Raw genomic sequence first — 69,753 nt, forward strand, 5'->3', positions numbered from 1 at the left:
TCAATTTGCTTTACACAGGAAAAAAACCTGAAGCTTAAATAAATCTGGTTCACGAGACCGCATTCAGTAGGAGACACATATTTTTGGACCTCACTGACGTGTTGATTCCAACACGCCGCCGTGTGCCGACTTGGCTGTGAACTTCAGGGTCGGTCGTCCTGTCGGAGGAAATGTTTGTGCAAAGAGCGGACGGGCGTCATCGAGTGCGTCCGACAGGCCGCCGCTCTACGAGGTCACATGACTGCTGGGAACTCGTGTGCAGGGCGACGGGTAGTTGTGGTAGTAGATTCTTCATCCTCATTCAAACAAATCTTGTCTTTTTCCAACACTATTACTGAAGAACTCATTTAAATGCATACAGAACTCTATCAAGTGGCCTTATTTTTCACTGTTGAACGTGTCAGCGAGCTCCCGCTTGATATTGCTTACTTTTATGAGAGTTCTTCAGGTGCCCTTTGATCCAGTTGCATTAACAGCACTCCTCTTCTTCTTTCTTTTTTTTGTTAAGGATCTGCTGCCAAAAATGAAATCCCTATCGGCCAGACGACTAATATCACTTTGTTAGTCATCATGCCCGTCTCCGTCCCATGAGACTCGGATTAAAGATGTCCTTTACTTCAGTTAAATAGGAAAGATTAAATGCACACCGTGTGAGTCAATGGTTTCCTTAAGAGACACTTAACCAAAGGCCTTATTTTTATTTATATAATAAACGTTATCTGACGCCTTTCATACAGAACCTGCAGGTCAAAGTGCTTCACATAAAAAAAGAGGAAGCATGAATATCACACTGGTAAAGCTACAGTGCCCGTTGTTGCAGATAAGTATTAATTATATAATAACAATTAGATTACCCCCCAAAATATAGTATTTTTTGCAAGTAGTATACATATTTGTTATTTATTTAAAATACATTTGTACCCACTGTTAACCCAAAGTAATGACGTACAAACGTTACATTCCCCCATAAACAGCTGCTGTGAACTCCAATAGAAACGGCTTTAAATAAATAAATCCTGTTTTCTTTGTTCACGTCTGTTTGTTACATTGTTCCCTTGAGGTGTTTTTCTCTCTCTTTTTTCATGGCGGCCCCTCCTTCCCTCCCTCCTTCCCTCCTTTCCTCCCTCCCTCCCTTCCGCCACAGACCGCTGTGATCCGCGCGCGGACCCGCACTGCTCGTCCGCTTGTGTGTGTTTAACGGCGCGACGATCCGCCTCCGGCGTTTATTTATAAAGCTCCGTGGAAGCGGAAGCCGGGCCCGCTTTGTGCTACCGGGCTGCTAGCTGCGTTAGCACAGCGCTAAGTTAGCATATCGTCAGCTAGCTTCGCTCTGAGCGCCGCTGTTCACATAAAACGTTACAGCGAAAGATTTTTTTTTTTTTTAAATGGAGCAATAGCCGAACGCGGCGGAGGTCTTGGTGGTGGTGCGTGAATACATTTAAGAAGGAGAAGCCGGGTGAGTAAACGTTTTAAACCTTTTTTCTTTGTTTGTTTTTTGTCTGACGGTTGGCAGCTAGCTTCTGACAGCTGGAAGCTAACAAACAACACAGCTGGATGCTAGCGAACAACACAGCTGGAACAAACGACACAGAACTTGTATAATTGCTTTTTAATGTTGCAAATGTGTCCCTGTAACATAAAACGTCATTTAACGTAACTACACGCAGATAGTTTATTCCGCCACTTCATTATATTATTGATTTGCCTTTTTTATGTACTTTTATTTAGTGTTTTGTACCGTTTATACATCTTTGTTTGTAAGTATGCCGATGTATTTAAGTATGTGTACACGAGTTCCTTATTGTGCTACTAAGTTATATTCTTCTAATGTTGCTAGATCTCAGAGGGAAGTATTGTAGTATTTAAGGAAGTAGTTAACGTCCATTTCTCTGAACTTACACAATCAACTTTCACAATATATATATATATATATATATATATATATATATATATATATATATATATACGTGGCTTCTACTTATAGTTTATTTAATGTTAATAATATTTGTTCCCTTTCACAATTTTGAATGTAGGACTTTTACGTCTAACAGCATATTTCTACACTGGTATTACTGCTTTTAGTGAAGAAAAAGATCTATGAACGTGTTTGTTCATCTAGTTACGTGTATGCGTTTACTACATTACTACTTTATTTACTCTTAATTTACATGACTTGGTTGGATATATATATATTTTAGCGTATGCTATTTTATGTCTGGATTCTCTGCTTCTGTGAACTTTTTGTGTGTGTTTACATTTATCAGTAATAAATACATCATGGCGTAATATATTACCGCCTATTAACTGATAAATGCAGTATATTAAAATTATTTTCTCATATTCACATTTAAAATTAAATTTAAAAATCACATGAATGATCGGACCGATTGGAGTTGAAAGAACAACTTGTTGTTTTATTTTTGGGGCTTCCCTTTTGTTTATCTGGGTCAGGGATTCTCTTAATCGTGACACCCCCCCCCCCCCCCCCCCCCTACATGCCGTTGTTTTGAATGGGTCAAAAGCTACGATCATCTAACCACAGACTTGTCTCATGTTGCGTCTTTCTTTCTGCTTTTAACAATCCAAGTGTGAGCAAGATGACATGATATTTGTTAGTCACCAAGGCCAATGATGCTTCTGCGACATCTCCATTATGGCTGTATTGGATTATTGGAGTTATCTGTAAAATATGACTGTAATATAATAAAGAGCTGAACTATTACAGTGATTAATGAGTAACTAAAACGTCACTTCCTTCACCAGCATGGTGATTGTTTCGCTTTCTTTGTGGATTTAATTAGATGTGAACAAACCTAAAATTATTTTAGAGTGTAAATTCTTGTGTTCATTATTCAGAAGGAGATGAAATAAAATCCTATCAAATGAAAACCATCATTCCTGCGATGTTCAACCTGTTTAAAAACAACCTGACGCCAGCAGTAAATAGTGCCATATGTTTATTATGTTAGTTTGAGTGTAATATTGTAGTTAAATACTGAGCTTTTTGGTTTTCCAGCTTGGCTCATTTGGTAGCTCATAACGGAGTGGAGTGACTGCAGTGGGCTCAGCCTGGTCTCCTCACTGGGGGGGTTTTATCTGAGGGCAGACGGCTGTTTATCGGTCTGCTGCACATCACACTCGCTGCTTCTGACGAACACACTTGCTTTTCTAATGGATTAGCATGTGGGCGAGTTGTCCCTCCTCGGGAACTGACGTCTTCCCTGTGCGTGACCCGGTGTCGCTGTTAATAACCGTTGTTATTATCACATGTCAGCAAATCAAGTCTGCTGCTTTCAAACTATATTCAACTTTACTCGCCCTGAACAGCTCAACTGGATATTGTTACATTTAGATGCAATTAAGGGAAACCATGTAAAAAGTTCAACATTTCATCTTTAATGAAAATGTAGTTGAAGATCCCCCAGAATGCCTCACACCGGCCCCTCGGCGTAAAATCCCTCCATCCATTAAAGCTCATTCTGTCTTTCTCTCCTGGTAGAAACTCACCGTCACGCCTGAGGACCGAAGCCTTTACCTTCCGACCCCTTTATCACCTCTACGGCTGGCGTTCGGCCACTGTAACCATGACGACGGGGGGCTGTTGCCACCTGCCGGGCTCCCTGTGTGACTGCGCCAGCAGCCCCGCCGCCTGGAAGAGCGTGGAGGAGGCGGGCGCCGACGGGTGCCAGGCGCTCTACGTCGCCCAGGTCACCGCCGTGGACGGGCAGCTGCTCTCCTCGGTCCTCAAACCCATGAGCCCGCAAAGGTGAGACCGTCGTCATGGGAACGGCGCCGTGACGAATCAATCAGCAGTCCAACAGTGACATTTTGCTAACGTTCTACATGCATTTTCATGCCTGTCAGTCTTGTGTTGGGTGTGATCGTATATTTATTGTAGCCTCTATTTAGTGAGTAATGTGATCACATGATGCAGCTCCCCGATATCACACCTGCGTTCTGCAAACCCGACAGGTGAATAAGAAGAAGTTAAATGCGTCGCTTTCACTTGGCAGAAATGGCTCGAACGTGTCTGTTGGTCCCTGAGTTTCACCGCATTCTAAACGCCACGTGTTTGTCCTCAGCGACGGGCCCATCTGCCGTATTTGCCACGAGGGAGGCGGCGCCGAGAGCCTCCTGTCTCCGTGCGGCTGCACCGGCACGCTGGGCGCGGTGCACAAGAGCTGCCTGGAGAGGTGGCTTTCCTCCTCCAACACCAGCTACTGCGAGCTGTGCCACTCGGACTTCAGCATCGAGCGCCGGCCCCGCCCCCTCACAGAGGTAACAAAGGTCAACGCCCGCGTCCCTCTCTGGTGACGTCTGGTGCTGCTGCCTAACAGGGAATGCCTTTTCTCGATGGATGTAAAAACATCGTCCCCCCTTTGCTCCACAGTGGCTGCAGGACCCGGGCCCCCGCAACGAGAAGAAGACGCTGTTCTGTGACATGGTGTGCTTCCTGTTCATCACGCCGCTGGCAGCCATTTCCGGCTGGCTGTGCCTGCGCGGCGCCCAGGACCATCTCCAGCTGGGCAGCTGGCTGCAGGCGGTGGGCCTCATCGCCCTCACCATCGCCCTCTTCACCATCTACGTCCTGTGGACTCTGGTAAGGCGGGAGTTCAGCCGCCACTTAACAACCGCCCCCTAAAGGTTAGTCCTCTCTGCCCCCCCCCCTCTGACCCCTCCCCTCTCGTCGTCTGTTTGTGCAGGTGTCTTTCCGCTACCACTGTCAGCTCTACTCCGAGTGGAGACGAACGAATCAGAAAGTGCGTCTGCTCGTTCCCGAAGCCAAGGGCTCGAACTCTTCCCAGCATTCATTGCTCTCCGCCAAACTAATGAAGTCCGCCAACGACAGTATAGTATGAGGCTGATGAGGATGATGGAGACTGTTCTGTGCAGGGGGGGGGGGGCGATTGTGGCGTGCTGGAAAAAAGAAAAAGCACTTTTACAGCAAAGACCAGACGTTGCCCCATTAGTACTTATTCTAGAACATATCCGCCCCCCTGTGGGCACATTCAGGTGGCGTCTGTGTGTCGACCACCTCAAGGCCGCGAGGAAGCAACCAGCACACGGAGGAGGGGCCGATACCTTTTACCGTCGCCATGGACACGATGGCGACATTAAACAGCGACGGTGGAATCAGGAAGGACCAAACTAAATGAAGCGCGTTGACTCAGCAAAGGACGGCAGCTCCAGACCTCGTTCCTCCGCACCGAAGAAAGTTCAACTGCTCGATAGGCGCCGTGTCTTGCCGCGACCCCCCCGACCCCCCACCAACGCAGGCACGGCGCACAACGTCGCCCCCCCCCCCCCCTCCGGGAGTTCATTCCAGCTGTTGTCTGACTCTCGCGTTCATCTTTTTGAAGGATTTCTTGGTCCGATCACAGTCCAGAAGCCGGCGGCGCTGTGGTTTTGTTTCAGCAGCTGCCTGCCGGCGCTCTCGCTCCACCTGATGGCGACGCGTCCCGAGATACGAGTGCAATAAACGCCTGTGGACATCGAGGCCTCTCCCAACATGCTCAGCTATGCACGCAAGCACTGTTGGCCGTTTCTGAGTGTGTTTTTATTTTGTGGTGTTACTTTATTATCCAAATTCTGTTGTTGCTTTAAGGAATGAAGAGGTTCACTTGTGTCCTTTGTCAGCGCTCTGACGCCGGGTCCTTTTAACGGCCCCTTCGAGTCCTTGATTTCAGCTCGGCGGTTTGATCGCGTTGTTTGTTTAAAACGACACACGCCTCCATTTGTGTGGAAACGGAAGCTTCCTGCGAGCGTCAGTCGTCTCGCGGCGAGATGGAAAAAGCTTTTTTCCCTCTGTGTGTTTTTTTTTGCTTCTGCCGCTTCGGCGTGAACTTTGACCCCGCCAACCACGTGTGTGTTGGTGGGAACATTATGCAAGCACCACTAAGGCTTAATCTGATTTTAGCTTTGTTTTGGGCTTTTCCTTTTTGGATCCGTCTGAAGGTTGTTTTGTTTTGACGTTACTGAGCATCTGGTCACGTTGACTTTTGGGCTCAGTGTTAATGAGCAGATCGTCACACGGAGGATTTCTGTTGTGTGCAATCGATTTAAACGTTGCTCTTATTGGCCTTTGGGGTTTTTCCTACTGAGCGACATTTTTTATTATTAACGAGGGATTTACATACAAGTCATGATTTGTTCTTGTTCTGTGCTTTTCATTAACTTGTCAAATTACAAAAAAATGCAGCACATCTGGATTTTATGCATCATTGCGTTATTAATGCACAAGTATTTGCTTTTTAACAATCAGGCTCTTACTTTAACTGTTACTTTAACTTCTGCGCGCCGTAACGGGGCGTCTGTACACCTGTTTGACTGGGCGCCTTTACCAGTAACCAGTTACCAGTGGCTGTGTAAGTCCCGTCCTTCCCTTCGGCCTCAGTGTCCCACATTCTGTTAATCGTTTGTTTGTGTTTTTACTTGATCTCAGAACAACAGATTATGCACGCGGGGGGTGTTTATGAGCTTATGAGTCATCCGTGTTTACTGTCTGTCGGCAACGAGGCTTTAGTCCAATTATGAAGACGCATCGGGGGCTGGTTAGAGGCGAAGGGGGGGGGCGGGGCCGCCGCTCAACAACAAACTGTAGACGTCCGACCACAACGACACGTCTTTATAGCGTGGGACATTTGTACAAAGTGGCCTACAAAGTACACGGCGCTGCTTCTCCTGTGCCCCCCCCAAGTCTCCAAAGAGTTTTAACCGTGATGAAATACTTACTTTGTATCCATGGTTACATTATAAGTGCAGAAAGGGATTTTAAATCATTGCTTTCTCTGTAAATGTTACTTTGTTGTGTTCTTAACATTGTGGGCGTGTCGATATGTATTATTTGTAATTTATGTTGCAGTTCTGAAGTATTTGCATTTTGTATTTGCATCCTACAATGTTCATGGTGTGCTGTGGAGAAGAAGAAAAAAAGATGTCACTGAAATACTGGGACCTGCTTGCAAAGCAAATAAAGCGTGGTGATAAATCACGTGGGAAGGAAAACTCTGGTTTGTTCATTTCTGTCTGATCGGTGATAATCCCTCTGGGTCTGTGCCTCCTCGATTCCTTTCCTCGCCTCCTGCAGCTGCCTTTTAGGGATAAACGTGAATAACCACCAGTCTGTTCCCTGCTGTGTGCTACTGCTCATGTGGCGAGAGGGGGCGGAGCCAGATGTAAACAATCAGCTGTTTTACGTCCACTTAAGCCAATAGAACGCCTCAAAAAAGCGTTGATTGAGATTGAGAAAAACTGATGATATGGCTGTTTACATCCTCCTCTTGGTCCCCAGAGGAGACGTGATTACCGTAAATCTGTTTTGGACCACAGCTGTACGTATGAACACGTTAATCCTGAAGAACAACAAATGCTGCGGTTTGTCCCGTCCGGTGGACGTAAGCAGCTTATTTACAAAGTGTAGATAACAAATATTCCACAAGCTGGTCAAGAACCTCTCGTTGCTCCCCAGGAAGTACCGAGAGCATTTAAAAGTAAACCTCATTATGCAAAGCTGACTCATATTTCATGTATGTACTGTTGATCCTCACGGCTGCTTTGATGCCATCTTACGATAAACGATAATACACGATACAGATCGACCTTTTTTGCCAAACTAACATACATGAGATTTTGAAAAGGTATTCTTTGATGTTGTCCAAATAGAATACAGTGACTTTTCATTAAACATTGGAATACTTAGCTCTCAATACTGTACATAAGCGGATTTATTTTTGAACTTTGTCTCGTATTTGACAGTTATTTAGTAATTGGTACTATCAAAGTTTCATATTAAACTTGACTGACATAATACCATGACTGAAATTTAACGTATATATTATCCAACATACTGACCATTTTCAAACTTCTGTATTTACCGGTTTACGGTGTGAAAAAAAAAGAAAAAGTTCTCCCCTACATACTAGACTTATGAATAATTTTTTTACATACATGACAGATTTCTTTGATACCTTTAAAGACCCTCAAACCGCTACAACCAAAAGCAGATTTAGAGATGACTCAACTGCTAAATTAAGATCTTTAACCTTAAAACCAGCGCAATTTTTTGTCAGACACAAACCTGCACTGCCCTCATCACATGTACACAATGTGCCCTCATCACATGTACACAATGTGCTCTACAACACGTGGGTGAAAACCAGCAACACTTTCCAAGTCTGATTCAACACAGATTTAATATCTCAAAAATGGAGAAACAAACATTAGTACAAGATAGAACTCTGACAAAAGGTTTACAGAAGAATCCCAGATGGAAAACAAGCCGACACCGTTGTCTGTCACGCTGCCTCCGGGTTAATTATTTGTTAATAAGACTTCCCAGGTCACATTTCTTTGAAAAAGGGGGAAATAGTTATTTTGAAGAGATTATTTCTATAATCTTTTTTTAAATAAGTAAAGACTCCTCCCAAAAAACTACAAAAACTATGCAGAAAAGTTGTATAGGAGCAGATTTATTAGTGATTAAACAGTCCAACATCACAATGGAGCTGCAATCCTTAAACAGAATACAAATGAAAATACCGAAGAGAAACGGATCACTACACATTTGAAAAGCTTCAGTACTTCAGGTGCTTTTTACCTGAAAGCAACTTGTAAAAACATGAAATAAAATACGTTTGTTCAAACACAACAAACTGTTTGCGATCAGGACTCCTCTTCTGCGTGCTTATTGGCCAAGAGAGCTGTCAATCATCTGATGGGAGACTCATTCTGAAATATTCAAACAAAGACAAAGTGGTAATTAAGTTACTGGACAAGGCAGAGCTTTTCGTGCATCATTTCAATCTGAAATTTAACAGATTATAGATTCACTTTTTGCTTGCAGGGACTATAATGAGTAATTAAACATCTTTAAAAAGATTTGCATTGAGTTTTTCCTCTGATGTTGGTTTCCCTCAGTAATCGACTCAGTTCTGCTTTGAAAAGCAGAACTCAAGATCGAGAATTCTAACTGAAACCAACACCTTTACGAGCGGGGGGGTTGCTTAGGCAGCCACGCTCACACTGCCCTCCATATGGACCAATCCTCACAGTTCACACAGCAACTAAAGCGCCATTAAGCCTGAAGTAAACTCAGCCTGCTGGGAAAAATGATTTGAGATATGTGATAATTCACATCGAACCAAAACATCTGAAAACTGTAATGCATCTCTACATTGGTCCCTTACTGGTCTTGAAGGAAACCTGCAGGACTTTGTCCCCCAGTCGGTATCCGTTGAGGCTGTGGATCGCCATGGCGGCCTCCTCGTAGTTCGTCATGGTGACGAAACCGAAGCCTTTGCACTTGTTGGTGTTGAAATCTCTGATCACTTTCACATTGACGACGGCACCGAACGGCCCGAACATCTGCCAGAGGATCGCCTCGTCGGCGTCCTGGCCCAGATTATAGATGAAGATGCACCAACCGCCGGAGGGGCTCCCCGAGACTCCGCCCCCTCCGCCCATGTGGTCGACGCTCATTGGAGAAAACCTGGGACAGAACAGGAAGTGGGGCGTGATGAAGATGGGATGGTACAGTTATCCGGTTACTAACCAGGTTAAAGGAGGTTTACTACTTGCAACCCGTTACCGATGCACGCAGACATCTCCGGCGCTCTGCTGGTGAGTGACAGACGAGTGGGCGTACCTGAACCTCTGCGCCTGGTGATGCACGGGGCCGCCGAAGCGTCGCGATTGGCCGTGGTACATCTGTGACATCATCTGAGAGTTCCGGGCTTGATTGGGGTTAGCGGCGAACTTGACCGTGATGGGCTCGGCGCTGCCCGGGGGCGTGTGCCCGTTCAGGTGCTTGACGGCTTCTTCGGCCTCGGACCTCTTATCGAAGCGGATGAAGGCCACGCCCCGAGAGAGACCTGGACAGCCAATAAGAAAAGGAGGTGAGCTCTACGGAGCGCCCGAGAGTGGGAGTGGTCACATGGCGGCGCGTTGCGTTACCTGAGGCCTGGTCCACCAGCACTCTGGAGTTGATGATGTGCCCAAAGCGGGTGAACATGTCTTCCAGTTCCTGCTGACTCAGCGTCCTCGGCAGCCCGCTGATGTACAGATTTGCATCTTTGATCATGTCCGAACTCGGCCGCGCGAACGAGACCTGCAGGGAGGAGACGGGAAGCGTTTCAGACCGGCGCCGTTGCAAATAGAATAAATAAATACAATTTAAATATATTTTTTTAAAACACTGAAAATAAAACATTTACAGACAGTTTTTAAATAAAATCCAGGAATATGTTTAAATGTCTAACTTCAATAAAAAAATGAATAAAATAAACATTGTTCCAGATTTGTCCCAAATCCAATAAAAATAAAAAGACAAAATTAAAGCATCCAAAAAAGATAATTAGGCACTTTTGTAAAAAATAAAAAAGGCATTAATTTATGCAAAGAAAATGTTGGCACATTGTCACACTGAACTGAAGAAATTCACAGATTCAGTGTAAACATGTGCGGATATATATGTGTATATATATATTTATAAAAATAAAAAACAGGTAAGAATAATTTACCAAGTCAGAAAAACAGAAACAGCAGTGTTTAAAAAAAATACCTTCATCCGTCAGACAGTATGCGGGAGAGAAAGCAATAACAGCCTCTACTGTCCAGGGAACATAAGACATCTATCAGTGGAGACAGGAAAGTCAAAGAGCACCTGTTGCACATTACCTTGATAGTTTTAGACTGTAGCCTCAGGCCATTGAGGGTACTGATAGCCCTCTCTGCATCATTAGGGTTAACAAAGTTAACAAAGCCGTAACCTAAACTGTGGCCTAGAGAAACACAAAGGAAAACAACAAAATAAAATAATAAAACCGTCTGTGTTACTGATGCCACACATGCTGGATATTGAAAAAATAGGCAAGAAATCAGCAGAGAACTCTCCATCCGGGGTTTGTAAAAAAAGACAAACAACTCGGGAGTGCTGTAGGTACGGAAGGTTTAGTCAGAGTGAGACCTCCAGGCCACAAAACGCTTGTGTGGGAAATGTTTTGGCCACTTGGTGGCGCTCTCCCCCAGGAGGGAATCTAAAGGGCCGGACCTGGAGCGCTCACTCCGAGTAAACGCTCATTGCAGAATGTGAATTGGTCAGTCGCTCGGTCAAGTTTTAACGAAAAAGTTCTCAAACATTTACTATTAAAGATTTACAGACATTTTCAAAGCCTGAAAAATAAAAATAAAACAGGTGAAAACAGCATTGAAACAATTGTACATTGTTAGATTCTGTTAAATGATTAAAAAACAAATGTTTAATCTCGGGTTGGACGATGTGATGTTGATGCAGGATGAATTTATGCTATTTTGTCTTTAATATCAATCATTAGATGTCAGATGTAATTCAGAATTGAAGTGTTTGTAATTCCCGGGTTGGTTTATGTGCGTTATGAATAATCTGTATTTAAATGGGATCCACATCGCACAGCCCTGATTTTATCCATTACCCTCAGACACCTGAAGTCACTTAACCTGGTGTGAAAAATAAATAAAAAAATATTACAACAATGCAGAAAATAAAACATTCAGATATAATTCAGACAAATATCATAGAAACGTACTTTAGAAACAACACCATGATATTGTAATAAAACCAACAAATAAAACAAAAATCAGATGCTCCCCAATAAAAAACATTAAAAATGAAAAAGAAATAAAACCGTTGCTGGGGAGAGTACACAGGAAATACTGCAGATAGTACTACAACTAATACTACTACTACAGCTAGAACAACAGCAACTATTACCATTTCTACCACAAGTACTACTTCAAATTAGTACTTTATACTTCGTAGCACTGTGGTAGAATGACAGAACTCATGCATCACAGTATTTCTACTCATAGTATTCCTCAGGGATTCTGGGGCATTTGTAGGAACTAACATTTGCAGATAAAGTAGCACTACAATACTATGGTGTCTTTTAAGTGGTACTGCAGTCTGATACTTCGGCAGTAACCAGTCGTGTAGTACACACACCGCCTCTCCGGCAGCGCACGGGCGTTCTGCAACACGCGACTGACTTATTCAAACAAGTAAAGGCCTTTCGTTTTTGGGATGTTTGAATAAAACACTTCCCTAAAAAAGGTGCTTTTTATGCAGGTCTGGAAAACAAAAACTAAACATCCCAAAGATGAAATCTTCTACTCGACATGCAAACAAATAGTTGCATGTTACGGCCCATCCCCGTGTGGTACTGCAGCTCGAGGCCTCTGTAGAACCTCTGCAGTACGAGAGCAGTACAGGGGCCATTCGGCAGCAAGTATTCGAGGTTACAAGTTACCTGCTACTTTGTCCCGGATGAGTTTGGCGGACTCGACGTCGCCCACGCTGCTGAAGAGGCTGCGCAGCTCGTCCTGACTCATGCTCTGAGGCAGGTAGTTCACGATCAGGTTGGTCCTGGAGTCGTCGTCCTCCATCATCTGCTCGCAGTACCCGTTGTCGTACAGCTCCTGAGGGACAGACGCTCGCCTTTATTACGCCATCGACACACACTCCGACAATGCAACACTCGGCAACTCAGCCTGGCAGCAACATGACACGGCGTGGGGCAATTCAGAAACAGCGCACGCAAACAAAAAACCCCAGATTGGGCCAATCACCTTTCCAGAGGCTCCTTTGGAGGCGTGCTGACCATCTCTGACATCATTCTGAGACGTCTGAACCTCACACACCTGGAGGAACACACACACACACACACACACACACACACACACACGTGTTACACTACGGCACACACCAACAGGGGAAGGGAGGTAAAGAGAGGCTCCATAGAAGGGCGACTGACGTACCTCCATCTGTGCCTGATGGGTTATTGATCTGATCAGGAAGTTATGGATCCACTTACCTTCAGGTACCTGATGTGTCCTCGTCTTAACGCCATGGGAACGACTCTGGGTGTTCACTGTCGTCTGAGAGAAACCAGCTGTCAGCAGGCGAGGAAGAGGAGATGAACTACAAGACGAAGGACACGGGTACGGTCAAAGGGTGAACACTTGTTCAAATAAAATCACAATCAGATGCAGCGGTATTCCGCCATCCCCCTCATCTGTTCAGCTATACCACACACACACACACCTGAGAGCAAAATCAAGGGAGTGAAACTTAATAAAAAGATGCCTGTATACCACGTGGATGTTTAAGCTGCCAATTTTTCTTGCTAACGTTTTAGGAAATGAGTCTGAAGGGACTTTGCATGTAAATCAGGGGCCAATAAGCAACTATCTGGACATGTTTTTTTTTTTTTTTTTTAAACAGGCCCAGGTAATCCCCCGTTTACGTCATTCTACATTCATCGCCCCCCCCCCTCCGCCCCCGCTTCATCATGTTGTTTCTACGTCACCGAAACGCACCGTGCAGATCGTTTTAAAATCAGCGCGACCAACACGCTCACTGAGATTAAAAGAGGCGCTCGCGGATTTAAATTGAGAGCATTCATGAATAGTTTATGAAGCAAAAATAGTCCACTACTGTAACATAGAATGGCGCCGTGGGTGGTTTCACCTCCCGTCCACCGTCGCTGGACATGATAACGTTTAAGTGAATAGTCTATTCCCACAATTCATCGACTGCTATCGGAGCGAGCAGACGACATTCTTATCAATTGCAATGTTTGTATAAACTGTTTAAGAACACGTTCCCCGCGGTGCGAAAACAGGACCGCACCGGAAAGGAGCCCGACTATACGGACGCTGGGCGTTGAACCAAACGACTCGGGTGGATTGAGGGCGGTTGGTTTCAGATATAAACGATGAGAAAATGTGACGATACAGAGCTAGCGGCTAGCTAGCGGCTAACTGGCGACTAACCCCCCAGCTGGCCACATGTAAGCACCGCGGCCGCACAAAGAGGCGAAGCGGCTAATGGCGCTGATGGGCTGTTTCAGCGGGAGCTAACGGCACAAGGAGACGTCGCAGTTCTTACCTGTTACTTGGTGGGGGAACTGACGGACGGTACGAAGGCTTTGGTATATCGATCCACGGATGTTGTGCTGATGCCAATCGAACAAAACCGGCTGTAAAAACGGAAGATTAGCCGTTGCGTGTTAGCTGATAACCGCTCCCGCTCTGCACAAAGGAACCAATCGTAGTTTGATGAAGTATCGCGATACTACCGCGTCTTCTTCTTCTTCTTCTTCTTCTTCGGTTAGCATGGGTAACTACTGCCATCTGCTGAACAACCTGAAAATATATACTATACTACACTATGGTTGCTGTAACAGTTTGCAAATGTACTGATATTTTTATTTTTTTACAAATCAGCTCACAATAGGATTCACATTAAACAATGTAATGTATTACATACTCCTTTAATGTCAATAGTCCTATCAATATGTTGAATTATTGATGAAACCACCTGTGAAAAAAAGAAATAATGAGGAACAAGGAAAACTAGATTGTTGTTTAAATGAGTTCATAATTAGCAAAGGTGTCAAGTAACGAAGTACAAATACTTCGTTACTGTACTTAAGTAGACATTTTTGGTATCTATACTTATACACTTAGTATTTATTTTTCAGACGACTTTTTACTTCTACTCCTTACATTTTCACGCAAATATCTGTACTTTCTACTCCTTACATTTTAAAAACAGCCTCGTTACCTCCGGCTTGTCGTAGTTCAAAAACACACAAACACAAAAACCCATCTAGATAAACGGCGCTATGCGGACATAGTGAATGTGATTGTGTTTGGATGAGAAGTATAAACGTTTAGTATCCAGACACCCGATCGGTTTTCTCTGCGATGCGCCGGCAGATCGGAGCGACACCGGGTGGGAAAAGTGGTCTTTGGAAAGTTGGTATTTAGCGACACGGACCCTCCTCCTCTTCCTCCTCCTCCTCTTCCTCACGCAGATTCCATGTAACGTTAAATGAGTATCTTCGTGACCGTGGGTTTGTCCTAAATGTTTTATTGAGAGTCTGGCACAACACAGCGACTTGCGTATTAAATAAAGTGACGTGTGTCTTAATGCGGCTTTGGAAATGAACACAAAGGGATTCTGTATTTGCTCATGAAGCCTGAACATACGGGTTATTTGGCCAATGTTTGGATAACCGACCGCTGCCAGTTCAGTGTTTCCCATCATTATAAACAGCGGTGCGCCCCCCACCCCGTGAAAAGTCAGGACCCCCCATGACGTAGTGAACCTGGGGGAGACACTGCAGTCCAACTAATCAATGCAAACAACGTGTGTGTGACTCGTGTCACTGGAAAATGGGTTGTGGTTTTATGTGTTAAGTCAGATACATTTGTTGTTGTTGTTGTTGTTGTTTCCACCGTCCCAACGGCAGGTCACGTGATCGGCAGGCGCCTTCTGATCACATTGTAACGGACGTGTTGTGTGAGCGAGGTTACGCATTAAGAGTTTGTTCTTATTGGAATTTCTTACATTACTTTTACTTTTATACTTTAAGTAGTTTTGAAACCAGTACTTTTATACTTTTACTTAAGTAAAAAGCTTGAGTCGATACTTCAACTTCTACAGGAGTCTTTTTAAACCCTAGTATCTGTACTTCTACTTGAGTAATGAATGTGAATACTTTCGACACCTCTGTATATATATATATATATATATATATATATATATATATATATATATATATATATATATATATATATATATATATATATTGTATTTTCTATTCCGTTGTCTTGGAGTCCACTCTATGACACTCTCTATGACACTCTCCACTCTATGACAACGGAATGGAATGGAACGGAACGGAATGGAATGAAATGGAATGGAATCTTCAAGGCCAAGTTCCAGAAAGAATTAGATTCATCTGTTCATTGCTATTCTGAACACAGGACAGAGCACTGCATATTTTTGTGTGAGAGAATTAATCAGCGACGTTTGTCCTTAACAAGACTTAATTAAGTAGCCTTTCGATGGATATATCACCATTCTTCAAAGACCAGATGGAGTCGTTAACGGCAAACAAACAAACAGCCTTTTTCAAGGCTTCCAGCCTATTTACAGGCATCCCACCAGCCTTTTCCCCTTTCCCCTTTTTCTCGGGACTCCTCCCAACGGATACAAGGTGAACATGGCACTTTCTCGTGCCCGGGATGAAGTGCACTACCTGAAAAGGAAGGTGAGCGAACTCAGTGCTCACACTGAAACTGGGAGGTACAGTTTGACCAACCTGTTTAAAGGCAAAGATCTTGCCTATGAGCAGACAAGAACAGAAATAAGTTTTCAGACCACATCAGGGAGAACAAGGGTTTGTCTCTGAAGCTCCACAGAGACCACCGAACAACTCGTTGTCCAAAATGCTGAACCCACGGTCCAGCAGCAGGCCAACAACCAACGGTTGAAAGCAGAACACAAACTGCTAAAGAGCAAGACAGAGGCTCTGGCTGAGGTTATCGGGGAAAAGAAAGGTTTGTTTCTGAAGCTCTTTGAGTACGGCAAACAACTCTTCGCCAAAAGTGCTGAACTCACGGTCAACAAAGGGACCTGGCAGCAGAAGTTGGAGGAAAAGACATTCAAGGAACAGTCTTTGGAGTAAGTAACAGGGTTACTCTCCACCAACATTTCTCTTCAAGAGGAGCTGCACAAGCAGCAGGCCAACAACCAGAGAAGAACACAAACTGCTAAAGATCAAGACAGAGGCTCTGGATGAGACTATCAGGGAGAACGAAGGTTTATCTCTGAAGCTCACCGAGACCACAAAACAACTTTCTGTCAAAAGTGCTGAACTCAGGGTCAACAACGAGACGTGGCAGCAGTTGGAAGCAGAAAACAAACTGCTGAAGACCCAGAGGGATTCTCTGGCTGCTTTAAAAAAGAGCCAAGAGGAGACCCACCACGAGATGGTCACTAGCACTGAGTTGTGCCTGATCTCTAAGATCCAACAAACGGAGGATACCATTCCCAAAGAACATCAGATCCTTATCACCAGGATCCAAGAATTAGAGGACGACAAAACAGTCCTTGAAAACATCTGCCTCGACTTAAAAAAACGGACCGGCAGACGGAGATGGACAAAATGAGGTGCAAGATGCAGGACAAGGAGACAAAGAAATAGGAGAGAGAAGAAAAAGGAGACCATCCAGGACGTCAACGTGCCTGAGACTGGACACAAGTAAGAACACCTTCCTTCACCTCCCACTCCGTCCCACCTCATCCATCTACCCCCCGCTCCCCTTCCACCCGCGCTTCACAGCACTTAAGAACCCCCGTGCCCCCACCGCCGCGGCCCCACATAATAGCTAAATACCACCCTTGCCCCCGCCCCTTCCACCAGCGCTAAATATGTGGGGGGCTATATAATGAGGGGGGGCGGGGGGGACCATTTTCCCCCATAAAAAAAAAAAGCATATCACCCCCCCCGTTAAAAAAACGGCGGCGCCGCTCCCATCACAGCGCTAAATACCCCCCATGGCATGGACCGGCTCCTCATTCATTGGTGAGTATCATTCCCTGTGCTCTAGGAAGTGTTTTTTTCCAACTTCATGGACTGGACAGTAGCACGGCAGGGCCTCTGAGGAATGAGGAATCTTTTTCATCTCATCCATTTCCTTCTTTGGCTAATGCAAGGCTGCAGATGAAGATGAGGGGGTTTCTGTATCTGTGCACATCCCTGAACCTGGCCATTTGGCCGGTGTTTGGATGAACTACCACGGCTGGGTTGACGAATCAACAGTGACAACTTGTGACGGTAGACCGATAGTTTCATTCGTCTGTCGTTGGAAATTGGGATCTCGGTTAGATTTTTCAAGTTATGCATTAGGAAAGGTAGACACACATGTCCTCCTTTATAGTTTCAATGATGCCATGCCAATATTACAGTGATGTCATGCCAATATATACAACATATTATCATACTTCGTATTTGTAATATCACAGATAATAACAAGATAATATAGGACTAATATCATATAGCATTATGTAGGAGTAAAATATAAACATGGCATCATACTTAGTATTTCTAATATTGTATAACATAATATCATATACAGTGTTTTCCCTACCATTGTATCCCCGGCGCGCCCCAAAACCCACGCCCCCCTCCGGTACAACCGCCCCCCCATAGTTGGGAACATAGGGGAAACACTGATATAGCATAATATAGTAGAACCAATATAGGAGACGTGGCTTTATACTTACTTAGAACATAATTTCGTAGAACGAATATCATAAAATAGCATCGTATTCCTTATTAATAATCTAATTTTCACTTAATATCGTAGAACTAAAATAAAATCGCCTCGTATTCAATATTTCTAATATAATTTAACTTAATACCGTAGAACTAATATCATAAAATAGCATCGTATTCCATATTTCTAATATAATTTAACTTAATATCGTAGAACTAAAATAAAATAGTCTCGTATTCTGTATTTCCGATATAATTTAACTTAATATCGTAGAAGTAATATTATAAAATTGCATCGTATTGCATATTTCTAATACCATGTAACATAGTATAGAACTAATATCGTAAATATAGCATCATATTTCAATATATGACATAATATCTTATTACAATATCATAAATATAATTTAACAGATGCTATTTTTACCAGTAGCCATGCCTTTAATACAAAGTATAGAGGGGGTCATGTGTGTCTACCTTGCATAATGTGTAACTTGAGAAATAAACCGAGAACCCAGTTTCCAATGACGACCGAATGAAACTGTTGGACTACCTTCACAAGTTGCTACTATTGATTTGTCAAACCGGCTGTGTGAGGTTATCCGAACATCGGCCAAATGGCCGGGTTCAGGGTATGTGGGCAGATACAGAAATCTCCTCATCTTCATTTGCGGTCTTGCATTTCGCCAAAGAAAGAAATGGATGAGATGTAAAAGATTCCTCATTCCTCAGCCGCTGTGCTACTTTCCAGTCAATGAAGTTGGAAAAGAACACTTACGCACAGGGAATAAAAAATACCCATTGAATGAGGGGTCTGGTCCACAAATGGCCAAAAGTTATATGGGGGGTGCAGGGGGGGATGCGGGGATGTGGGGATAAGGTGGGGGGGGGGGCATTTTCCCCCATAAAAAAAAAGAACCATATTGCCCCCCCCCATTAAAAAAAAATAAAAACCGCAAATTGCCCCCCCCACATCCCCCCTGCCAGCGGCGCCGCTCCCATCACAGCGCTAAATACCCCCCATGGCATGGACCGGCTCCTCATTCATTGGTGAGTATCATTCCCTGTGCTCTAGGAAGTGTTTTTTTCCAACTTCATGGACTGGACAGTAGCACGGCAGGGCCTCTGAGGAATGAGGAATCTTTTTCATCTCATCCATTTCCTTCTTTGGCTAATGCAAGGCTGCAGATGAAGATGAGGGGGTTTCTGTATCTGCGCACATCCCTGAACCTGGTCATTTGGCCGGTGTTTGGATGAACTCCCACGGCTGGGTTGACGAATCAACAGTGACAACTTGTGACGGTAGACCAATAGTTTCATTCGTCCGTCGTTGGAAATTGGGATCTCGGTTAGATTTTTCAAGTTATGCATTAGGAAAGGTAGACACACATGTCCCCCTCTATAGTTTCAATGATGCCATGCCAATATTACAGTGATGTCATGCCAATATATACAACATATTATCATACTTCGTATTTGTAATATCACAGATAATAACAAGATAATATAGGACTAATATCATATAGCATTATGTAGGAGTAAAATATAAACATGGCATCATACTTAGTATTTCTAATATTATATAACATAATATCATATACAGTGTTTTCCCTACCATTGTATCCCCGGCGCGCCCCAAAACCCATGCCCCCCTCCGGTACAACCGCCCCCCCCATAGTTGGGAACATAGGGGAAACACTGATATAGCATAATATAGTAGAACCAATATAGGAGACGTGGCTTTATACTTACTTAGAACATAATATCGTAGAACGAATATCATAAAATAGCATCGTATTCCTTATTAATAATCTAATTTAACTTAATATCGTAGAACTAAAATAAAATCGCCTCGTATTCAATATTTCTAATATAATTTAACTTAATACCGTAGAACTAATATCATAAAATAGCATCGTATTCCATATTTCTAATATAATTTAACTTAATATCGTAGAACTAAAATAAAATAGTCTCGTATTACGTATTTCCGATATAATTTAACTTAATATCGTAGAAGTAATATTATAAAATTGCATCGTATTGCATATTTCTAATACCATGTAACATAGTATAGAACTAATATCGTAAATATAGCATCATATTTCAATATATGACATAATATCTTATTACAATATCATAAATATAATTTAACAGATGCTATTTTTACCAGTAGCCATGCCTTTAATACAAAGTATAGAGGGGGTCATGTGTGTCTACCTTGCATAATGTGTAACTTGAGAAATTAAACCGAGAACCCAGTTTCCAATGACGACTGAATGAAACTGTTGGACTACCTTCACAAGTTGCTACTATTGATTTGTCAAACCGGCTGTGTGAGGTTATCCGAACATCGGCCAAATGGCCGGGTTCAGGGTATGTGGGCAGATACAGAAATCTCCTCATCTTCATTTGCGGTCTTGCATTTCGCCAAAGAAAGAAATGGATGAGATGTAAAAGATTCCTCATTCCTCAGCCGCTGTGCTACCTTCCAGTCAATGAAGTTGGAAAAGAACACTTACGCACAGGGAATAAAAAATACCCATTGAATGAGGGGTCTGGTCCACAAATGGCCAAAAGTTATATGGGGGGTGCAGGGGGGGATGCGGAGATGCGGGAGGGGGGGGGGGGCATTTTCCCCCATAAAAAAAAAGAACCATATTGCCCCCCCCCATTAAAAAAAAATAAAAACCGCAAATTGCCCCCCCCACATTCCCCCTGCCAGCGGCGCTGCTCCCATCACAGCGCTAAATACCCCCCATGGCATGGACCGGCTCCTCATTCATTGGTGAGTATCATTCCCTGTGCTCTAGGAAGTGTTTTTTTCCAACTTCATGGACTGGACAGTAGCACGGCAGGGCCTCTGAGGAATGAGGAATCTTTTTCATCTCATCCATTTCCTTCTTTGGCTAATGCAAGGCTGCAGATGAAGATGAGGGGGTTTCTGTATCTGCGCACATCCCTGAACCTGGTCATTTGGCCGGTGTTTGGATGAACTACCACGGCTGGGTTGACGAATCAACAGTGACAACTTGTGACGGTAGACCGATAGTTTCATTCGTCCGTCGTTGGAAATTGGGATCTCGGTTAGATATTTCAAGTTATGCATTAGGAAAGGTAGACACACATGTCCTCCTTTATAGTTTCAATGATGCCATGCCAATATTACAGTGATGTCATGCCAATATATACAACATATTATCATACTTCGTATTTGTAATATCACAGATAATAACAAGATAATATAGGACTAATATCATATAGCATTATGTAGGAGTAAAATATAAACATGGCATCATACTTAGTATTTCTAATATTGTATAACATAATATCATATACAGTGTTTTCCCTACCATTGTATCCCCGGCGCGCCCCAACACCCACGCCCCCCTCCGGTACGTCCGCACCCCCATAGTTGGGAACATAGGGGAAACACTGATATGACATAATATAGTAGAACCAATATAGGAGACATGGCTTTATACTTACTTAGAACATAATATCGTAGAACGAATATCATAAAATAGCATCGTATTCCTTATTAATAATCTAATTTAACTTAATATTGTAGAACTAAAATAAAATCGCCTCGTATTCAATATTTCTAATATAATTTAACTTAATACCGTAGAACTAATATCATAAAATAGCATCGTATTCCATATTTCTAATATAATTTAACTAAATATCGTAGAACTAAAATAAAATAGTCTCGTATTCCGTATTTCCGATATAATTTAACTTAATATCGTAGAAGTAATATTATAAAATTGCATCGTATTGCATATTTCTAATACCATGTAACATAGTATAGAACTAATATCGTAAATATAGCATCATATTTCAATATATGACATAATATCTTATTACAATATCATAAATATAATTTAACAGATGCTATTTTTACCAGTAGCCATGCCTTTAATACAAAGTATAGAGGGGGTCATGTGTGTCTACCTTGCATAATGTATAACTTGAGAAATTAAACCGAGAACCCAGTTTCCAATGACGACTGAATGAAACTGTTGGACTACCTTCACAAGTTGCTACTATTGATTTGTCAAACCGGCTGTGTGAGGTTATCCGAACATCGGCCAAATGGCCGGGTTCAGGGTATGTGGGCAGATACAGAAATCTCCTCATCTTCATTTGCGGTCTTGCATTTCGCCAAAGAAAGAAATGGATGAGATGTAAAAGATTCCTCATTCCTCAGCCGCTGTGCTACTTTCCAGTCAATGAAGTTGGAAAAGAACACTTACGCACAGGGAATAAAAAATACCCATTGAATGAGGGGTCTGGTCCTCAAATGGCCAAAAGTTTTATGGGGGGTGCAGGGGGGGATGCGGGGATGTGGGGATGCGGGAGGGGGGGGGGGGGGGGCATTTTCCCCCATAAAAAAAAAGAACCATATTGCCCCCCCCCATTAAAAAAAAATAAAAACCGCAAATTGCCCCCCCCACATCCCCCCTGCCAGCGGCGCCGCTCCCATCACAGCGCTAAATACCCCCCATGGCATGGACCGGCTCCTCATTCATTGGTGAGTATCATTCCCTGTGCTCTAGGAAGTGTTTTTTTCCAACTTCATGGACTGGACAGTAGCACGGCAGGGCCTCTGAGGAATGAGGAATCTTTTTCATCTCATCCATTTCCTTCTTTGGCTAATGCAAGGCTGCAGATGAAGATGAGGGGGTTTCTGTATCTGCGCACATCCCTGAACCTGGTCATTTGGCCGGTGTTTGGATGAACTCCCACGGCTGGGTTGACGAATCAACAGTGACAACTTGTGACGGTAGACCGATAGTTTCATTCGTCCGTCGTTGGAAATTGGGATCTCGGTTAGATTTCTCAAGTTATGCATTAGGAAAGGTAGACACACATGTCCTCCTCTATAGTTTCAATGATGCCATGCCAATATGACAGTGATGTCATGCCAATATATACAACATATTATGTTACTTCGTATTTGTAATATCACAGATAATAACAAGATAATATAGGACTAATATCATATAGCATTATGTAGGAGTAAAATATAAACATGGCATCATACTTAGTATTTCTAATATTATATAACATAATATCATATACAGTGTTTTCCCTACCATTGTATCCCCGGCGCGCCCCAACACCCACGCCCCCCTCCGATACGTCCGCCCCCATAGTTGGGAACATAGGGGAAACACTGATATAGCATAATATAGTAGAACCAATATAGGAGACATTGCTTTATACTTACTTAGAACATAATATCGTAGAACGAATATCATAAAATAGCATCGTATTCCTTATTTATAATCTAATTTAACTTAATATCGTAGAACTAAAATAAAATCGCCTCGTATTCAATATTTCTAATATAATTTAACTTAATACCGTAGAACTAATATCATAAAATAGCATCGTATTCCTTATTTCTAATATAATTTAACTTAATATTGTAGAACTAAAATAAAATAGTCTCGTATTCCATATTTCCGATATAATTTAACTTAATATTGTAGAAGTAATATTATAAAATTGCATCGTATTGCCTATTTCTAATACCATGTAACATAGTATAGAACTAATATCGTAAATACAGCATCATATTTCAATATATGACATAATATCTTATTACAATATCATAAATATAATTTAACAGATGCTATTTTTACCAGTAGCCATGCCTTTAATACAAAGTATAGAGGGGGTCATGTGTGTCTACCTTGCATAATGTATAACTTGAGAAATTAAACCCAGAACCCAGTTTCCAATGACGACCGAATGAAACTGTTGGACTACCTTCACAAGTTGCTACTATTGATTTGTCAAACCGGCTGTGTGAGGTTATCCGAACATCGGCCAAATGGCCGGGTTCAGGGTATGTGGGCAGATACAGAAATCTCCTCATCTTCATTTGCGGTCTTGCATTTCGCCAAAGAAAGAAATGGATGAGATGTAAAAGATTCCTCATTCCTCAGCCGCTGTGCTACTTTCCAGTCAATGAAGTTGGAAAAGAACACTTACACACAGGGAATAAAAAATACCCATTGAATGAGGGGTCTGGTCCACAAATGGCCAAAATTTATATGGGGGGTGAGGGGAAGGGGGGGGGTGCGGGGATGTGGGGATGCGGGGGGGGGGGCATTTTCCCCCATAAAAAAAAAAACATATTGCCCCCCCCCATTAAAAAAAATAATTAACCCCCCATTTCCCCCCCGCCAACTACGCCGCCACCATCACAGCGCTAAATACCCCCACGCAAAGTTATATGGGGGCCGGGGGATGCGGGGGGACGGGAGCGTGTGCGGGGGGGGGATGGAATTTTCCCACATAAAAAAAAAGAGCAAATTCCCCCCCTATAAAAAAAAAACGCAAATCGCCATTCCCCTGGCAGCAGTGGGAAGCAGAACACAAACTGCTGGAGACCCAGAGGGGATTCTCTAGCTGCTTTGAAAAAAGAGCCAAGAGGTTACCCACCACGAGATGGTCACAAGCAGTGGTTTCACTGCGTTGTGCCTGATCGCTAAGATCCAAGATCTTAGCAAGATCTAAAAAAGAAAGATCAAAAAAAAAAAGATCCCAGAGGGATTCTCTGGCTGCTTATTTTTTTTACAACCTAATCAGGTTTGCACATTTCCCTTACCTGATTTCTGCCTTATTTTTATTTCATGTACATTTATTTAAATATTGTTTTGTTATTTTTTATTTTTTTATTGGTCGGCTTTAATTAACTGTACTGTTAATTTATATTGCACACATTTCATTTCATTTTTTTTTTACAACCTGCCAAGAGGTTACCCACCACGAGATGGTCACAAGCAGTGGTTTCACTGCGTTGTGCCTGATCGCTAAGATCCAACAAACGGAGGATACCATCCCCAAAGAACAACAGATCCTTATCAGCAGGATCCAAGAATTAGAGGACAACAAAACAGTCCTTGAAAACATCTGCCAGTACTTAAAAAAAAAAAAAAGACCGGCAGACGGAGATGGACAAAAATGAGGCATAAGCTGCAGGACAAGGAGATAAAGAAATAGGAGAGAGAAGAAAAAGCAGACCATCCAGGACGTCAACATCAACGTGCCTGAGACTGGACACCTGTAAGAACACCTTCCTTCACCTCCCACTCCATCCTACCTCATCCATCTACCCTGAAAAAAAAAAAAAAAGATCTAAAAAAAAAAAAAAGAGATCTGAAAAAAAGAGATCTAAAAAAGAAAGATCTAAAAAAAAAAAAGATCCCAGAGGGATTCTCTGGCTGCTTATTTTTTTTACAACCTAATCAGGTTTGCACATTTCCCTTACCTGATTTCTGCCTTATTTTTATTTCATGTACATTTATTTAAATATTGTTTTGTTATTTTTTATTTTTTAATTGGTCGGCTTTAATTAACTGTACTGTTAATTTATATTGCACACATTTCATTTCATTTTTTTCTTACAAGCTGCCAAGAGGTTACCCACCACGAGATGGTCACAAGCAGTGGTTTCACTGCGTTGTGCCTGATCGCTAAGATCCAACAAACGGAGGATACCATCCCCAAAGAACAACAGATCCTTATCAGCAGGATCCAAGAATTAGAGGACAACAAAACAGTCCTTGAAAACATCTGCCAGTACTTAAAAAAAAAAAAAAGACCGGCAGACGGACATGGACAAAAATGAGGCATAAGCTGCAGGACAAGGAGATAAAGAAATAGGAGAGAGAAGAAAAAGCAGACCATCCAGGACGTCAACATCAACGTGCCTGAGACTGGACACCTGTAAGAACACCTTCCTTCACCTCCCACTCCATCCTACCTCATCCATCTACCCTGAAAAAAAAAAAAAAAGATCTAAAAAAAAAAAAAAGAGATCTGAAAAAAAAGAGATCTAAATAAGAAAGATCTAAAAAAAAAGAAGAAAAAAAAGAATACCATCCCCAAAGAACAACAGATCCTTATCAGCAGGATCCAAGAATTAGAGGACAACAAAACAGTCCTTGAAAACATCTGCCAGTACTTAAAAAAAAAAAAAAAAGACCGGCAGACAAAGATGGACAAAATGAGGCATAAGATGCAGGACAAGGAGATAAAGAAATAGGAGAGAGAAGAAAAAGCAGACGATCCAGGACGTCAACATCAACGTGCCTGAGGCTGGACACCTGTAAGAACACCTTCCTTCACCTCCCACTCCATCCTACCTCATCCATCTACCCTGAAAAAAAAAAAAAGAAGATCTAAAAAAAAAAAAAGAGATCTAAAAAAGAAAGATCAAAAAAAAAAAGATCCCAGAGGGATTCTCTGGCTGCTTATTTTTTTTACAACCTAATCAGGTTTGCACATTTCCCTTACCTGATTTCTGCCTTATTTTTATTTCATGTACATTTATTTAAATATTGTTTTGTTATTTTTTATTTTTTAATTGGTCGGCTTTAATTAACTGTACTGTTAATTTATATTGCACACATTTCATTTCATTTTTTTTTTACAACCTGCCAAGAGGTTACCCACCACGAGATGGTCACAAGCAGTGGTTTCACTGCGTTGTGCCTGATCGCTAAGATCCAACAAACGGAGGATACCATCCCCAAAGAACACCAGATCCTTATCAGCAGGATCCAAGAATTAGAGGACAACAAAACAGTCCTTGAAAACATCTGCCAGTACTTAAAAAAAAAAAAAAGACCGGCAGACGGACATGGACAAAAATGAGGCATAAGCTGCAGGACAAGGAGATAAAGAAATAGGAGAGAGAAGAAAAAGCAGACCATCCAGGACGTCAACATCAACGTGCCTGAGACTGGACACCTGTAAGAACACCTTCCTTCACCTCCCACTCCATCCTACCTCATCCATCTACCCTGAAAAAAAAAAAAAAAGATCTAAAAAAAAAAAAAGAGATCTGAAAAAAAAGAGATCTAAATAAGAAAGATCTAAAAAAAAAAGAAGAAAAAAAAGAATACCATCCCCAAAGAACAACAGATCCTTATCAGCAGGATCCAAGAATTAGAGGACAACAAAACAGTCCTTGACAACATCTGCCAGTACTTAAAAAAAAAAAAAAAAGACCGGCAGACGGAGATGGACAAAATGAGGCATAAGATGCAGGACAAGGAGATAAAGAAATAGGAAAGAGAAGAAAAAGCAGACCGTCCAGGACGTCAACATCAACGTGCCTGAGACTGGACACCTGTAAGAACACCTTCCTTCACCTCCCACTCCATCCTACCTCATCCATCTACCCTGAAAAAAACTAAAAAAAGATCTAAAAAAAAAAAAAAGAGATCTGAAAAAAAGAGATCTAAAAAAGAAAGATCTAAAGAAAAAAAAGATCCCAGAGGGATTCTCTGGCTGCTTATTTTTTTTACAACCTAATCAGGTTTGCACATTTCCCTTACCTGATTTCTGCCTCATTTTTATTTCATGTACATTTATTTAAATATTGTTTTGTTATTTTTTATTTTTTTATTGGTCGGCTTTAATTAACTGTACTGTTAATTTATATTGCACACATTTCATTTCATTTTTTTTTTACAACCTGCCAAGAGGTTACCCACCACGAGATGGTCACAAGCAGTGGTTTCACTGCGTTGTGCCTGATCGCTAAGATCCAACAAACGGAGGATACCATCCCCAAAGAACAACAGATCCTTATCAGCAGGATCCAAGAATTAGAGGACAACAAAACAGTCCTTGAAAACATCTGCCAGTACTTAAAAAAAAAAAAAAGACCGGCAGACAAAGATGGACAAAATGAGGCATAAGATGCAGGACAAGGAGATAAAGAAATAGGAAAGAGAAGAAAAAGCAGACGATCCAGGACGTCAACATCAACGTGCCTGAGACTGGACACCTGTAAGAACACCTTCCTTCACCTCCCACTCAATCCTACCTCATCCATCTACCCTGAAAAAAACTAAAAAAAGATCCAAAAAAAAAAGAGATCTAAAAAAGAAAGATCAAAAAAAAAAGATCCCAGAGGGATTCTCTGGCTGCTTATTTTTTTTTACAACCTAATCAGGTTTGCACATTTCCCTTACCTGATTTCTGCCTTATTTTTATTTCATGTACATTTATTTAAATATTGTTTTGTTATTTTTTATTTTTTTATTGGTCGGCTTTAATTAACTGTACTGTTAATTTATATTGCACACATTTCATTTCATTTTTTTTTTACAACCTGCCAAGAGGTTACCCACCACGAGATGGTCACAAGCAGTGGTTTCACTGCGTTGTGCCTGATCGCTAAGATCCAACAAACGGAGGATACCATCCCCAAAGAACAACAGATCCTTATCAGCAGGATCCAAGAATTAGAGGACAACAAAACAGTCCTTGAAAACATCTGCCAGTACTTAAAAAAAAAAAAAAGACCGGCAGACGGACATGGACAAAAATGAGGCATAAGCTGCAGGACAAGGAGATAAAGAAATAGGAGAGAGAAGAAAAAGCAGACCATCCAGGACGTCAACATCAACGTGCCTGAGACTGGACACCTGTAAGAACACCTTCCTTCACCTCCCACTCCATCCTACCTCATCCATCTACCCTGAAAAAAAAAAAAAAAGATCTAAAAAAAAAAAAAGAGATCTGAAAAAAAAGAGATCTAAATAAGAAAGATCTAAAAAAAAAAGAAGAAAAAAAAGAATACCATCCCCAAAGAACATCAGATCCTTATCACCAGGATCCAGGAATTAGAGGACAACAAAACAGTCCTTAAAAACATCTGCCTGTGCTTAAAAAAAAAAAAAAGACCGGCAGACGGAGATGGACAAAATGAGGCATAAGATGCAGGACAAGGAGATAAAGAAATAGGAGAGAGAAGAAAAAGCAGACCGTCCAGGACGTCAACATCAACGTGCCTGAGACTGGACACCTGTAAGAACACCTTCCTTCACCTCCCACTCCATCCTACCTCATCCATCTACCCTGAAAAAAAAAAAAAAAGATCTAAAAAAAAAAAAAAGAGATCTGAAAAAAAGAGATCTAAAAAAGAAAGATCTAAAGAAAAAAAAGATCCCAGAGGGATTCTCTGGCTGCTTATTTTTTTTACAACCTAATCAGGTTTGCACATTTCACTTACCTCATTTCTGCATTATTTTTATTTCATGTACATTTATTTAATTATTGTTTTGTTATTTTTTATTTTTTAATTGGTCGGCTTTAATTAACTGTACTGTTAACTTATATTGCACACATTTCATTTGAATTTTTTCTTTTTTTACAACCTGCTCAGTCTTGCACATTTCTCATACCTCATTTCTGCCTTATTTTTATTTCATGTACATTTATTTAAATATTGTTTTGTTATTTTTCATTTTGTAATTGGTTGGCTTTAATTAACTGTACTGTTAATTTATATTGCACACATTTCATTTCATTTAATTTTTTTTTTTTACAACCTGCTCGGTTTTGCACATTTCCGCTTACCTCATTTCTGCCTTCTTTTTATTTCATGTACATTTAAGTAAATATTGTATTTTTATTTTTGTTTTTATTTTAAAATTGGTCGGCTTTATAGAAAAGGCGAGCACCACGAGATGGTCACAAGCAGTGGTTTCACTGAGTTGTGCCTGATCTCTAAGATCCAACAAACGGAGGATACCATCCCCAAAGAACATCACATCCTTATCACCAGGATCCAAGAATTAGAGGACAAAACAGTCCTTGAATACATCTGCCTTGACTTAAAAAAGACAAAGAAATAGGAGAGAGAAGAAAAAGGAGACCATCCAGGACGTCAACATCAACGTGCCTGAGACTGGACACCTGTAAGAACACCTTCCTTCACCTTCCACTCCATCCTACCTTATCCTTCTCAAATAACAATAAAGGAAATGTTTACCCCAATCTGCTGTCTACTGGTTATCACTAGATTGTACTTACAGACCAACTTATTTTACTGTTTACTACAGTGATTCACTTATTTTCACTTATTACACATGTAGACATTAGTAATTGAAATATATTAACTTGGCTGTTGTTGTTGTTCCTGTTTATGTTGCTGCTGCTTTTCCATGATGTTGAGTACAATCTTCTCAATAGAAGCTTGTGTCAGCATCTGAACAGGTGGAGGTGGGTGAACAATTGCAACAGACATCGTAACAACTGGCACACTAGTGGTCTCACTCACCTCTGTCAGAGAGTTTCTGCCTCTCTTGCAGTTTTTCTGGACTGACGTTTAAAGAGGAACTGGTGTTCAACAATTTGCTGAGGTGCTTTACATATTGTAGAACATGTAGTTTTGTTGTTGGGTGGAGCATGCTGTTGGGGTCTGTACAGGAGTTGTGAACTAGAGCAGCGTAGTCCTGGTCCACAAGCTTCAGCATGTCTTTCTGCTCATGGGTTTTGTTGAGCAGCTGGTTGATAACTGCCAGCGACGGCGGACGTGGAGTTTCTACAGGAACAAAAGACGAAGTATAATAAGTCATTCTGACCTATAGAATCAAATACTTGTATAATAAATATAAACTTTCATTAAAATCTCATGAAAGACTGGTATTTGTATGTGAATGTTTATTCAATAACACCCTAAATATATTTTCACATCTTGTAAAAAAATCGAAAAGTGACACAAAGGTATGGAGCAAACTGGAACAACCTTGATGGTGCCAGTGAGGATGACAGAGGAACCTCCGACTAGGTAGCGAGTGGATCACTTTGAGGAGGTGGATTCGGGGCCTGGGTGTGATCTGTCTTGCTGTTCTGCTTGTCCCAGTCCAGAGGAACTGAGCAAAGGAACTGTACAGGGCGTGATGCTCCGACACACACTCACGGAGGAACCGCCTCATGCAGTGAAACAAGTCCAGCTTGATATTAATGTTGTCTTGATGTGATGTGATCTTGTGATCTTGAAGCACATGTGTTTCGGAGGTTACCAGAAGTGACATCGGCAATCTGTTGTTCTCCAAGAATCCCATTTCAGATGTTCTCCTGCAGACGATTCTGCCACCTTGAGTGCAACACAGCAATCCCTAAAAGAAAAAATAAAAGGAAAGCCATCAATGTGACAGCAGTCATATAGACCACCATGTGTGCTCCAGTGGATATGGTCATCAAAATAAAATTGAATGCAAAGGGCTTTTCTTTAATGAAACTGAAAAAAATGAAAAGTAATCTAAGTTGTGACTATGAGCTGTATGTGTCACCAATGATGGTCAAAAATATTGATATTATTTACCTGTCTACCCACTGTTATTGTGCCTTTTCTATGCCTGCAGCGCTGTAGCGCTGTGCCAGTCCCTCGTACATCGGCTTCAGGGACTTAGCATCAAAATGAACTTTAATGAAAGATTAAAACTGTCACGGTGTGGTTTCACTTCCTGTTGTATTTTGTAGTTTTCTGCCACTCGTGTCCCCGGGTAACTTCACTTCCTGCCTTGTCCCGTCATCCCCTGTGATCGTCTAATAGTTTCCACCTGTGTCCAATCACCTGCACCTCCCTTGTGTATTTAAGCAGTGTGTCTCCTGTGTCACTTGTCGCGTCATTGTCTTTTGCCACGCATGTCTTTTGTCTTTCGTCGCGGAGTTTCCTGCCTGCTGTTTTTCCCCTGGATCCTGTGTGTTTTTGCCCCTTGGACTTTGCTTTAACGTTTTGACAATTAAAGTCCCTTTTGTTTTAAACTCTGCATCTTGAGTCCTGCCTCCAACCTCACCACCGTGACAAAAACTAGTTGTGATGCCAAATATATCATATATTATCCTAATCATTGAGGCATTAATGTGTTTATATTTGACTGACATTAAACAATTCTGGTGGTTTAATCTATTACAAGATCCTCATTTATTAGTTGAGTAACATCTGTGATGTGCAACTAGTAATTAATGCAGTCAAACACACGTGAACACAACTATAAACTAACATGTGGCGTGACAGAAACAGAAATGCATTTATAGACACAACACTTGTACTAAAGTACAGTATTTATGGCTAACAACGTTTATAGTTTACTATTCTCTCAGTACGTACATAATATGTATACAGAATATAATGTGATATACAATATATTATTAGCATAATAAATATACAGGGTATTGTGTAACATATACTATATTGTTAGTATTTACAGCTAAAGACATGTATAGCTGGCTGTTCTCTAAGAACGTTTACAGTATATAATGTTAAAACAGCGTAAGACGAACAGCTAATGAGAATCTGTGTTAAATGACGTACAACAGCAAACGCTGCATATTTATCTGAATAATTATTACACAACAGACTAGTGTATTTTCAACGATTTCGTGTAGTTATCTTTTTTATGGATTTAGTGTTGGCTGATTTAAACTCCCAAACAGAAGGCGGCAGAAATGCTCAAATCAGCTACACGTGAATACCAGGATAACACTAGAAGAAGAACAGCTTTCGTGACGTCAGTGGCCCGCCTCCGCCGAGGAAGCCGCTGCATGTAAACAAAGAAGCAACAGCAGTTTCGATGGAGCCAACCGCAGTTCAATAAATGAGACATTGAACAGGGTTCGCTTTGTTCGATCTGAAGCTGAAAGTCTGTGTGTGTGATGGGGCTCCGCTCCGACTGAACCGGAACCAGCAACATGTCTATGGAAGATCCATTCTTCGTCGTCAAAGGGTCAGAGCAGTTTTTACGCTAACCACGCTAATGCTAACAGCAGGCCAGTAGCTATTGTTAGTCTGCCGAGACTCGCTAGCAAACCACAGGGACTGAAACCTAATTAACTTTATTACTTAGAAGCACGCAGAAGAAACCATAGCCGACTCCTAACGCTGGCTTTCAGTGTGCTGTGAGTTGGCCTGTTAGCATGTTGCTGTGCTGTTAGTGGAGCTAGTGTTGATAATCAGTTTGTCAGTATACAATTAATTTCAAAACACTATTAAAGGTGTCAATCGAATTAATTATATGAATCTTAAGGAACGTATCAGCTCAAATGTTTCATGTTTATTCTTTATTCTTAGTTTACTTTAAGATCCCTGAATCATTAATTCAAGCAACAGTTTCTCTTCTAATAAAATCGTATCTGTTTTGTGTTTTATAGTAACGTGTTTCTGTACCAATATCTTGTACCTGTTTAACATAAACTCAAACGGCTGGATCGCGTATTGTTGACTAGTCTGATCTGAGGTCAGTTACCATCAGTGTGTCCCATGAACTACTGAGACTGTGGCGGCCCACTATGCCGTTGCTGGTGACGGTGAATTCATTATATCGACTTTTAAATGCTTATCATCCAGCCCATATTGCACTTAATCATACATTTTCAAATTAACAATCTGAATAATTAAAGACGCCTCCCTTGTACTGTAGTACTAGTACCAGTATTGTCAAATTCATAATTGTTACAGACATGACAACTCCCTCAGATGTATTATTAGTTTAAAAGTCAGGGAAGCAATGTTTGTTTGGTCTGATTGTATCTTACATTACATTACAGGTCATTTAGCAGACACTTTTATCCAAAGCGACTTACATTACACTTTAAACCCATGGCCTTTTCACATTTAGCCCAGGGAGCAATTAGGGGTTAGGTGTCTTGCTCAGGAACACTTCAACTTGAGACATGGGGCAGCCGGGACTCAGACCACCAACCTTGCGGTTCCCAGCGCACCCGCTCTACCCCCTGCGCCACGACGACCCCATATTCTTACATATTGGAAGAAGGGTGCTAGTCCCTTCCACACACGGAGGTGGGCTGTGTATTGATCAGACACTGGTGGCGGATCGGTATCCAGCCAGAGTGTTGTTATTGTCTGATTGCTGCATCCTGATGTTAGTACGGCTTTGAAGGCAACGCAGAGTCACCATCACTGATGCGTTATGTTTGTTTGTTACAGTGAGGTGCAGAAGGCTGTCAACGCAGCACAGAGCCTCCATCACAGATGGAGCGAGCTGTCGCAGGAGGGGGGCGGGGCCTCCAAGGAGGAAATGGACTGGACGACCAATGAACTGAGGAACAGTCTGCGCTCCATCGAGTGGGACCTGGAGGACCTCGACGAGACAATCAATATCCTTGAAACACAGAAGTGTTCTTTTTTGTTTGCTTATTGTGAGCTCAGCCATATTAAGTGTGAACCTTTTCAGATAAACATGCCTCTTAACTCTCAGTGAACGCATTGTTGAGTCCAACCCAAAGAAGTTCAACCTGGATGCAGCCGAGCTGTCCAAGAGGAAAGCATTCATCACTACCACCAAACAGACTGTAAAGGTACGCTTCACTGAACGCTCACCCTCATCAGTCTGTAGTGACTTGAACTGACTGACTAATGTAGGGCCGCAGCAACGAATCAATGAAATCGCTAAAAATCGATTAGTAAAAGTGTCGGCAGCAAATTTCATTATTGATTAGTTGCGTGCGGAGCAAAAAAACAAACAGGTTTAGCGGTTTATGGTTGTGCGTTTTCAGTTTGTCTCACACAGCTGAACCATAATAGCTGATTAGTGGAGTCACATGACGCAGCTATGCCTTCTGTCAACAGACCGACATCCTCTTACCCGTCATCCCTCCGTCACAAAAGTCCGCCCCCTCCCTCCAGTAGTAATTCTACAGATAATAATACTACTACCACTAATATTACTACAAATACTACTCTGACTAATAGTATTAGTGTTATTAGATGATAATACTAGTACTATAACCAACAGTATAACTGCTTCTAGTTTTTCTACTGCTATTGATACTAAAACTACTATTACTTATTCTACTGCTAGTACCACAAGTACAACTATAACTAATGCTACTACTAATATTACTACAAAAAATACAATTTTTTTAAATTCTTCTGAGCGTTTGATATTTCTGTATTTTCAGCAGCTTTTTAATATTCATTTCAGCTCCTGCAACTTTTTCAGCAAATCTTTAAAATATTTTTCTGATGTCTGTATTAACAGCAATGTTTTAATATTAATTTCTGTATTTTTTTTTCAATTTGTGCAATTAATTTCAGTTTTTATCATTTCTGCATTTTCAGCAGATCTATGGAAATTCCCTTCAGCTTCTCCCATTTCTGTATTTTAAGCAATTTTTTCAAATTTATTTCAGCTTTTAGCTTTCAGCCTTCCAACGCATTTTTCTGCAGGAAATGCATTTTCTAGTTACAAATGCCATTTTAATTTCATCTCATAGCACTTGGTTATTTTTTAGCTGTATTTAGATGTGGTGTATACATTTACTTAACTTGCACCACAATGACGGTGATAATTTAATGAATGAGCTTAAACGTTTGTGTGTTTGACTGAAAGTGAGAATGTGTGCGAGTAGTATAGAGAACAAGTTCTGACGTTAAAACCAATCCTGAGGGTTTTTTTCTTTATTTTTTATAAATGATTATTAAGGAGCCACCCGTACTTTCTGAAGTATTTTTGCAATGTGAATTTGCAGTTCTGTGTTAAAATAAAGAGTTGGAAATAAAAGTTTTTTAATGCTTTTTTTTTTAGCCACACACAGGTAATAACCGCTTTGAAGTAGTTACACTTCATGCTGAGTCTTTATTGTGTGATTTATTTGAAACAATGTGGTTGGATGAAGTATATTATCTGAAGAACCGACTGATGGTCTTTATCTCTCTTGAAGGACATGAAAGAACAGATGTCGAGTCCAACTGCTGCGTCAGTGGACAGAAAGAACACGCAGGTAATGAAACACACATGAAGTACACACAAGTTTCTGTGTTTTAGCCGGGTGCTCAGAGGAGCTTGACAACCCTCTAGCAAAACTCTTCCTACAGATGCCCTTTCCCGAGAACCCTTCAAATCTAAACTTTCCCCCCCTCTCTCTCTCTCTATATATATATAGATATAATAAGAGTATTGCCAGGTTAAAATGGAGACGGTCCAATAGATTGTTGGACCCTCCTCCTGATGGAAAATGCGTGACGGTTCCTTTTTGTGTTGCTGTGATGTCCAGGCTCTGCTGGGTGACCGTGGGGCTCAGGGCCCGATCTGGCAACCCGGTCCTGATAAATACGGCCGGCTGGACCGCCAACTGCAGAATGCCAACTCTCACTTCATAGAGGAGCAGCAGGGCCAGCAGCAGGTACGGGAACACCCAGGGACCGGCCAATGGCAGAGCTCTAAAATGTGACGCAATATCAATTCATATGCTGTGATACAAATCACGTGGATTCAAAGCGAGCACATAATGTGTGTTTGCATCAGCTGATGGCCGAGCAGCAGGATGAGCAGCTGGAGCTCGTGTCGGGAACAATCGGAGTCCTGAAGAACATGTCGGAGAGGATTGGCATGGAGCTGGATGAACAGTCTGTGTAAGAACTGATACGGGGTTCGCTTCACGGGTTCTCCTCTACGTTTTAAATGCACCATCACGCACGTGTGTTTGCACTGGCTGCTGGGACTTTGTTAATGGGAGTTCTGGTGGTTTCCCTGGTTCCCCACAAAGATAACGGGACAGGAGGTTGATCCAAGTTGATTTTGAGTTTTTAAAAGGAAGTGGCTCACTGGCTGGCCCGCTCTCGGTGGTCTCCGATTGGTTCCTGACCTGGACTTGTTGACTCTCTTTGTGCTTTTCCTGCAGGATGCTGGATGACTTCACTCACGAGGTGGACAGCAGTCAGTCCAGACTGGACAACGTCATGAAGAAACTGGCCAAAGTGTCTCACATGACCAGCGGTAAAGTGTCTTAACTACTCATGAGGTCGTCCTCAGTGTTTCTGCTCGAGACAAAACCGATCAATGTAATAATAAATACGGCAGTAATTGGAGCATTTTACTGTTACTGATATTAATCGTTAGTTAGTGTATAGTTCTTTCTCCGATAGTTGATATTCATTAACTTTCTGTCCTTCCTCAGATCCTGTTCAGTGGTGCGCTATCGGCATCTTGCTCTCAATCCTCTTCGTGGTCATCCTCCTCTTAATCATCCTGTGATTGATTCATCCTCCGGTCACCACAGAACTCGTCTTAAACCTGTGTTTATTGAGCTCTACTGAGCCTCACTGGACTCTACTGAACACCGTTTCCCACTATCAGACTCCATTGAGCCCTACGGAGGTTAAGTAAACGCTCCTGGGTGTTTCTGAACTACGATACTCTACTACACTCTACTGGACTCACAGACAGACTTTCTGGACCACACTGTGTGTGTGAGACTCGACTGGACTCTTCAGGACTCTACTGGACTGACTTGGACTGACGTTGTTTGACTGTTGTTAAAATTGTTTCAAAGGTCAAAGCAGGTGGAAACATGTCTGATGTGTTTTAATGTTTCCTGTTTGTTGTATTTAAAGGGCTGAAAATAACCACTGAAAATAACCACAACAGTTCGATCCCATTAAATCACTAAAGTAACTCTAGTTTAACGTTAGTTTAACTCTAGATTTACTTCTTGAAGTTCTTGGATTGAAGTAAACGAGGGCCACGTTGAACAATACGAAGAATATCAAAAACTTCCTTGCAAAGCTCTCACACCGCTCGTGCAGTATAATCTCATTTATTCTCATTTTACCAGTTGTGTGCTGTGTTAATCCCAAACTCAAGCCTACTGGATAAAACGTATAAAAACACTCCAGAGCATACAGGTTTATTCTGTATTTTCTGTATTTAAACCCTGTTTGACTCTCAACTTGAATTCCATTTGAACTCTGTGTTAACATTTCTTTATTCCTGGTTTTATACAGGTTTAATCCTAGTTTATAAACAGTTTTTATCATGTTTAACCCTTAATTGAGTCACTTTAATCCTGGGTTAAACTTCAGTTTAACTTTGATTAGTCTGAGGTTGGAGTTTGTTGGAAAACATTGTTAAACACTAAGATTTCCTGTTTGCGTTTACATTTAATATCGTTTAGTTTTACTGACTCTTTTTTTAATCTTTTAACGGTATATCTTACTTTATTTTGTGTTTGCGGTTCCTGAACCGATTGGTCAGGACATTCGAGATGAGTGGAATCTTCTCCTGTTTAAAATCACACACTTTGATGCTTCACAATAAAAGCATTTCCCAGATGAACCTCTGGAAGTCTTTTAATGTGAAGCCCCGAAGGTTAGCAGGCGAGTAACTTTTCTAAATTGTCTGTAATCATGTAACGGGTGTAGAACAAGGCAGACGATCCTCCCGCGCCATCAGACTCACGGTACACGTAGCGGTGCAAAATATCACGTCTGTTCCCTGTTAAGATTTTAATGAAATAAAACCAGTGTTCTCCAGAAAATAAAACTCAGATACAGATACTCTCACGTACACAGATTATAGACACACGTACCTGTGGGGTTTAATCTCTGTACTTCATTTTGATCTGTTTTAACTCTTCATAACAGTATTCAGTATTGTTTGTATGTCCTTTGAGATTTGATTATGAATTATTTTGGTGCTTTCACAGCCACTAATGTAGAAACTCATCCATCCATGTTTTTAGAGCTACATTTCTGAAACAAACAGTCCTAAATTATGAATAATGAAGATAACAACCAGTCTGTATTTTGCTGTAACATCCTGAATCCGAACAGAATGACTGAATTTGTGCTGAATGGAAGACATGTAGTTCAAAGTTAAACTGTTATTGTTCGATTTTATTAAACTATATCATTGACTGGTGAACAAAAACATCATCCGTCTTTCTTTATTATTTCATCTTTTGAGGATAATTTTGTTTCAATAAACTGATCCATAAAATAAAAGCAGTCTGTGATCTTTAAAATGTTCGCTGCCTGCTTTAAATGATTGAATATTTTCATGTCTATTAATTTATAAGGAGTATAAATAACTTTGCTTCATAATACAACAATGTAACTGTATTTGGAAGCCCATTTAAGGGAAATACATTGTATTAAAAATGTATTGTATATTTTTCTGTGATAAAGGGATGGGATTTAAATATAATATCCAGTAGTTTAGTATTTTTCTTTTATCTCTTATTCTCAATATTTTTATTCTAAAAAATAGCTTTTTTAGTTTTTTGAGAGAAATCAATCTTTTTCCAATAGTATTTCTTCCACAGATGAATACATGTACACATAAAGGGTAACTTTAATACAAACAGCTTGTGTCATCCTTTTACATGTGAGAGAGTTAACAGGAAACAAGGAGCTTATCAACATAGAAAAACTGTACAGACACAGAAATACTGCAGAAGTTTAAATACTATATATGTTTATATAAGTCAACTGACAACAGCGCACTCATATTTTGTTGAAGAGAAAAACACAAGTTATAATATTTTAATATTAGTCACCTGACAGCAGGTCCCAAGAGAACAAAACACAAAGCAGAAACATCTTCGGACACTGAACTGAAAAAAGCACAATGTCCTTAAATAAAGGAAATCCTGAACTTATAGTCGGACAATCCAAACGTGAGGCGCTCTTCTCTTTTATTCATCTATTTATGTTTTCATATTTCTCTGTGGATTGGGAGCAGAAAACGCCACTGAAGCTCCAGTAGTTATCCACAAGACACAACACAACTCCCAACTGGCACAAAGCCACTTCCTCATCACATGGCACCTTGAACTTTGTCCTCTTGCAGAAACTCATGCTGGCGAGCACACTGCTAAATGTGACCCGACATGTCAGAATATCCTGTACTTGGACATACTGCATTTGGCATTCTACATATCGGGACATAATACATATTTTCTGGCAGACTAAATAATTGGTTAGTGTTGCTTTTAATGGTTTTAATGACAAATATTCATTAAGACTCATTCAAAGACTAACATCTGATAATGAAACTTCAAGTATACTTGAATCATTTGAACTGTGAATACTTAAACACCTTAATACTTGGATCGGTCCACCCAACTGCCTGAACTCAAATACTTGTACAACTTATTTAGCCGTTGACCTGAACTCTCTGAGGACAGAGGTTGTAGACTGGATTTCTGGGTTGATGAGGATGTCGATCAGCTGCGGAGACACGATGGCTTTGTCTTGAAACAGGAGCAGCTCACATGATTGGTGCAGGTGCAGTCGGGGGGCATCTCAGGGCAGGATTCGGGTGTTCGAGTGAGGTTCTGATTGGACCAGATGCTTGCAGGTTTCATAAAAAGTATCTTGCAGTTTTCAGTAATGTGGAGTGAATCTTTGAGTCTAGTTGTCAAAGACAAGGTACGGTCACGTGACTACGCAGGGGCGGTGTTGTGGTGTCGGAGCAGCCGGATGGTGGCCGAGGGGCACTCAGTCAGCATGTGGGTCACCTGGTCCAGACTGAGACAGGCTACCTTCTCCCCATTCACCTCCAGGATCTCATCTCCAACCGCCAGCAGGCCAGCGTACAACTTCTTAGTGCTGCTGTCCACCATGTCCTCCACGTAGACACCTACAGTACACATGAAAAGCACTGTGACGCTGTGCTGATACAAAATGCAGGATTAGTATCATCATTTTTAGGAAAGACAACTCTGATTCCAGGAGATCCAGAGTCATCAAATCTGTAGCAGTAGTACAATAAGCTTTAGCAGTAAAGCGAAATAAGAAAAACAACATTAATTGCTGTGTCAGTTAGGTTAGAGCAGCATCTCAGCGGCCCAAAGTGTTGGTTTAGGCTCTTAACCCATCGACATTACTATTTGTAGCATTCATAATATCCAAGTCAGCTGGTCTAAACCACCTAACGATGGCTGGTAGTATTAGTACTATTTATAGTAGTACTGGCAGTATTGGCAGTACCACAGAAAGGTAGTCCGCCTCCTTCCTTAGGAGCAGTATTAGTAGTATTTCCAGTATTGGCGGTACCGGAGTCAGGCCGTCCTCTCCCCCTGCTGATGATGAATCCATACATCTGGCTCTTCGGTCGGATGACCTCCAACAGAAACGTTCCGTCAGAACAAACGTCAAGAACCCGGCCGATGGAACGCACGAAAGAGGGACGACTGACGTCCTCGACACTGAGACACCTCTGCACCAACCTAGGAGACAGAGGGAGACACCAACGGTTGGAGGGATGGGTATCGGAGGGGACGTCCCGCAGAGATTATTGTGACAAGGGACTGTCTTACTGGTCCGCGGCTGGTCGGTAGTCAGCGGAACGATCCGTCTTCTTTTTCTTCTGCTCCAACGCAAAGCTCTCAACTGACAACGACTTCCTCAACTGCGAGAAGGGGGAACCGTGCTGGACAAGGAGGAAAAATTCAGCTCAAATAAGAAGAATACGGTCTGAATGAGGGAGTTAGTGAATGATTATGGTGATTCTGGAAGTACATTGATTAGAAATACCCTTTTCATACACATTAACACTTGTTTTCCTGTAACAAGACTGACCTGAATATTGAATTTATATAGGGTTTGTCACTCAGAGGAGTTTCAAGATTGAAAAAGCCAACAGGAACCACGGCGACAACAACTGAGGTGGCACACGCTGAATGTATGAACGTATACTTGAAACATGTAAGAATAATATAATCTTAACCCTCACTGCAGAGATATTTTGGGAAGATGCAACCGCCCCAAGAAGTCCCATCATGTCGCATCCGCATGGAGCCTTGAAGGATCAGGTACCGAGTCGGCAATTAGCTCAGGTCTTTGCTTGAACACACGTCCCTCGAGGCTTCAGATCTGAGCTGTCAGCGATGCTGTCAAGATGCCAGTTCAGTACGTTTCCCCACAGAGCGCGGATACCCTCCACACTGTTGTTTGTTTATTAACAGCTTTTCAGAGAGTAACCACTGCAGGTATATTAAAACATGGTAATTAAAGGATCTTCTCACCGCTGCGGACGGTGTTTTCTTCAGCAGGCCCGGGGACTTCTTTGGCACCGGCGGGGTCGGGCTGGACGCTGAGGTGTCGGGCCGTGAGGCGAGCCGGTCGAGGCTGCCGGCTCGAGTCCTGCTCAGTCCGACGTTGGAAAAGAGACGACGCAGAGAAAGGCGGGAAGGTTGGTTTCTGCTGATGAGGCTGAAGGACAACAGGTGATCAGCCTCGGACAACAGCGTCTACTTACGAGTCCAAGTCAGTAAATGATGATGATGATGAGAAAAATGATTTTCAAGCACAGGCTTTTAGTTCCTTGCATAAACAGCAAAATTCTTTTGGGTCTTACAGTGTTTAAACAAGCTGGCCGTAAGTCGCATTGGAGAGATGATGCGGTGCAGTTTCCATGGCGACTAGTTTACATCAAAGTGTTTAGTCAGAGTGAGGACATCCGGCAGCAGACATCACACAGACTCAGTCGAAGTTAAAACTCACCATCCATCATCCTGTGGTCCCACCGGCTGTTGATCACAGCTGGTGCCGGACTTCGCCGGGGCTGTAAACCAATCAGAGGACCAGATGTTAGTTGTTACCTTTTCAGGTCAAATGTCATATCCTAACAAAAGCCAAGGGCCCTTGAGCAGCAGACGGAAGCCAACTCAGAGTTAAGAATGCACATGCTCACCCGCCGTCTCCTCGCTTCCCCCTGGGGAGGAGGAGGAGGAGGAGTTGCTCTTCATCCTGAGATCCAGACATCCCTCCTCTACAGAAGGGCTCTTCTCCTCCAGCTCTGCGCCACCCGCGCGGCGTCCGGCCGGCGGCTCCTTCTCTTCTTTGCCACGGCTCAGATTCTGCGATGCCTTTGTGCTGTCGGGCCGGATGTTTTGTGACATCAGCGATGATGTCACGGGAGCTGTTGATGATGTCACAGGAGTGGGAGAGAAGGAGCGTGGGTTGCCGGAGGTCTGCGTGGTCAGCTGATCGGGCGCGTAGGGGTTGATTGGCAGGTCAGTGGCGGGCGCAGCTCGAGGGGTGGACGTCTGGCTTCCCTCAAGTTTCACCTGACCGGCCGTCCTCCTCAAGTGGTGGTCCACAAACCGCCCGGCCCGGCCCCCCCTCCCAGCGACCTCACCAGGTGTGACAGAGCCGATGTAGGTCTCTCTGATGGGCTCAGTGCGCAGATTGAGGCGAGGCGCGGGCGGACCCCGCCCTGGGTCTCCAGGTGCAGGTGGGTACAGTCGGAGATTCAGGTTGACTCCGCCCCCTAAAACTGTTCCGCAGGCGTCCCACTGACCCAAGCCCCCCGAAGACGTCTGTCCTCTTTGCTTCCTGTCAACAACATGTCCTGCCCTGCCGTTGACGTACTGGTTGAGGTTCGGTTTTGAGACCAAGACACCCGTCGCTCTCTGTCCCCCACGTCTCCTCTGCCACTGTCGCTCCAGGTAGCGGCACTCCGCCTCCGTCTCCGTCTCGTCCTCAAACCGCAGACGGCGAGTCGTGGACGTCGCCGGCCGCCGCCTCGGAGACCAGGCGGCTGATTCGGCGCCGGAGGTGTGACCCGGGTGCCCCGACGATGAGGCCACACCCCCCAACCTCACCCGGATGACAGGATGCAACCTGACCCCCGACCTGTGGACAGAACCCCGTGAGAGGGGCGGCATCGTCAATGCAGCAGGACTGGGATCAGTTAACTGTGATGGAGGGACGGGGTCAGATGGAAAAAGGTGGAGTAAAAACATGAGAGCGAGACGGATGTGGATCTTATTCAAAGGGACGTGGTTTGATGAAGAAACATTAAAAACATTAAAGATTTATTAGATTAGATTTATTTGTCAATTCATTCTATAAAGGACATATGGTTAGCAGCTCAATGTACATAAACAACAAGAGGAACACTGACAAAAACACAAAAATGTGTGAATTTATATTACATATTTTATTGAGCTGTCATGTCTTTGACTTTCAATCGCTGCTGTGTTTATTTGTTTGTTTGTGTTCATGTCTGACAGATTCTCTACGGAAAAATAATGAAGTGAAGAATTGAAGAAGTTACGGTATAATCACAAAGAGTGAACAGGTGTCACAAAGTATTTCAGGTCGGCTGCGATTGGTCCTGTTCTTCACTGACGGACACGTTTTTTTTCAGTTTCTTAAGTTACTACGTAAATAAGTAGAAATTAACAAACAACGGTTTGTAAAAGATGCCATAACATAAACACACAAACGTAACTTGTGTGTGTTAATCATAGAGTTTGTAGGCCACTCAAGCAGAGTGTGTGTGTGTGTGTGTGTGTGTGTGTAACTCACAGAGAGTGTGTGTCGGGGGTCAGCAGCTTGTGGTCGGCTCTCAGAGGAACGCAGCGACGCTTCATACGAGCTCGGTCCTCAAACTGCTGCTGCCGCGGCAACGGAGACGACACAAAGAGACTGAACACACAGACGCAGGGCGTGGGGGAGGGAAGGGGGTGACATCGCCAGCTCTGATTGGTTGGTGTGACGGGGGAAGGAGGATTAAACTGAGCAGCTCGTCAGAACTAATTAACCTGACGAGACCACAGACAGTTTACATCAGCACTCGCTGCATAAGTGTCGCTTTGTGTGTGTGTTACACAGCCTTTGTTAGTGTTCATTTGCCTGTTTTACTTTGTGCCATTTGTCTGTTAGATGTGTGTGTGTGTGTGTTTGTCGTCCGTTTGTTTGTATCTCTGGTTGCTTTTGTCACTGAGAAGAATCCTTCAGTAAGAAAAGTCCTCGTGGAAAAACAACAAGATGGCCGACGGTTCATCGCGTTCTGATATTTAATTGATGAAATCTGTGAAAAATAGGAAGCCAAAACAGTCCAACTTTTACAACTTCAGACACCTGTGTCTACTAGTGACGTGTCGTTCGTGAACGATTCGTTCATTTCGAACGAATCCTTACAAGGACTCGAGAGTAACGAGTCCTCTCAAAAAAAGATTAGTTCATTTTCTCGTGGCCACGCATCAGGACTTATGGGAAGGCTCAATGAACGAATCATTGACCCGAAGACACGTCGGGAGTAGTAATTATTTTAATGCAGGAACACAACATAATCCGACATAAACGAATGACTCGAAAAAGGATCCGTTCATTTCACTGAACGAGATTCAAAGAACCGAGTCGGTAAAATGATCCGAACTTCCCATCACTAGTGTCTACCTGTGTCTCTTCTCTAAGCATTGCCTCTGTGCTGGACACCTGAGCGCTACCTGTGTCTCCTCTCAGTTGTTCTCTTCTCTTGCACATTTGATTAAGGGGAACAGTGACCATAGAGTACATTCTCAATGCTTACAGACCCGCTTGGTTCATTTACGCTCTGGCTGATATTACAGGTCATTTAGCAGACGCTTTTATCCAAAGCGACTTACATCACACTTTAAACCCATGGCTTTTTCACATTTTGCCCCGGGAGCAATTAGGGGTTAGGGGACATTTCGACATGGAACATGGGGCAGCCTGGACTCGAACCACCAACCTTGTGCTTTCCAGCACACCTTCTCTAACCCCTGCGCCACGACGACCCCTTCATTCAAAACATTGATTAAAGATGGGAAAAAAATGAAATAAGTCAATATTTTCTAATGTACCCATCTAATATTATTATTTTTTGATTCAAGCTATTTTGACGAAAAATAGTAAAGGGATTTATGGGGGACGTTGGGATTACTGGTTTCCGGACATCGCGACCGTATCCCGGATATGACGTAGCAGGGCTGACAGCGGACCGCCGCCGGTGCCCGCGTGTGCCTTTCGGATTTGTTTTGGTGGAGCCAACATGGCGGCCCCTCTCGAGGTGATCGTGACCAGCGACTCCGGCTCGCAGCTGTGGAACAGCACCGTGTTCGACCTGCACAGCGGCTCCAGCCTGCTGTCCTACCGGGGAGGGAACAGCGCCGCGCGGACACTGACCGTCCTCAACGGCGAGTACCTGCTGTCCGCGCAGCTGGGCAAGAACTTCATCAACATGTGGGAGATCCAGAGGAAGGTGAGGAACCGCAGCGGGACACACCTGCTGCGACCGAACCCCGCGAGGAAAACACCTTTCACCGCGCGCACCGAGAGAGAGCGAGAGAGAGAGGGAGAGAGAGAGAGGCCGCGAAAACACAGGGCAATGCAAACCACCGGACTCCCTTCAAAAAAAGCCCCGAAATTAAAAACCATGCAGCTCACAAACGCAAGGTCGCATTTAGATGACATTTTCAGACTTCCCATCAACTAGTCGACTCTTCTGGTGAATTCGGCGTGCAAGAAATTCCCCGAACTGCTTTTAAGTTTGTTTGAAACGGAGTTGTAATTAAGTCATCTGCGCTCGCTGCCGCCCCCCCCATCGTGTTTTGGTTAGAAAAAAGGACAAAGAACCATCAGCAACACCAGTGAAGGCTTGTTTGTTTTATTAACCGGTAACGTGCTGATCCGTGGGTTTTGTCCCACGAGGAGGGAGGAAACTTGTTTTAGAAATAATTACACGTGGTTCTGATCTCAGCTGTCAATCAGCTGTAATCCCTGCAGAGACCGTTTGTGTCTCCACTCATGATCACTGTGCGTAATAATATAAACTAAAAGAGCACTGCGGGAGACGTTATCACATATTTATACATTCTGTGGTATTTATACGCTCAGCTTTGTCCTGTTTGTAACACGTGATTTCTACCAGTTTGTTATATATGTAAATATTTTGTGTATATTTTAACAATCTGATTTGGATATGGTTGTGGAATATTAATAATATAATAACATAGCTCTCAAACTCTATTTGCGTCCTTTTCAGTCTACTTCTCTCTGAAATTTCAGAACTACTGATACATTCTATGTCAATGAAAGCAATCAGAAGGATTCACAAATAAAACATTTTGCAATGTAGAAGGAAAACAAAGCTGCACTTCAAGCTGTTGATCAAAGTGATTGGTGACTCAATCTGCTTCTTTTTACAGTCTACAACACTACATCATCGTATTCCACAGTGAATTACAGCACGCTTCTGTTGTGCCGGTTGTTTCCTGTCTCTCCAGGACCAGCTGCAGCAGAAGATGGTTTGTCAAGGTCTCGTCAACTGTGTGACCGCCTCACGCAACGGGCTTTTCCTCTTGGCCGGAGTGGCGGAGACTGTTTACCTGTGGGAGGTGAGTCCGCTGCTGTGCTTTTTCTTCTTCTTGCTATTTTTGTCCTCCTGAGGTTCCTTTCCTTACGTTTCCTAAAGTTAGTGTCTAAGCATCATTTTGGGGAAGACAAAAAACATGGTTCTCCTCCTGTTTGGTGCAGGTGTATTAAGTCTTTTCTGTGATGGTTTAGGTGTCCACAGGTAAGCTGCTGTCTGTCCTCAGTCGTCACTATCAGGACATCACCTGCCTGATGTTCACGGACGACAGCAGCCATTTTGTTTCTGGAGGAAAAGACAACCTCGCTGTGGTGTGGAGTATCTCCAGGTAACACACACACACACGCACACACACACACACACACACACACACACACACACACACCTGAGCTTTGCACGGGCAGGATGTGTAAAACTCTGAGTGGTTTTGTAAATCTCAGTTGAGCTGAAGACATAGAAGAAAGAAAGGTGTTCCATTTTACACAGTAAGCTAAAACAAAAATAAATGATCAAAAAAAACAATGTGCAAATGTGCAGTTTAATGTAAGAATAAGAAGTTAAAACTACTTTTATTGTCATATATATATATATATATATATATATATATATATATATGCATATGCATATATATTATATAATTTGTTTGCATATAATGCACATGTGTATTAACAATATACACATTTATTTGTATATCTGGTGGATTTCATGTAACATGTTGAGAGATGTGGAAACTTTACTTTCATTTGCTTTGTTGTTGCATATCTGGAGAGTTTAACATAACGGGTCATTACAGATGTGGAGACTTTAATATAACGGGTCGTTACAGATGTTTGGAACCTGTGTTTGAAATCAAAGGTTCTGTTACTTATCAAGATGTGATGCTCTGTTGTGTCCACGAGTTGGAGCTCTAACACTGACTGTAGGCAGGTGAGAAGCTTCGGTAACGTTGGTTCCCATGACAACACTTCTCCACTGAGTCAGTTATCTTCCCCCCCCAATATCTAACGCGAATGATTGTGAAGCAGGTTAGTTAAGACGATACCTTTTGTGATACTTTATTCTAACACTTCCTTGAGTAAAGGAACCTCTTTGATTAAGTTCTCACCCGGGACCTATATGTTTGACTTACAGCCCCTCCGACGAGTGAGCTCGTCCTTTCATACCGATTAGGTCCCTAATGCCCTTGGGGTGTGACTGGTACCTCTACGTATCAAGATATGGGCACTCACCGGTGTCTGCAGCTTTCGAAGCGGTGCTCTTGTCATTCAGCCCCTTGCAGGAGGCTCCTCAGTGGAAAGGAATCTCCCAGATACAAATGGTCTTTTGTTCCCCAAAAAGGAGAATTTTTATTTCTATAAAAAGCAAAAAGGTTTACAAAAATTGATAAAGAAAACAATATCAGAGCTAACTATATCAGGTCAAGCTCTAAGTACTAAAACATATTGGTGTATATATACATTTCTAACAGAAGCAATGTGCCTCACGGGTTTCGGTTGCGCCAATCGCAGTTTCGGTTGCGGGGACGAGATGCAGGTCGGTGCGTCCTGAGCTGACATCCGTTAGCTAGTTCGTGCGTCCTTTGCGGTACTAAATGCTTGTACAGGAAAACAGCTTTACATGTTGCAAGCATTGCAAGCATTTTGGTTTTACACAGCATCAGCTTTTTATCAGGTTATACAACACTGGCACCAGTAACGGAGTGAGGATCAATTATTTTGATTAGCTTATTGCCCCTCTCCTGCCTCTGTCCCTATCAGGTCTCACAGATCTCGGTTCATTTCCGTCCTCAAGCTCCATGAACCAAAAAAAGATCTGTCAATATTAATGTGTGCTTTCGTGTGTGTGTGTGTGTGTGTGTGTGTGTGTGTGTGTGTGTGTGTGTGTGTGTTTCAGTGTGATCCAGCTGGATTTAAGCCACACCCCTGAGCCGCGTCACGTCCTGTCCCGTCACTCTCTACCAATCACAGACTTGCACTGCGGCCTTATGGGAGCTCAGGCCAGAGTTGCCACCGCCTCCTTGGATCAAACTGTCAAGGTGAGACGGCGGTTGCGTCACCTGTGCAGGTACAAGAGTAGAGTTTACACACCGAGGTTACGTCACCTGAACAGGTACCATAGCTGTGACGACTTAACTCCACTAAAAGGTCCTTGAAATGAAAAGCTCACAGTGACCTTAAAAGCAAATCGACTCTTTGTATTTGTTTCCTGATCGGGAGTTTGATTTGTTCACCGTTTGTACACAACAAACAATCACACAAAGTGTCTTTCTCAGATAACGCAGTTAAATATTATGCGGATGAATAAAAGAGGGACGTTAGTTGGAGAAGCTGGATCCTCATCCTCGGCCCTTTAACACAAAGATGAACTGATTGGAATAGAATGCCACAACTGGCCACAACTCAATCTATATGCGAATATTAAAATGCTGATATTTGGTTGTTGAAGATATTTGGGAGTAAAAAGTGTGAAATACCCTCAATGGTCCATCATGTCTTTTGGCGTTGTCATGGTGACGTGACAAATAGCAGCAAAGTGCTGTCCCACTCGTGTTTACGCCGCCTGAAGCCCTTCCAGCCTTTCACACTCAACCACTTACCAGGTGACGTCAGCTCCCTGTTCAGGGTTTAGGGTCTGCGGGGGCGTTTGGGATTGGGCCTAAACTTTGAGGTGAAACGCTGACTCTCTATTTTTCCCTTAAGAGTCGGTGACTTCACGTTGCACCTGATTTTAACTCCTCGTCACTTTGACTGTCAAACCTCGGCACCAGTCTGATCGTCATGAACCTTAAGTCCTGAACCTTGATTCGGCTTTGAATACGTCACCGTGACCACCGAAAGAAAATCTGATTTACAACTGAGCGCGTTTATTTCCTACTTCTTACTCCCTGATTCGAACGTCTTTTCCGGGCTCCAATTACAAAATAAGAAATATCTGATGGATAAATAAATATAATCTTTTTCCGTGTGGGTTTTTTTGTTCCGTCTTTTAATCCTGGATGTTTTCTGGATAAATGTAACACGACAGGCAGAACAAACATGTCTCGTCCTCGCCTGCTGCCAGTGCCGTACAGAGATCTCAGCGGCGCGATACACTGATTTATTCGGGATTACGTCTAAGCTGCAATAGACATGACGTGTTGTCACATTAATACAATAAGTTTACTTACAATGGATTCAAGCCGTCCCTTTTTTTAATACGGTGCGACGGCGCCCTCGCTGATCGCCTCCGATCAGGGGGATTGATCGATTGGAAACACTGAGCGTATCTTCCTGTTTTTTTAATTTGGATAAAACCCCTCCGGCATAAATCACAGGAGGCGGAGTCTCGGTAATGACACGTCGCCCGGCTCCGACATAACGGATGGTCGCTGGGCGTCGAACGCAAGCGGAGGCGTCGCTCGCGCTCTAAATCACGACGTTCTTAAGTGGAGTCTGGAACTGTGTGGGCGGCCGAGGTCAAAGGTCAGCTGGCAGCCCTCTCACTCCCCGTCCTCATTGTCACACATCTCCCTACTTTTCTCTCTTTATTTACTCGTGAAGGCCACAATGCGGAATAACTAACAGTAACCGTAACCATGACAGTCGCCTGTTTGCTGATGTCTGAAACTAAAAACACAAGAACTGTGAAAAAATGCACGTGGTTCTTTGCGGTTTGGGTCCTGAGGATGACCAGGTTTGATTAGTTCCTGCAGTAGAGAATCTAAACTGTACTGAGGAGGTGTCTTAGTTTTTATATTTACACGTATATGTATTGTTTTTTAATGCCCTGCCATGTCTCCATATGTGCATTTTACCAAGCTGTCCCTGTCTGTCCTTTCCTTCCCACCAGGTGTGGGAGTTGTCCTCCGGCGAGCTGCTGCTGTCCGTCCTGTTTGATGTGGAGATCATGTCCGTGACCTTTGACCCCTGCGAGTACTTCCTGTTCTGTGGAGGCAGTGACGGGAACATCTTCCAGGTGTCTCTCTGCAGCCAGGTGGGTCTCGCTCTCTTTTCCATCCAAACACACGTTCACCCTACGAGCAAGTGCTGACCCATTTAACCCATTTGCTTTATTCTCCTTGTACATTTAAATCTGCATACTACCGTCACGCATGTACACGACCGCGTCCTCCCTCCTAGCAGCCTGCACACAGCGTCCTACGCTAAGGTCGCGTGTCCTTATCTCCTGCACGGTGAGATGTTTCATTTCGGGCTGAATAATCGTCTCTTCGCGGCCTCGCCGCTCGCCACGGAATTTATCTTTTAACTGGAAGTGAAGCGCTGAAGGTGTAAGCGTGGCTCATCAATCCGACTGTCCCGACTGCTCACTCTGCTTTTTAAGTAAACGTTGTCGAGAGGACTCTGTGTAATTCAGCGTGGCGGGGATCGATCCCGGAGAGAGTTTGGGTGTTGGTGAAGATGTTTTTTTGTTCCTCCTCCATTCATCGCCGTCGTGCCTTTTTCTTCTGCGACCGACTCCCCGTTGTTCCCTTTCAAAGCAGATTTGCATGTTAACGCCGTACAGAGTTAATCCCCCTAACAAACCGTAAAAGTCTTCCCCCGTCAATCCTCCCCCTGAGAAGATGATTCGGTTTAAATCTCTGCTCTCTGGCTGAAGCCGACGGAGCTCTTTGTACCACGAACAGCCCTCAAAGTGAAAGAAACAGCCGGTGGAAGGAGGCGTTTGGCTTTAACGGGGGAAACGGGTCGGCCAGGTGTCCTCAGCGCAGGATTCATCCGCAGACGCTTTTTTTTGATTGATTTGTATAAAGTGACGTCTCGAGACGTCGTCCGTCGATGAATCCACTGAGGCTGTTGGGGTCGATTTTTTTTATTTTTATTTTTTAGAAGTATAAACTGTTTTCGTTTCGTCCGCAGAGTCTCAGTCGGGACAAAACGTTCCAGTCGGACAACGACGGGAACCAGGTCTTCAAAGGACACAGGTGAGACAACAGCGGGTGTTCAGCCAAAACCCATTTCTATTAGTCACATCTAAATGTTAATTTCTCATTTATTTACTGGTTAAAGCTGAGGATGGTACAAGAGTCACATAGATGACGTGTATTTTTTTTTCATTGCTTTGAATCCTCAAATTCTTTATAATTAGTGGGAGATTATTGATCTGACCTGAAGTCAGTTTAATTCTTACTAGATTTTTTTTTTAATTGTCTCGTATTCAGGAACTTGGTGACGTGTCTGTCCGTGTCCATGGACGGGACTCTCCTCCTCTCCGGTTCACACGATGAGACTGCTCGTCTCTGGGACGTCCAGAGCAAACAGAGCATTCGCTGCCTCGCCCACAAAGGTAAGCCCCGCCCCCTTTTGGATAACCTCTCAATTACAAAAAACATGAAACGGTTCATCTTCAGGTCAGGTGACCCCACCCCCCCCAAGAGGAGATCAGACAGAAATCAATATATAACGGTGGGAATTGTGCTCAGAAGAAAAACATAAAACATGATTAGTGGCAAACATGATCAGTATCACAGTATCACAACATTACAAAGTGGTCAATGGGTAGAATCCCATTGAATCCCATTCTACCAATGGGTAGAGTCTAGTGCTGTAGCTTATGGCCAAAAATCCATATCACGGTATTTAGAAAGATTCTGACAGTATATGACGGTATTGCTTTTTCAAGTCAACACATTCATTGACCCCGAAAAGGACCAAATACCCAAACTGCTGTTCGCTGTTCGCTCGCTCGCAACCTGCCGGCGAGTTAGCGCGTTAGCTAGGTAGCGTGTTAGCTTGTTGTGGCCGGTAGTGTTGTCACCAGAGACTCGACAGACGTTGGAATAAATCGTTTTCTGATCTAACGTAACTTACGTCAGATTTTCCAAAACCAAAAACCCTGCAAACAGACGCAGCTCCTCTCTTGAGCACAAGTTGTGTTTGTGCATCTCTGGTCTCTCGTTGTTTTCGTGTAGCAACAGATAAATAAATCTATAGATCTATATATTTATAAATGTACAATTATTAGTGTTACAAATTGTTTGTGTCGTGGTGTTTTACCCTGTTAAAGAGTGTTTATTGTGGGTTGTTGTTATAACCATGACTCAATCTCAACACACGTAAAGACAAGTAGCTGCTGCCGCTTCGCGCTCCTGGATGACGTGCTGAAATAAGAGCAACGTCAGTTGTTGTGGCGTAACATGCTATGAACGTTACGTGAGAAATTGATCCCGTACGGAAACCTCACACCGCGCAGCCTTAGTAGAATCACACCAGTAAGAATCGTATTGTCACCCCGTCAGCTGCAACAGTCATGACAATAAAAACTCCTCAAACTACTTCAAAATAAAAGCCTGCTAGCCCCTTCACACTAAAAGCCCTGCAGCTGCATCACTACTTCTGTGTTTTAATGACGTATTGATCTGCATCTATATTAATCATGAGTTCTGCAATTTTTCGATCTGTCTGTATTGGCGAGTTATTAATCTGTCGAACTGCATCCGTATGGACCTGAGAGGTGTAAAGAAGGTGTTTCCATCTTGGTTGATACTACAGAGATTATTATTATTCTACTACCTGCATAGAGCATCGGCACCTGACCCTCGCTACACAAAACAAAAGCCGTCTCGAGATTCAATTAAATTATCTTCATATTGCAATATTGAACGCTGTTGACCGTAGCAGATTTCTCATAAGCTGCGGGCCCTGTTATTGATCTTGATCGTGTGTACTGTGTAAGGCTGCTGGTGGGGGCACTAAGGACGCGTTGAACTGATTTAAATCCGACTCTCAGATGAGAGTCTCAGGAGATGAAGGTGATTTTAACCTCGGTAATTTGAAATGATTCCTCGTCTCTGCTGCTGGTTTATTAATGAAGCTTCTATCTTCTGACCCGTCATCTTCCGACTTTCTGGAGGAGCTTTTAGTTTCCCGTCTCATTCATAATGAGTGATCGTGTTGCATCTGACAGGAACACGGAGAAAGGAAACGCCCCGCCGCGATCATGACTGGCACTTTGTAATTAACCAAATCCTCTGTGCGCCGAAGGCCTCCTCACTTCAAACGTCTGTGTAGACGATAATCCCTCCTCCGTCCGGACGGAGGGACTCGTCGTCGTCCCCCGCCTCCGTCCCGTTTCTGCTTTTCTTCCTGCAGCCACTGACAAAGAACCAGACGTGTTAAAGCTTCATCTTCCTTGACCGCAGCTCTCCACCAGAATTAGCTTTACACATCTGTCCTGTTGGGAAAATACTATAATTTTACTAATATATATATTTTAGTTTTTTGTTTCTGTTTATTTTTTGGAAATTATCACAAAACAAGTGGAATAATTCTGATTCATGACAAAATACTATAATACAATTTGTCTTTTGGTGTATGGTATATTATGTTTTATCCTAATTATGTTTCACGTACAATCACAGATTACATCCAGAGTGAAACAGTTACCTCTGTGTGTGTCGAGTACTTCTCACCTCTGTATGAAAACTGTGGTTCAGTCAGAGTTCATGATGTTAAGAAGAAAACTGGGAAATGAACGATATGAATCCGTTCCAGTTGAATCAGTTCGTTTAACTGCCGCGCTGCACAGCTGAATGTTTCCGTCTCCTCGAGGCCGTCGAATCTCAGCACGTCAAAATCTCGCCGAATGTTATTAAGAAACGTCGGTCTGACGGCAGAACGACTCCGCTGGAGGCGTCGGAGGGACAGCTCTCCTCAACAACTCTTCCTCCACCCAGGTGCAACAGTTCAGAGTAAACACTGAGTAGGTGTGGTGTGTTCAGGTGTAATAGTTCAGAGTAAACACTGAGTAGGTGTGGTGTGTTCAGGTGTAATAGTTCAGAGTAAACACTGAGTAGGTGTGGTGTGTTCAGGTGTAATAGTTCAGAGTAAACACTGAGTAGGTGTGGTGTGTTCAGGTGTAATAGTTCAGTGTAAACACTGAGTAGGTGTGGTGTGTTCAGGTGTAATAGTTCAGAGTAAACACTGAGTAGGTGTGGTGTGTTCAGGTGTAATAGTTCAGTGTAAACACTGAGTAGGTGTGGTGTGTTCAGGTGAAACAGTTCAGTGTAAACACTGAGTAGGTGTGGTGTGTTCAGGTGCAACAGTTCAGTGTAAACACTGAGTATGTGTGGTGTGTTCAGGTGCAACAGTTCAGTGTAAACACTGAGTATGTGTGGTGTGTTCAGGTGTAATAGTTCAGTGTAAACACTGAGTAGGTGTGGTGTGTTCAGGTGCAACAGTTCAGAGTAAACACTGAGTAGGTGTGGTGTGTTCAGGTGTAATAGTTCAGAGTAAACACTGAGTAGGTGTGGTGTGTTCAGGTGTAATAGTTCAGAGTAAACACTGAGTAGGTGTGGTGTGTTCAGGTGTAATAGTTCAGTGTAAACACTGAGTATGTGTGGTGTGTTCAGGTGTAATAGTTCAGTGTAAACACTGAGTAGGTGTGGTGTGTTCAGGTGCAACAGTTCAGAGTAAACACTGAGTATGTGTGGTGTGTTCAGGTGCAACAGTTCAGTGTAAACACTGAGTATGTGTGGTGTGTTCAGGTGCAACAGTTCAGTGTAAACACTGAGTATGTGTGGTGTGCAACAGTTCAGTGTAAACACTGGGAAGGTGTGGTGTGTTCAGGTGCAACAGTTCAGTGTAAACACTGAGTATGTGTGGTGTGTTCAGGTGCAACAGTTCAGTGTAAACACTGAGTAGGTGTGGTGTGTTCAGGTGTAATAGTTCAGTGTAAACACTGAGTATGTGTGGTGTGTTCAGGTGTAATAGTTCAGAGTAAACACTGAGTATGCGTGGTGTGTTCAGGTGCAACAGTTTAGTGTAAACCGTGTGTGTGGTGTGTTCAGGTGCAACAGTTTAGTGTAAACAGTATGTGTGTTGTGTTCAGGTGCAACAGTTTAGTGTAAACAGTATGTGTGTTGTGTTCAGGTGCTTGCTGCTGGTGGGAGAGTCTCCTCGGAGTATCTGCAGTGTGTTGGCATCTCTTCAGCCTCCGTCTGATGAATGGCTCCACGTTGGACCACTTTTGGACCATTAGTGGGATTCTATCGGAGCCAAGCGGCCGATCAATATTTGTAACTGAGCGGGAGATAATCAACCAGTTTCTATTAAAGAAATATACTTTCATTCTTCAGTGGAAAACTCTGCTTTTTATCAAAGTGCTCTTATCTAGAAGAAGAATAGAAACTTGACAATATCTTAATCCTACTTAAATCCCAGAGAGGACGTCCGTCCTCATTTAGCGGCGCGTCTCCCTGTGAATAATTCAGATCGTGTCGTCATGGCGATCGGAGCGGGCTTTCATTGACCCGGGCGGATGCTAATTTGGGGGGCGCGTCCTCAGCCTTCAGCTCCGTTCATGGTCTCATTTCGTTGTCGCTCCACATTTTTTCCCCCGCGAGTCTGAGCGCTAACGAGGCGGCTGCAGGTTGGCGGGGCGCTTGCCCCGCTCAAGGACACGCGGGCAGCAGACGTTTGACCTCTTTAATGCGTGACGTTAATGCTGACTCACGAGATCTTTTGATATTAACAACCGTCACACAACGTCCAGGTTTTTAACCAAAACACTGGTTCATACTATTTGAATAGACTTCTGCATTTATTTTATTAAAGCCCGCAAGAATCTTTGCATCTCTAATTCATCAATAGGGACATTTCCACTCTTGTACTCGCTACCTTAATTATTCTTTCCCGTAAACAACAGCCCTCCAGATAATAAAGCTGCGACGCTCCGGTGCTTTCACGGATCCTGGTGGATATGTGGCGGTTCTGTTGATTGATGGTGAAAAGGTAAAGCTCTGCTCTGCAGCGCCGCGAATCCAACCCGACCCGGCGCTTCCTGCCGCTGACACGCGCCTCCTCTGTTGTCCGGGTTTCATTTATTTTCACATTTAAAGATTGGTGTGATAACTCTGTGGCTCCAGGCGAGGCTGAATAATTCAGATTTCCTCTGTCGGGAGTCAGCAGGTAGTGCCTTGCTCGTGGTTTGACTCGTTCATCAAGATTCATCTCACATCGGCAAGAACGTGGCGGGCGCGCGCGGCGGTCGCAGTCCAAAAAACGTGGCATCAGATGTGAGTCGACGCGCTGAAGTCGCAGCCGATTGTCTTCCCAATCAGACTGGGGTTTTTTATTTTGAATCCTCGGCGGCGCCGCCGATGAGCGCCGCTCCCTTCAGTCATTACTGCGAACGGCTTCCTGTCGCCCGGCGTCAACGCGCCTCTTTGATTTTTTTATTTTGATTTTTTTCCTCGGGGTAATCTGAGGGAAATTAATTTGTTAAAATCCCCAGACAGGAAGTCTGAGTGACAGCGCAGCCGAGGAAACAAGAAGTGGCAACGCCGCTATCGGCTTACACTGCAGGGGGGGGGGCGGCGGAGTGTTTCCATGGAGGTCAGAGGTCGTCGCTCTCTGAGCGGCAGCGAATTGACTCACTCAGCCTCCTTCTGATACGCCGCGCAGCAACAGACTGTTCTCGAGTCGGTGCGTTTGTGTGTTTTCATGTTGGGGGGCGGGGCTTCTTTTCACCGGATGGATTTGTTATCGAGGCTTTTCCCTGAAGCCGGAGACGGAGATCCTCTGTTGACTTCATTTCTTTCGGAGGACGCGAATTCGGACCGAGACACTTGAGCCGGAGCAGCTTAAATATTTCACTTCAGAAGTCGGGGCGGCGTTAATATTTTACAGAGAATCCTTTAAAGGCACTCGGAGAACTCGGCGAAGAAGATGTCCGCCGTGTGATGTTTGAGCCGCGCTGTTCACTTTCATCGCTCGCTGTGATTCCGTGTTTAGTTTTGGCCTCCATTGATGTGGCCGTCCCGCAGGACGTCTTCCTCGTGTTGCACGGTCTCGGTCCCGCCTCTAAGCTTTGGAGCCATTGATCCACATCATTTGAGAGGATATTTAGTATCCTTATACCGGCTCCTGTCATTACAAGCGGTTGTCATCCGTCATTTGTTTTATAGGGTGAACTATCCCAAATGGGTGGAACCATCTTAAAGGTAAAATTCAAACTATGTTGGGTGTGTTTATCTCCCGCGAGATCGTTAAGAAAGCGCACCGAGAGGCTCGTAATCACGCTACTAGTTGAGAGACTAAGAGATGTTACTGGTCATCTACACCAGTGGTTCTCAACTGGTCTGGCTCCGGGACCCACCAACACCCCTTAACAAGCCACGACCCAAATCGAGGAACATTCCCAACTTCTCAAATGTATTTAATGAAAATATAGTGCAGTTTGAACCTGAGATAGTATGGAGACAGAATACGTATGCCAACACAAAAACAAGTTTAATGAAAAAACCAAACAGCCAGCTGTTAATTCTAATTTTTATTTTCCCAGGAAAAGGCCCGCGACCCATTAAAAATGACCAGTTGAGGATCACTGATCTACACCACTTCACACCCGGCGGTTTATGACTCCTGTCGATCAGTATTGATGAACTTGGAGTAGACCAGGGGGCGGAGCCTCAGGGCTCTGAAGTCCAGCAGGTGCTCTGCTGGATGCTAATGTAGCCGACGCTACGTGGGGGAATTAATAAATAATGTCGGGGCCGAACGCCCCCCCCCCCCCCGATGTCCCCGGAGTCAAAAAAGCAGATATTCCACAGGAACGTCTCCATTCCCGCTGTGTTCACTCATTAATAACATTAAGAACGAGTAGCGGAATTATTTATGGCTGTTATGAGACCAAGAAGCCGCTTCACCGCCTCCTTTCACCAGAACAAACCCAGGAACTCCAGGAGCAGAGCTTCTTCCTCCTCTAGGAGCAGAGCTTCTCTTCCTCCTCCTCTAGGAGCAGAGCTTCTCTTCTTCCTCCTCTAGGAGCAGAGCTTCTCTTCTTCCTCCTCCAGGAGCAGAGCTTCTCTTCCTCCTCCTCTTCCAGGAGCAGAGCTTCTCTTCTTCTTCCTCCTCCTCCAGGAGCAGAGCTTCTCTTCTTCTTCCTCCTCCTCCAGGAGCAGAGCTTCTCCTCTTTTTCATTCAGCAATTTAGTTTTTTGTAGATTGGTTAAAACTGTGAACAGAAAATTAACTTTCTGGATTTTTTCATTGGAAAGCTTAGAGGCGTTGATGTGATTTCACATATCGTTTAGTTTGGAAGCGAACTGTCTTATTTTCATCAGTGACTCATTCTTCAGGTCGGTTAATTGAACGAGCTTATGTTCCAGTCTGGGATCAGTGCGACATTAAGCTCTGACCTCTTCAAGGGAGCATCGGCTACGGAACGACAAACCAGCAGGCCGAGGATATTCGGGCGACGCCGCTAAACCGACAACGATGGCAAACGTCTCGAACTCCGTTCGCCCACTTAGTGAACAACGCTGCAGGATTTCCCAGTCGCTCTCACAGCTGCAGCTTTCAGGTCATTTCGGGCTGTGAACACTTGGCTCTGCTCACCGCCACCCGCGGGCTACACGCTCCTCCTCCTCCTCCTGATGATGTCACAGGTCTGCCGACAGCTCATTGGTCCGTTCGCCAGATGTAACTGTCAATCAATCAAAGTGAATCCCGATGAATAATTTAGGTGTTTGTCAATAAAACCTCCCTCTTGATCTCAGGCTTTTTATTTTTCTGTCTTCCGTCAAAGTGGATCATCAAAACAAAACATCTGAAGGCACTGAACAAATAATTAATCAGCGCATGAATCAATAATGGAAGGAATCACCAGTTGCAGACTCCATTTTTACGATTTTCTGCTGACGTCCCTCCCATTAGTCTCCGTAGTTGCAGTGGAACAACATCCACACTCCTGTCACCTGCAGCCCTCTGACATCACTTCCTGTCTTTGTGTGTTCAGGTCCGGTGACGAACGCCGTCATCATGGCGGCTCCGGCTAACATGTTTCTGCCCGACAGCCGGCCCGGCGTCCCCCTGCCGCGCTTCAGCCGGCACCTGCACACCTCCGAGGGCGGCGACTCGGGAGAGGTGTGCGTCCGCCTGGGACTCTACACGCAGGCGAGTCGGGTGACGCGCTGAGCCGGGCGTCCGTGGCGTCGCGATCGCCGCTTCTTTTTGCAAGCGGAGCTCAGTTGGAAAAGACGCATGAGAAGGTTTTCACAGGAACTCTTATTTTGAAATGTTCTTCCTGTGTTTTCAGGAAGAGGAGCAGACGTACCTGCAGAAAGCTGAAAGGCTGAACAATTTGATGAACGCTGTGACTGACAAGGTGAGAGGGGGGCGGGGCCTCGGGTGTGCTGCTAGCGATTTTAGCTTCCTAGCTGGAGGTTTATCACAGTTTTAGTTTGCGATGGTTTATTTGAGGGCTGTTTTAAGTGTTAACTGTCTCTTTAAAACCTCGTGGTCGCTGACTCTCCTTCATCTGCTTTCTGCACAGAGCGCGACGACTCAGATGTTTTAGTCAGAGGTCAAAGGTCGGAGGCCGTAAACAAACTAAATGTCAGGAGACAAGAAATGAAAATGTCAGAGCCAAAAAAACGCGAGAGGACGCAGAATGTCCAATCGCTTAAATGACTTGATAATTAGTCCTCGACATTCAGGCGTTGTCTTTGTTAGCCCTCGTTGTGTATTGTCTCTCGTACTGTGATCCAGGTGCATAATTCTTTTGTGTTTATCATTCTACTCACATGACCCGTATCGATCACCTGTCGATCTCTCGAGGTCACGCCCTTTGTTTTCCCATTGGCGGGCGTCCAGAGGACGGGGGGGCGTCGCGTGCCTGTAGATCGCATAATTCCGTATATGTCCGCCCCTCTGTGTCTTCACACCCGCTGACGACGCGTTTCCATCCGTCTGTGTGCTTCAGTCGGTGTTCGGGGACGGAGAGAACACGAAGGTCCGAGTGGCGGAGCTCGAAGAGGAAGTTCAGACTCTGAAGAAAGTCAACAAAGATCTGTACGACTTCTCCAGCCAGCTGCTCACCAAACCCACATAAACACACACGAGCACGCACACCTCACACACACAAACACACAATCTGTGATGATTTTTGTTGTCGGAAAATAAAAGTGTTTTTGTTTTTTTGTAGAACTTGTTGTCCTTCTTGATGCGGCCTTGCTTGAGCTCACTGCACCTCACCGTCCTTTCCTAAATCCTCATCATCTGTCCTTCACACCTTTCCTCGTTTCCGCTTCCAGGTCGAGTAAAGTGATCAAAGGTAAAGGTGCGAGTAGGTCATTTTTTCGTCAGCGGACCCCCGGACCTCAATTAACCCCGACTGGTGTTTGTGTTAAAGGATTTTTACAAGTAAACCCTCAGTGAAAGTACAATGACACAAGCGTCATTCCGGGTTCAAGCCCCTTTTTTTTTTTTTCCCTCGATCAACTAAAAACGTCCGGCAGCAGCGAGTTTCAGGCTTCACAAAGCGGAGCGGAGTCACTGCAGCTAATTTAGTTCTGTCTGGAGAACGGAAACCAATCTCACGCCTGCTAATACGCAACACTTCTCTCTGCGATTAAAACTGATTTCTATTGTTCGGGTTTGAAGACGAAACCGTTTGAGCTTTTCTCTACAGAACTACAAATACTAAAACTTACTGAAACTGCCACACTCCTTTTCATCCTTGCACCTTTTTATCAGACCAAAAAGCTTCAGTCATCCAACTTTTTTACTTGTGAAAGTGGGTCAGTGATGCGTGTTCACACAAAAAGGGCACATATGTGTGCAATAGATAATAATCTCTAATCCAAATCAAAGAAATAAACAGAAATATGTAAAAACTCCTTCAACTCACCTCCTTCCTGTTCTTCTGATCCTCCTTTCACATGTTAATGTGATGTTGATTGGGGGGATATTGCTTTATTATACAGTGTTACTTTAATTTTTATTTATTTAAATCAAACATTCTCCTAAATTCAAGTGTTTGCTGTCACGTAGAGGAACATTTTATTAATGTTGTATTTGTGTAAATCGTCTTGAACACGCGCGGGGGAGAAAGAGACATAAAGCGGCTCTGGATTTAGATGAATTGTTACATTCGTTCGTAACGTTTGCCTTTGTGTGCTTGTTGTTTGTGTTGTATCACACCCTGATGTGTGTCTTTAACCCCGAGCGAGCGGTTGTGCGTCGTCTCTTTGGTTTCGTATCACTGAGGGAAACTGGACCAGGATGGATCTTCCGACCGTGAGATTAAATGACGACCGGCTCGCCCAGTATGAACACGAGGCCCAAAGCTCCAACCTGAACCTGCGCTCTGTCCTTTGAAGGAATCGAGGACGAAATGTCTTCATAACGCTAAACTGTCCTCACAGAGATACAGATAATCCAGCCAACACACACGCAGGTCGGGTACGAGAGGCCTCCTTCCCTCCTGCATTGTTAACTAAATAATAACTTCACATTATGACAACAATTATCAAGAATTAAATTAAGCTTCTGCTGTAAAATTAGGTAAATGTTACATTTTAAATGAGACAATAAATGTAATGCGAGTATGAATATTCATCAGTTTTTGTCGTTGAATAATATGATTTTGTCATGAGTTCAGTTTAACCCTCAAGTCCTTAAATGAAAGATCTCTTATCTTTGGATTTTCCCTTCAGGTATCAATGTTACTGGAATTATGTGAAAACAACAGTTTGATTATTATTACGCTATGGTATTCTATCATCTATGTCATTACTATGTTATTATTATTGTAATATAACTACGTCTTGCTATAATTATCCCATCCGTTACATTACAACCACCAAGTATCCGAAACGCTTCATCCTTCATCCTTGAATATAAATGTAACTTCTTTATTTCACATTAAATGTCTCCATGCGTGACTTTGGCTAAATGTCACTGAACTGTTCTCGCAACTCAGAGGAGGAGGAAGAGGAGGTGAAGGAGAAAAAGGGAGGAGGAGGAAGAGCAGAGGAGGAGCCACCGTGATGGGTCAGTGAAGATCTGCCTGCAGGTGGTGACGAATCAGGAAGGCCTGCAAATGTCAAAAGAGCTTCAGATTCAGGTGAAACATCAGCGAAACTATTCAGGTGTGGTTTCATATGAATTAATTACAAGTTCATCGTTACATTTTTATAGAATAACAAAACTTATCACAGATGAAATGCTTGTTTGTTGTGTTTCTTGCACGTTTCACATCCAGCTCTCTACACACACCTTCTAGTCCGTTATCGCAGCGCTTGCGAGTCTTCTGGTAGTTACCAAAGACTTCAAGCTACATTCATGGGGAAGAGATGGACAACGTTGATGAAGGGAGAGTAGAGGGTTAAGTTCCTCCGTTGAAGAGCGGGAGGAGCCCAGGGATGAGGGCTAAGCTGAGCCAGCTCCACCAGGTCCTTACACCACCCGGCTCTCGATGGGCCCGACTGCTGTAGCGAATTCAAGCCGACTTCGGGTGGCCTGTTCGAGGGGTTTTCTTTGCAAAAACAAGCCCTTTTTACACAGAGACTGCGTTTAGTGACACCGGACTGAGTGGCACTTGTTTGGCGCCAGCTGGCCGGCAACACGGTGGGGAAAAAAAAAAACCTTGGCAGTTGAGAGACTCGCAGGTGGCACCAACGTCACGATGACAGATCAAGTCGAGCTCAGAAACCCCCCCCCCCCCCCCCCCACTGCCAAACGTCAGTGAAACCAAGAATGTGAGAAGAAGAATCAGACTCGGGGGGATGGACTGTACTTCTAGAGGAAACTTGTTGTTGACTTTTCTAGAGAAGCAGTTGAAAACCTCCTGACTGGAAACATTAGAAGCTGTGATTGACAGAGCTGATTGAAACCAGAATTCCTTCTACCGAGGAGCCAGAAGAGGAGCCAGAAGAGCTAAACGACACGCAAAGAAAGAGGCCGCAGATCGCCCGATTTACCACCAGACTTCCGATCGCCGTCTTTCGTCCGACCGAGACGCTCACAAAGTCGTCCCCCCACGCACATATATTAAGGTCTGTTGTTGTTGCTCTGTCACATAATGGGACCGTAAAACTGCGTTTAAACACACTGACACACAATCACTTAAATGCGTGTGTGAGAGATGATTCCAAGTCAGTTTGTTGCAACATCTTTGCGTTAAATCTGAGGATCACACTGTTTGTATGATTCTATTTTTCTAATTAATTTTTGATTTGAGCTTTTTCACTTTCTCTCAATGAGATTTGGTTTGGGACTATTTACGGTGTATGTACCGTGTGTGTGTGTATGTACCGTGTGTGTGTGTGTGTGTGTGTGTGTGTGTGTGTGTTATGCAACGTCGGCCCGGCTCTCAGCTCTGATGTTCTGACGATGACGAATCAAAACCTCACGGTGGAAATCTTAGCTGGATTCTCCCCCAAAAATCCTCTGCGACAGTGAAATCCCCTGCTGTCAAATACTAATGGAATGATACTTCTGTAGTATTTCCCTGGTATTACTGTGGTATTTCCGTGTTGCTCTTGCAGTACTGCTGTGACGCTCCAGCAAACCTTTCGGTTCACAATATCTTTTTTTCTCACATTCCACAATGCAGCGGTTGCTCTATGCACGCTTGTCAGACATCTAATAGGCTCAGGGGTTTATGCACTTTTTGCTTTCAAATCTTTTCACTTTAAATTGAAGGACATACTTTCGAAATACTAACGAAGCAATCGTGGAGTTTCTGAAAATGAATTGAGTTTGTGCTGAAATCAATCCCTCAAAGGAAATGATTGCGTATATTATATTATATATATAATATCCAGTTGAAGCTCTCGGCTGCTGACCTAGTTTTCCTTGACGTGTGAGTCTGTGCGTTTTATTTTAAATTGGAATCAAATGCTGTTCTATTGGTTTGGAATCACACGAGTCGATATGATGCGCGAGGCCGCGTTTGCGATGACGTGCTGCGGCCCGGCGGCCATGTTGTTCCTCGGTGGGTAAACAAACGCGGTGCGGAGACGCAGACTTCTCTGTGGTGCAATTCTGAACTGATTCTTATTGAACGTAATTTTCTTTTTGCAATCGTGAGAAAATTATTCTGGTTGTTTTATTGAAGTTGGTAAAAATACAATTCTGACAAACGTGCGAATGTGGTGAAGATGCGAGTAGCGGAACATTATGTCTCATATTGTGTGCGTCAGGGACCCAACTGTTAATTGAAAAGACCTTATTTATTCCAGGCACAGCTGCTCCTCCGTTATTGGTTCTCCAGTAGTTCCGTTGGCTGAACTTAAGACTCCAAGACTCCAAGACTTTTACTTTTGTTTGAGTGTTCCTCATTGCAGCACTGACGAAAACACCTAAAATAACAAACCCAGAATGAGTTCTTAGTTAACTTAACTAGTATATTTGTATTGTGAAGTGTAAGTGAAGAAGCCATGAAGGGAACAATATATAATGCATTTCAGACGCAATCACGTCGTTTGTGAGGAAACATCTGGTTCGGTCAAACTTGAACTAGAAGCTTCACTTGGAAACACTTTAGCTTCCTTCATGGTTTCATGGGTTCGGGCTCTGGATGCAGTGAAAGAATCGATCGTCTGTCTTCGGAGGATCAGGCAGCTGAGCTCAAAGCGACGGCGGACTGATAAAGATCTTCTCCCGACTTCAAAAGATTTGACTCAACGCTCACGTGACTTTATCAAACCGTCAGTCGGCCGCCGTCTTCTTCCCGCGCTCTCTTCTGCCCACAGATGTGTTTCCAGATGTGTGTGAGAGAATCACTTTAACCCGCAAAGTCACGCTGCCGCGCTGCACAACGTCCGCTTTTTACATTTTATTGTTATTATTATTATTATTATTGTTAGCAGGACGAGGTCTTCATGGCAACAAGCAAGGGTTCAAGAACATTCCTGGAAAATCCTGTGATGTTCCACAAGTTATGACAAGAGACAATATCTTTTTATATCCTTCTTTTTTCTTTCTTTTGTCATTCTCCATTTCTAATATTTGCATATTACGTTCTGAATTTATTTACCATTTACTTATTTCATATCACTGAAACAATTGCTACATTTTATTTATTATTTGCTATTATTAGTTATGTGACATATCCTCATTTCTGTGCTATTTGTTCGATGTCTCGAAGCGGCGCCGCATTGAAGATCTGAAGTTTATTGACCTTCTACTAAAAGAACAAAGTGAACTTTGACTTTTCAACCTTGAATAACCTTCATTCAAAGCAAACCCACACGTGCGAAACGTGTTGCTCAGTGGGTTCCTCTCCTCCTTTCCTCTCCTATCACCGGCTCCTCTGCACCTCCTGTTTTGGGGAAGCCGCCTCCCCTCCCGTGTCCTCCCCCCCCCTTGCGGTCTCCTCAGTCTCCCCTCTCGGTGTCTCGGAGCAGAAGGAGAAACCGGAGGAGCGGCAGAGCGATGCTGAGAGCGCAGCAGGATGTCTTTCACCTCCTCCTCCTCCTCCTCTCCCTCCTGGTCCCGGACTCTCCTCACCTTGCTCCTTTTGCACCTCCTGCCGCCGTGCCTCCTCCATCCGCAGCCGTGCCACCTCCTGGCTCAGATCGGACACACGGTGCGCGTCGGCGCGCTCCTCCCGGCGCAGCGGGGGGCTCGCGTTCAGGTCCAGGCGGCGCTGAGCCGCGCGGCGGCCGCGATGGACCGGGACCGGGACCGGGACAGGGACCGGGACAGGGACCCGAACCGGGAGCGGAACAACTTTCTTCCCTACAACTTGAGCCTGGAGCTGGTTTCCCGCCAGCCGGCCGCCGCGGACCCGGAGTCCCTGTTCCGGTGCGTGTGTCAGGGCGTGGTGGTGCAAGGAGTCTCCGCCGTGCTGGCCTTCCCGCAGAGCCGCGAGGAGCTGCTACAGGTGGACTTCATGGCCTCGTTCCTGGAGATCCCGTTCCTCAGCGTCATTGAGCACGGAGAGCCGCTCCGCACGCAGGTACGACCCCCCCCCCCCGCCTCTCTGCGCACGAACCCACCCGCATCCGGTACCGGTTCCACCGCGGTCCTGGTCCCGGGTCTGGGGTCGGTGGGTCTGTGTGGTCCGGTTTGACCTTGACCTGTTTGATATGTGGAGGTTCCTGTGACGTGGTGCGTAAAACCAGACAGTCGGCGGCGGAGAGCTGTTTGTTTGTTTGTTGATTGGTTTGTTTGTTTACCAGTGAACATTGTGAAATTCGGTTGATGTCTAAAAGACGTTTTTCACCACGATTTGAAAACCTTCTTTATCTGTGGTTTGAGTGACTTTATATGATCTTCCATATTGTGATTTTATTAATATTTCACATTTCATACTATAAGTGTGGAGCTTTAATCCGCATCTTCTCAACGGAAAACAAACTAACCAACAACTTATTTTGAAATTCTTTTGAACTTCAAAACACTCACAGCGAACATTTATCAATTTAAATTAAGTCACAGTGAAACACATCAACTGTCTCCACCTACAATACAAAGAAGATGACACATGCAACAATTAACATGTATTTAATAAACAAAAATATATGTAATATATGTATACAAACAGCGTTCTTGCCGTTGTCAAAGCAGGAGCTGAATTCAGAAGGTCCGCCATATTTCAAATGGATATGTGCAAATAAACTACTTAGTAGATTAATATTCACTCGCTGGCGTATTTCACGGGATTCACAGTCTCACAAATGTTTATTTTATATGTGAAATGGTCTAAAAACTCTATCTTGTATAACGTCGGGCTACGCTACAAGCTAGCGATGAGCACAAACTGAAGCTAACGGGGCAAAATTTGGATTGCATCGTTGGAATAATAAAGTAGTTTGAGTTGCTTCAAATGTAGTTGAAGAAGAGAGACAAATCATCCAGTTTTCCACTAAAAATCAACAATGAAATCCTGAGTGCTGCTCAGCGGGATGTTCTTTAAATACGGCTACGGATTGTCGAACGAAACCGGCCTTTCCTTCTTTAAATGTCATCGTCAAATCATCGACCCACAAATCAACATTTTCAAACAGATCTGGGTTTTGTGACATGTCGACGTTTCATAATAAAAACGGGGAAAAGCGGTTTTCTGCCGTATTGAAATCGACGATGAAATTGTGGTCTGTGCTCACTGGGCTGCTTCAGGCCTGAGACCTTTGAAGAGTGAGATGAGTGACGGGTGGAGTGAGAGCAGACGGGTGAGGGTGGAGGTCTCCTTTGCAGCTGGACGGAAGGACGGATGAGACGACGCTGAGGAGTCAAATGAGCTCCAGAGAACCTCTTTCATTTACAGTAGGAAGCAGTTCTGCTTTCTTTTCACGTCTGAATTACACATTTTTTTGTCCCTAAACACCCCAGAATGTGCCAAACTTCCTCCCTGAGGCTTTCAAAGTAAAAGCTTGAGTGTTTGTTGATGAGATTATCTCTGCAGAGATTTTCATTTTCACGCTGAAAACAATCCAGTTAAAGCTGGTATCAGGTTTCCGTCTCCTTAATCCTGTTCATCAAGCTGCAGTTCAGAAATGGGACACCGGCACATTTAACCTGCTGATATTCACAGACGGGACTCTTCATACAATCTGTATTTTGAGCTGAAGACACGTCGCTCATGAATAATTTAAGTCTCAACGCGACGTGTAGAACTGACCCGCTGCTGGTGTTTCCGTGTTCTGGAGGAACACCTTCGTCCTGCTGCTGCTTGTTGTTGACTTCAGAGATCCAGTGAAGGAGCTCGACATCTGCTCGGAGGTTCGGGGGCTCGGAGGCCTCGGCGAGGGGGGAGGTAGCCGCCGTTTGATGTTTACACAACAGATTCCTCTCGTCAGGTCGGAGACGATCGGCAACAGATTTTTATCCCCGTTCCTCCTCTTCGTCCTCGTCTCCTCGGTCACAGTCTTGCTGATTAAGACCTCTGAAATATGAATGAATGAGTTTGTTTCATCTTCTATGTGAATCCAAGCATGAATAGATCCTCTTAACACGTTTATACATACAAAATAAAATACTACAATTATAAAATACTATTATACTTACTAGGATTAGAAGTAATAGATGGTCCTAATAAGCACCTGATAATACACTGATTATATGTATTAATTACATAATGACTGATGACTGAGGTTATAATACTGATCAGGTTCATTGATTAAAGCTGAAGCTGCTGTTGGTTTAAGAGGATTTAAAACACAATAACTCATTCCAATCAGACAATGTCTGATCAATAGGTAAACTGATATTGGTTTTATCAACATGACATTTCCCTCCCGGACGCATTTCCAGGCAGTGACGTGATCTCTGATCACTTCAGGTATCAATGACAAACAAAACCAGGGTTATGAATGAGTTCAAACATCTGGAAAATGTGATGCAAAGAGCTTCAACCTTTTTATTCACACATTTAGTCCTTTAACTGGTTTACAGTAGTTACATAACCTGGTGAGCTGGTCAAACCAGTTTTAACTAGTTCACATTGGCTGACGTGCTGGTTAAACCAGTTTAAACCGGTTTAAAGCTAGTTTGCGTTGCCTGGTGATTTGAAGCTGGATTGTAGAAATGAAAAAGGTGAGAGGTATAAAGAAGCCTCTCGCATTTCATTTCACTTCCCATCGCGCGTTACTTTGCACTTATATATTCTCTTTATCATCAGAGTTATTTAAGTGAGCCGTGGCTGGAAGCACATTTCAGTTATAAAAGATATAAACAAGCTGAAACCTCAAATCAAATTTTGCTTAATATTTTATCGGCGCTTTGCTCTCTTCTCACGGAAAGGCCGGACTACAGACTCCTGGTCATCTGAAGAACTGATCACGGCTTTGAATTAACTTCAGCTGGTGTTAAAAACGTAGATTTGGTTGTTCAGATACGCAAAACATGTTGAATCATTGAACAGTTTTATTTGAATGCATGTTTCAGTTGGTGGTGGTTACACAAATATCTGTAGTTCAAATGATCTTTATAGCTGCAGGTAAACACTGGAGTAAAACTGTCCACTGTGACAGGTTATTGATTTCATTGACATTTCCTTGACAGAACTTTGTTTTAACTGCGAAAAAAAAAAAAATTATTTGAACTGTAATGGATCCCTGAAGTGAGAGGAAAGATGGACCCAGGAAAACCACAAAGGAATCCTCCATGTCTTTTAGCAAAGCACTCTTGGAACTGTGTTGGATGGAGTTGTAGCGGCCTGTGACCTCTGACCTTTTTTTAATAAGCAGAAAGCCGTGGTGACGTCATAATCTAGATTAACCGCCAGACG

General features: G+C 43.4%; 7 protein-coding genes across 8 annotated transcripts in view; 5 read left to right on the top strand and 2 right to left on the bottom strand.

Annotated features, from left to right (window-relative positions):
* LOC120823539 (ras-related protein Rab-11B) overlaps positions 1 to 66 on the top strand; it is a 3,907-nt gene extending 3,841 nt beyond the window's left edge. The window contains exon 5 of the mRNA XM_040183604.2: positions 1 to 66. This exon is cut by the window's left edge and continues 1,583 nt beyond it. The gene's annotated coding sequence lies outside the window, so the exon portion shown is untranslated.
* Positions 67 to 1,114: 1,048 nt separating this feature from the next.
* LOC120823538 (E3 ubiquitin-protein ligase MARCHF2) lies at positions 1,115 to 7,005 on the top strand. Its single transcript, XM_040183603.2, has 5 exons — positions 1,115 to 1,456; positions 3,500 to 3,766; positions 4,083 to 4,278; positions 4,391 to 4,600; positions 4,704 to 7,005. The coding sequence occupies exons 2-5, from the start codon at positions 3,585 to 3,587 to the stop codon at positions 4,857 to 4,859; spliced, it is 744 nt and encodes a 247-aa protein (XP_040039537.1). The 5' UTR covers positions 1,115 to 1,456; positions 3,500 to 3,584; the 3' UTR covers positions 4,860 to 7,005.
* A 1,447-nt stretch (positions 7,006 to 8,452) lies between these two features.
* LOC120823845 (ELAV-like protein 1) lies at positions 8,453 to 14,178 on the bottom strand. 2 transcript variants are annotated; one of them, XM_040184263.2, is made up of 9 exons: positions 13,922 to 14,178; positions 12,846 to 12,952; positions 12,601 to 12,672; positions 12,282 to 12,450; positions 10,675 to 10,778; positions 9,952 to 10,105; positions 9,644 to 9,869; positions 9,186 to 9,487; positions 8,453 to 8,727 (listed from the first exon to the last, which is right to left on the bottom strand). In XM_040184263.2, exons 2-9 carry the CDS (start codon positions 12,879 to 12,881, stop codon positions 8,723 to 8,725), a joined length of 1,068 nt encoding a protein of 355 aa, XP_040040197.1. In that variant the 5' UTR covers positions 12,882 to 12,952; positions 13,922 to 14,178; the 3' UTR covers positions 8,453 to 8,722. The 2 variants fall into 2 exon arrangements, with proteins under 2 accessions (XP_040040197.1, XP_077964786.1); XM_078108660.1 differs by lacking the exon at positions 10,675 to 10,778 and having other exon boundaries at positions 13,922 to 14,109.
* An 18,209-nt stretch (positions 14,179 to 32,387) lies between these two features.
* stx6 (syntaxin 6) lies at positions 32,388 to 38,670 on the top strand. The gene is made up of 8 exons (XM_040183338.2): positions 32,388 to 32,653; positions 33,874 to 34,043; positions 34,150 to 34,244; positions 35,610 to 35,669; positions 35,943 to 36,071; positions 36,194 to 36,300; positions 36,570 to 36,664; positions 36,846 to 38,670. The coding sequence occupies exons 1-8, from the start codon at positions 32,619 to 32,621 to the stop codon at positions 36,920 to 36,922; spliced, it is 768 nt and encodes a 255-aa protein (XP_040039272.2). The 5' UTR covers positions 32,388 to 32,618; the 3' UTR covers positions 36,923 to 38,670.
* A 333-nt stretch (positions 38,671 to 39,003) lies between these two features.
* On the bottom strand, positions 39,004 to 44,171 carry kiaa1614 (KIAA1614 ortholog). The gene is made up of 7 exons (XM_040183322.2): positions 43,987 to 44,171; positions 42,365 to 43,308; positions 42,175 to 42,235; positions 41,697 to 41,883; positions 40,989 to 41,101; positions 40,726 to 40,898; positions 39,004 to 40,309 (listed from the first exon to the last, which is right to left on the bottom strand). The coding sequence occupies exons 1-7, from the start codon at positions 44,049 to 44,051 to the stop codon at positions 40,113 to 40,115; spliced, it is 1,740 nt and encodes a 579-aa protein (XP_040039256.2). The 5' UTR covers positions 44,052 to 44,171; the 3' UTR covers positions 39,004 to 40,112.
* A 1,056-nt stretch (positions 44,172 to 45,227) lies between these two features.
* Positions 45,228 to 60,716, top strand: wdr18 (WD repeat domain 18). Its single transcript, XM_040183324.2, has 10 exons — positions 45,228 to 45,685; positions 46,710 to 46,820; positions 46,990 to 47,123; positions 48,689 to 48,830; positions 50,624 to 50,767; positions 51,652 to 51,716; positions 51,954 to 52,078; positions 59,530 to 59,687; positions 59,830 to 59,898; positions 60,496 to 60,716. Exons 1-10 carry the CDS (start codon positions 45,476 to 45,478, stop codon positions 60,622 to 60,624), a joined length of 1,287 nt encoding a protein of 428 aa, XP_040039258.1. The 5' UTR covers positions 45,228 to 45,475; the 3' UTR covers positions 60,625 to 60,716.
* Positions 60,717 to 65,923: 5,207 nt separating this feature from the next.
* The window catches only part of grin3bb (glutamate receptor, ionotropic, N-methyl-D-aspartate 3Bb), a 26,978-nt gene continuing 23,148 nt past the window's right edge, over positions 65,924 to 69,753 (top strand). The window contains exon 1 of the mRNA XM_040183313.2: positions 65,924 to 66,480. Coding sequence (XP_040039247.2) covers positions 65,974 to 66,480 — 507 coding nt within the window. The 5' untranslated portion in view covers positions 65,924 to 65,973. The remainder of the gene's footprint in view (positions 66,481 to 69,753) is intronic.

This window comes from Gasterosteus aculeatus, chromosome 8, assembly GCF_964276395.1.
Source record: "Gasterosteus aculeatus chromosome 8, fGasAcu3.hap1.1, whole genome shotgun sequence".
NCBI classification, from domain to species: domain Eukaryota; kingdom Metazoa; phylum Chordata; class Actinopteri; order Perciformes; family Gasterosteidae; genus Gasterosteus; species Gasterosteus aculeatus.

What these genes read in the sequence shown, in the direction of transcription:
- stx6 (XM_040183338.2), top strand. Translation starts at nt 32,619, where the DNA reads ATGTCTATGGAAGATCCATTCTTCGTCGTCAAAGG. An exon ending in CCACCAAACAGACTGTAAAG is followed by an intron (nt 34,245 to 35,609) that starts GTACGCTTCACT and finishes TCTCTCTTGAAG; the next exon opens with GACATGAAAGAACAGATGTC. An exon ending in AGTGTCTCACATGACCAGCG is followed by an intron (nt 36,665 to 36,845) that starts GTAAAGTGTCTT and finishes GTCCTTCCTCAG; the next exon opens with ATCCTGTTCAGTGGTGCGCT.
- wdr18 (XM_040183324.2), top strand. Translation starts at nt 45,476, where the DNA reads ATGGCGGCCCCTCTCGAGGTGATCGTGACCAGCGACTCCGGCTCGCAG. An exon ending in GTGGTGTGGAGTATCTCCAG is followed by an intron (nt 47,124 to 48,688) that starts GTAACACACACA and finishes TGTGTGTTTCAG; the next exon opens with TGTGATCCAGCTGGATTTAA. An exon ending in AGGTGTCTCTCTGCAGCCAG is followed by an intron (nt 50,768 to 51,651) that starts GTGGGTCTCGCT and finishes TTTCGTCCGCAG; the next exon opens with AGTCTCAGTCGGGACAAAAC.
- kiaa1614 (XM_040183322.2), bottom strand. Translation starts at nt 44,051, where the DNA reads ATGAAGCGTCGCTGCGTTCCTCTGAGAGCCGACCACAAGCTGCTGACC. An exon ending in AGAAAACACCGTCCGCAGCG is followed by an intron (nt 41,102 to 41,696) that starts GTGAGAAGATCC and finishes CTCCTTGTCCAG; the next exon opens with CACGGTTCCCCCTTCTCGCA. An exon ending in TACCGACCAGCCGCGGACCA is followed by an intron (nt 40,899 to 40,988) that starts GTAAGACAGTCC and finishes TCTGTCTCCTAG; the next exon opens with GTTGGTGCAGAGGTGTCTCA.
- LOC120823538 (XM_040183603.2), top strand. Translation starts at nt 3,585, where the DNA reads ATGACGACGGGGGGCTGTTGCCACCTGCCGGGCTCCCTGTGTGACTGC. An exon ending in AAACCCATGAGCCCGCAAAG is followed by an intron (nt 3,767 to 4,082) that starts GTGAGACCGTCG and finishes GTTTGTCCTCAG; the next exon opens with CGACGGGCCCATCTGCCGTA. An exon ending in GGCCCCGCCCCCTCACAGAG is followed by an intron (nt 4,279 to 4,390) that starts GTAACAAAGGTC and finishes TTTGCTCCACAG; the next exon opens with TGGCTGCAGGACCCGGGCCC.
- LOC120823845 (XM_040184263.2), bottom strand. Translation starts at nt 12,881, where the DNA reads ATGGCGTTAAGACGAGGACACATCAGGTACCTGAAG. An exon ending in GACACATCAGGTACCTGAAG is followed by an intron (nt 12,673 to 12,845) that starts GTAAGTGGATCC and finishes GTGTTCCTCCAG; the next exon opens with GTGTGTGAGGTTCAGACGTC. An exon ending in CACCAGGCGCAGAGGTTCAG is followed by an intron (nt 9,488 to 9,643) that starts GTACGCCCACTC and finishes GTTCTGTCCCAG; the next exon opens with GTTTTCTCCAATGAGCGTCG.